Source organism: Ambystoma mexicanum, chromosome 4q (genome assembly GCF_040938575.1).
Source record: "Ambystoma mexicanum isolate Mex_15411 chromosome 4q, UKY_AmexF1_1, whole genome shotgun sequence".
Classification (NCBI taxonomy): domain Eukaryota; kingdom Metazoa; phylum Chordata; class Amphibia; order Caudata; family Ambystomatidae; genus Ambystoma; species Ambystoma mexicanum.
This window is the reverse complement of record NC_090928.1, coordinates 387468111-387540199: the sequence shown is the minus strand read 5'-3', so window position 1 is coordinate 387540199 and position 72089 is coordinate 387468111.

Genomic DNA, 72089 nt, shown 5'->3' with positions numbered 1-72089 from the left:
AGAATCCAGAAAGACCAAGATCTGGAAGAAACCACGTTTATAACCAACACTGCCATCACCAATGCCAAAAATCAACTTTCAGACCTTAATAAACTGTTTGATGACTTCAAAACTTCAATACTAACCAGAAAGACAAAGAAGCTACAGAAGGATATTAAAGAATTCCAACTTGAAGTAGTGTATGCATAGTAGTGATAACTGGTAGTGATAACTACATCTCTGACCTTAATTAGGGAATGGCATCTGGCAACCCGAACGCAAGACCACAGAGAAACCATCGCAGGGGCGTCACCTTCTCAGGCTCAAGCAGCGGGTCCTCCTCTGACGACCAATCTAGGCCACAACAGGGTCGGCAACAGGCACATTTTGCATATCCCCCTCAAACTCCCCCCTCTTTCTTTCCTTTTTTAGGTGGACGTTTTGGCAACCCCCAATGGGCGCCACCACAATGGGGTTTCCCCGCCCGCAGATGCAGGGCAAACCAACGCCGGCGCGGGCAGAGGTACTGAATCCTCGAGCTAACGCACAAACAACTCCTGTCTTTGATTTAGCCAGAATTGACCTTTCAGAATCTGAATTATCTGTACTATCTAAAGGCCTTTCCTTCGTACCAAAAACCCCAACGGATTGGTACGGTTTGGAAATGGAGATACACACTTTTCTCCGTAAAGTGAGTCTGCGAACTTTCTTTCATGAACATGATTTGGATGGAGAAGCCGATGAAGATGACACTGGTCTTCACCTGCCCTCCACCTTCACTCCAACTGATAGTCAAGTCCCCCATGACCTTCTCACATTTGAGAGATGCATTTTGGAGGATTTAAACCGATTAAAAACTAGAACTGTGAGAACTAAACACAATCTCAGTATAGCGGAGAGAAGAGCTTTGACATCACTACAGAATAATAAAAAGATTATCATTAAGCCGTCCGACAAAGGAGGAGGATTGGTGATAATGAGTAACCAACAATATAAGGATATGGTACTTCTGCTACTTAATGACAGAGACAGTTACAGCATCCTTCGCAAAGACCCCACGAAGGATCTCTGTCTGGAAATAAGTAATGCTGTTACCTATGCACAAGAAAGGGATTGGATCTCAGAAAAAGAGGCAGCGTTTCTGAGCAGACCATCGGGGAGAACACCATGTTTTTATGCCCTGCCGAAAATACATAAAGACCCCCTGAACCCGCCTGGCCACCCGATTGTATCAGGCTGCGGCTCCATCTTGGAGCCTCTTTGTAAGTTTGTAGACCACTTCCTCCAACCAATTTGTCTACAAACACGCACATACTTAAAGGACACAACACACACAATCTCAGTCTTTGAGGGCCTCCCTTTTGACCCCGCAATTCAGCTTCTGGTGACAATGGACATCAAGTCCTTATACACAAACATCCCTCAAGCTGATGCCATTGAATGTGCCCGGGAGTGGATGTCCGCCGACTCCACCCCCCACAAGACCCCGATCAATTTTGTATTAGAACTAATGGAGATTGCATTATGTAAAAACTTTTTCACTTTTGATAATGTAATATACTTGCAGACCAAAGGAACTGCTATGGGTGCGGCATTCGCCCCTAGCCTGGCAATACTGTATATGGCTAAGTTTGAGAATGACTATATATTCTCTGATCACAATCAATGGCAGGTGCAGATTAGTAATTGGTACCGCTATATTGACGACGTAATCTTTACCTGGACGGGCACGGCCATTGAGCTAAATGCCTTTTGGACATGGCTGAACACCTGTAACAGGGATATACAATTCACCATTGACCATAGCAGCGCCGAGATTAATTTCTTGGACCTAATTATCAGACATAAAGAGGGCATCCTACAATGTGATCTTTACCGTAAACCTACAGACAGGAATACCCTCTTGCACTATACCAGCAATCACCCAGCCCACAACAAAGACAATCTACCTTACGGACAATTCCTCTGTATTCGGAGGAATTGTACCTCGATTGTGGACTACAAATGCCACTCAGAAGCTGTTAGGCAGAAACCTGTGCAGTTCCCTTAGGGACCACTGCAAAAGATTTAAGACTACAGGTGTTTGGCAGTAACCCCACTTGGTAGCAGTCTGTACCACACAGATTTACTTGGTAGCTGTGGCTGAGCAGTCAGACTTCCCTCAAGAAGAGTTAGGCAGTATATAGAGTATACACAATAGGTACAGAGATACAGTAGCACAAGCAAACACTGACCAGAGCTTTGGTGTAAAATTATATAATTATTTATGTAAAGACACACTTGTAAATTACACTAGCACAAAAAGGTAAGTAAATTCAGCACACAGTCACTATTATATATATATATACAACCCTAATTACTTATTAGACAAGTCTTAATGAGAAACATCACTTATTTTCAGACAGAGGTGAGCGCTTAACATAAGATGGCACTCTAATGAGTTATTAAAAAGGGAGGGAAAAAGGCAGAGTTATGGAAGCACACAAATTTCAATACTTTTCAAAGAACCACAGTAAGACAGGATAGGCAGAGTTCTACTGGAGAGCAAGGAAGTCAATTGCAAGGCCCACTCTTGAGGAGAACAAGCAGAAGGGGTCCAGGTTCACACAGTGGGGGTATGCCCAAAGTGTCTTGTAGATAATTTGCACACAAAGAATGAAATTAAAGTCAGGAAAAGTTAGCTAGGTTCTCCCAGGCCATCCCAGGTTAGAAAGTCGAGGCTTTACTGTCACCCTGAACGATCTGTCGCAAGGGAAGCCAGGCAGGACACAGTACCTTAAGTGGGAAGGACGCTCCAGCGGGGGCAGTTGTTCCTGGCAGCGGGTGCAAGTCAGTGTTTCGTACAGAGGAAGAGGAGGTCTTGACGTGGAGGAAAGATGAAGGTCGTTGCACTGCCAGGGAAGAAACCAGCCGTGGAGTTCTTCGGTTAAAAGGTACTACCCTTCTATTCGCGGTAGTGGTAAACCGTGGTATTCCGGTTGCCGGGGTGCTTGGCACGGGCAAGGCTGCCACGAGATGCTCCAGGAAGGCGAAAAGAAGGCAAAACTGGTTATCCCCACCAGTCAAAGGAAGAAGACTCTCCGGACTGGAGATCTACTCTGTCGTCGGGAAAAGTGGTGAGACGGTTCAGCAGGGCTCCACCGGTGGTGTCGTCGTTGCAGGTCGGCTCAGCTTCTCCCTCCTCGGATTCTTAGGTCCTGTGGCGACTTCTGAAGTTCCAGTCCCCAAAGCCCTGCTTTTATGCAGCAAACCCCCATTCATTCAGCCTAGCTGTCAATCAAACATGCTAAGTGGTGAGCCAGCCGGCTCACCACTTGGGCCAATCACACAAGAGTGTGACTTGAGTTGCTAAGGCAACTCAGTCCAGGGTGCCTAAACCCCCTCCTATACCCCCTGTGGTACCCAGAGAGAGTGGCACCACTTTTGGAGGCTTCTGTGGAGAAGGGCTCGACTTGGGTTGGAGTCACAGAAGAGAACACAAACACCATTTTAGAATCAAGTTCTGGCAAAAAATACCAACCGATGAATTAATATTAAATAAATAAACCGGCGGTATGTTCGAGGCTATAGGAATTAAATAATTAAAGTTGGTAGCCTCGAAAAATGTGAAAATCCCATAGAGATATATTCGCGGTCGAATATAAAAAGTAGTATCGACTGCCACCAGCCAAAACTCGATCAGGGGGGACGTAGACATTGCCCCTCGAACAACAGACCCCGGGGCAATCGAATTGCCCCGAGCAGTACGTCCACAATATGATGGTTTGTACTACTTTCTGTTCATAATTTGGGACTAGTAAAGCCAATGGTGACTTTACATGCCCTGGGAGACAGTAGTCAGTCCCAGGGTATGGAGTCTATGTTTGGGGGTCGCTACGACACCCCTGGGTTACGGCACGGAGGGTGCTGTGTAACCCACATCAAAAACACATGAAACCCTATGGAGTAAAAGACCCCATAGCCCATAAAACACATGGAAAGACAAAGGAACACCTCAAATCATGTCTAAGAGTGGGAGTAAAAGAGTCTCACTCTTAGCAGGAAAAAGAAATAAACCCCAAAAATCCAGCAAAGCTGCTGGGGGACTCACTAGGTTTGGGAAATTAGCCTTTACAGAGAATTCTCCCTAACAGAAGCCCTCTCTTCTCGCTTACAAGCTAGAGGCTACCCTAAAAGGCAACTTACACAAGCCAGGAAAGGAGCCCGTAACTCCAATCGAGACAACCTTATCCATCCAGAATGGGAGCATCCCTTGCCCCCTGAGACCCGAATTACATGTGTGGTCACTTTCAGCACCCACACGTCACAATTAAAGAAAATTGTGAACAAACATTGGCATATTGCACACTTGAACCTACCAGGTGAACAGCCTCCGATGTTCGCCTACAACATAAAAAAACACTTGGTGCACTCTCTTTATCAACAAGACACAATGTGCGGTAGCTCCCGCACACTCCGTCCCTTACAAGGTCACCATCCATGCGACAATTGTGTCGCCTGCAAATTCACCAAGAAGATGAAAACTTTCTCCATCGGTGAACGACAATGGATTCTCAGAGATCTCTCTAATTGCAAAAGCCAAAATGTGATTTATTGTATCAAGTCCCCGTGTGGCCTTAGATACATAGGTCAGACCACCCGGGCAGTCAGTATTCGCATCTCGGAACACCGTTGAAAAATAAGATTTAAAAACTTGACAGCCCCCTTAGTGGAGCATTACCTTACCATGAACCACACCCCCAACGACATCTTGTAGTGGGTGGTGGAAAAAATTAAGGGTGGACCTGATACCCAACACAGCCTCCTGAAAAAAGAATCTAGGTGGATTCATCGCCTAGACACATACCGCCATGGCCTGAATGAGATTTTCCAGCCACTCATTTAAGCTACCCATAATGAGGAGTTTGCTGGCCTGACCCCCACAATGCAAACGACCCCTCCACCCCCGCCTACACTATTCTTGTGAACTTGGACACATTGCATCATCACATGAGCCAATTATCCCCAAATGTCTTTTCAGTCTTTGGGGTCTTTGTGTGATATAAATTTCATATACAGGTGCCGCGGCACTCCATACGCGAGTACCAATATGTTCCCTTTTTCTGACATTATCATACAGTAGCACCTGGTTATGTGCACACTTGCACAACTATGTGCTGTTCTGTATTAACACACACTAACCTGCTATAAGGGTCACGCCCTGGGCTACACATGAGCAGCTATTTAGATGCTGTAGACCCGTGTTTTCCACGCATCGTCATGGCTACAAGCACATCAACAAGTTTTAAGAGTGCGCGCCTGTACTCGCAGACAAACACGCTTCCTGATCCCACGGGATTGGCCCACGTCATGGAGCTTTGAGCTCCAAGCACGCGCGGTTGCCAGGGACGCCTTTACAATAACAACGGCACCCAGCGCCCGCGCCACTACTGACAACGCTTAGATGCGTTCAACGCCAGTCGGCCAGCACGCTTGCTCTGCACAAGACAGACTATTTGAGTCCCCCGATCAGGTACGGAGACCCCTTGTTCTATGTACACTTGGTCGTGCACTAAATACACATCGGGTGACGTATTTCAAACAAGTGGTCATGCAGGTTACTTGGATTGCAGCCCTTACAACTCCCCTTTAGAATCACTGCACACGGCATCAGACCAAATGCCTGCACACGCATCATGAGCATGCGAGGATACACTACAATTCCTTGCCACTTACACTATAACACTAACGATACCAGTGCAGTTCACCGACTCGGACTAGATTATAACAACATCCCCGGCGAGTTCCCCCCTCTTTTTTCTCGCATTCATTTTCACCTGGCATATTTTGGAAAACGAACGTAACAAAGTCTTTTAGTTATAATCTCTATGGCTGCCCTTGGTCGTCCACTTTACTCTGGGTTTTTCCCTTTTAGTGATCCTGACCTATCCAGGAGTCGTTTCAGCAAATAGTCAGCTGACTAGAAGAGATATCACTGAACCACCCACCACTCAGTGGACCACAATCACCCGACCAGCAGGTACCTCTTTCAATAATCCCTCTCTCTATGACGGTAGTCTTACTATGTTTTTGCACTGCCCCCACTGGATGCCTTTGTAAGCAGTGCGGGCCTTTCAGAAGCTCCTCTTATACTACCTCTTTTGTCTTTCTGTTCTCCACACAGAAGGATCGTGTAAACCACTATTACTGTCCGGGTCCGCATATATCGCTGCAGGACCAAGTCTGGGGACCTCGAATGCTCAGCCACCTGCCTCTTGGTGAATGAAAACCGAGAACTTGGGATACACAGCACCTGTTACGCTCACCTGGCTCCCACAGGGGCGTCGATCGGACCCGGACAGCTGCGGCCTCCTCCAACGTGAAGCGTAGTGCAGAGATGACAGACTGCACTGGACCACCTAATCTCGTCTGCTTGACCCGTAGAAGTATTCTCCTTATGTTTTTAAATGATGAGCTCTCCTTCCTGCGTGGAATGCAGGGACGCGTAGATACCAGTACTTCACTGGTTCGAAGGCGTTGGAAGAGTTCCGGATGAATATTGACTCCGAGGTTCCAGGCGAGAACCCGTGAGTATAAAGTTCAAAGAGTTCAATATGTCCGATGTTCACTCTTGTACATTCCCTTCTTGTGTTGCAGCTGGGTCCAAGAGAAGATTGTCTTGTGCAGCTGATGGCGTTCAGGCAAGAGTCTGTATCACCCAACACTGTCCGGTAAAAGATGCGTGTATTTAACTTGTTGTTTTCTCTCTCCTTACAGGTGCGGCGTAAGAAGTTGCCGTTTGTTAAAGAATCATGCCTCCGGTGGTAAATCAGGTAAGTCTATGGTGGTAAAAAGAGATTGTATTTGTTGGCTCTCTCGGCTCACCTTATGTTTCTTTTGTCCTCTAGAGGCTGGAGTTCGGCGAAGAAAATGATGGAGGCAGCGCCGGATCGAAAAATGCTGTGAGGACTGCTGAGTATGGCGCGGTGCTGCAGCTGGCGATGCGACTTGTGTACAAATAATGTCCTTTTCAAGTTCGAAGATGTGATGGATCCGGAATCAGGTAAGGATTGAATAATGTCTGTGTTCTAACCTTTCCTTCTTCTTTCCTCTTTTGCTAGGAGCTCTGGATTCGAGACGGTAGTGGCTGAAGACTGGATGCTGACTGCAGGCACGGTGAGCGTTACGCTGCTGGATGCAGAATAACGTGAAGCATGTGCTGCTGTTCGGGCGTGGTTTAAATAGCCTTCAAAGTAGTCCCAGGTAAGAAGTTCCCTCAGAACCACGCCCGAGTAAAAAATAGTCCCTGAAGCAAAGTAGTCCTATTCAGGGCTCACGTTGGCTTGACATCATTGCAGCATGGTCTGCATGAGGTAAGGAATGTACATGAGCCTGGCGCCTATGGCCCAGGAATGATTTCCTCTATGAGCCTGTCACCAAAGGCGCCAGGACTGTACCCAGACAGCCCCTAGCCGGCGCTGCTGGACTTTTAGTAAGCACTTGGATGCCTGCTCCCGGGGCTGATGGGCTTGGTCCGGATGCCCGGGGGTAGGCATCATGACAGCACTGGCAGGTAAGCTGCCAGCACGGTGCTCTGAGACCTTGTGTATTATTATTCATGCCTGATTATTGGCATTCCACAAATATACTCACTGGAGTTCCCTATATACATTGCATGGTCACCCCCACGGAGCCCTGATGAAGGCGGACGTAATTTACCGAAAATCTGCCGAAACGTGATACGAACTGGGAACACCTGTTTTTAACGGTTCCCTGTTGCAACAGACTGTACATTCAGTCTCTGCCACGTTGGCTAAAAAAAGATATCTTGTTTTCCTTATGACCTTGGAACATTTATTGTTACAATTAGAAGGAATACCTAAACATAAATGGGAAATCATCCACTAATTAGGACACTTTTGAAATTTGGGCAACTTTATAGCCCCTCCTGTTTCTATTTTTTCTTTGGATTTATTACCAAATACCTATGTATTCACATTAGCATGTGTATTGTTATATAATAATGTAACAACCATTGAGATTTATCTGCATACTAATCACACAGCATTTAATGTTTACTTTGTTGTATATATTACACCCCCTTTTTTTGTCAATTGATGTCATTGTTAATTGTTATTATTTTTGCATATGTATGTTGCATTTCCCAGCATTTCCCTAAATTTTATGCACTATATGTTTGTTTGGACTATTAGCAAATAAATCATTGCTTCCATATCTTTGTATTCTCTAACACAGTGAGTGGTTTGTACTTCTTGACCCCATGTTTGGATCTGCTACTTAGCAGACCAACCTCCATATCAAACTTGTGGACAGGCCTAAATTCTTGCATCTGTCCAACCAAAACAATTGCCTTGAACACTGTACACTGGTAAGGGTACATTCATTCGTTTACACGGGGAGTGCTACGAGAAGACAGATACTGAGAGAAATGATAACCACAGAGGAGGAAGCTGAAGCATCTCATAACTCTTTTGCTTTTCCTGAAACTTCATCAAGCTAAACAGCACCCAAGTAATTGACACCGAAAATAACCACCAGAAAAGGAACCATTATGCTTTCTAAGACAGTGAATATGAAGCCCAATCAATTGGGAAAAACTATCAGCAGTGAAGTTGAGCAGAACAGTCTTTTATCTGCAATTTTGCAATCTGAATCTGATCTGCCACAGCACACAATGGCAGGGTCAAAAGGCCTTAAAAGACATTGTAACATCAACATTGACTAAGAATCCTTTGTTACAGTCTCTGGCTGAAAGTGGCCCACCTCTGTCCCATTTGCGCCACTTGCCCCATCTGTGTCAAATTAGCCCGAGAGGGGACAACCTAGGGGAGCCAAAAGACCAATCAGACTGCCTAACGATAAAAAAGCACATCAAAGCTAATCTCAACCAATTGGATAACCTAAAAGATTTTAGGCAATGGCTTGTGACTCTTTGACAGGGGTGGACTAGGTACCCCTGACAACAACTCAAAAATACTGTCAGATCACCTTAACAGCAGTGAGAAGTAGAAGAGAGGCAGAAGGTGAAAGTGGAAGGGACGGATAAGGCAAAGGTGCTCTCCCAGTTGAGACTCTAACCCAGGCTTCCGCTTTAGTTATCCAGCCAAGCTTGGTAGGCTCTCCAGACTGCTCTGTACATCCCCATCCAAACCCAGTTAAAACTGTTAGTTTGAAACAGAAAACATATACGTCAACTTACACACTAAGAGATCTTCATCTAAGATAAAGGTCAATGCCATTGTTTGCATGCAAAAAAATAAACTATCTAATCCAGGACAAGAGAAACATTGTCATAACTAAAGTAGAGAAGCACGAGAGGAGTGTGCCAAGAGATGCTTGGGAAACAAAGTTTTAGCCTGGCTACACCATAAAGTCGGATCTACGTGTGTAAGATCATATGATCTAAAAGTTGTCCTCAGGATCCAGATTGATGAATGGAGTCCCTCTAGAATCAGAGATTGCATTGTCGTGGGTTGTAGCAAAAGCAATCTCCCTCTCTTTGTGAGTATCTGTCAGAGTTTGACAAACATGTCATCAGATTACAATTTGACAATCATGGTGGACTAATTTCAGCTGGCCAAACTCAGCCAAGGATGGAATAGTTTCCGAAAACTTGGGTCACCACTTTCTAGGCAATCCAGTCCTTACAGTTTGAAAGTCCATCTATTTTTAAAAAAATCTTTTTTTCTCCCCATGCATTACATAAACCTTCCTATAGCGTTTTCACAGACCAGATGTGTTCCAGCTGTGATCCCTACTGTGGAAAGCACACAAATAATGCAAGAGAAAAAATGTCCATGGTTTTATAAAGACATGATGAATTTGTTTATGATTTTGTGTTTTAATGCTGAGCATGTTTTATGGTTTCTTTGGTTTCTGTTTGTAAAGCTGATACACCAAAAGCCTTACAGGCTGATTCATGGAATCAACGTGCGCCGAAAAAAAGGCGCACGCGTGCGAAAACGTGCGATTCGCAATGAAATAGCGAAAATCGCAGTGCAAGTGCGATTATCGCAGTGCAAGTGCGATTATCGCACAGAAAACATCGCACATCTATTCATGGAAGTCCGTGCACGCGTGAAATGTGGGATGTGCGCTGAAAAAGTGCGCGGTGCACGCTGGCGCACAGGTCATCGAACGCCGTGCGAAAAGGCCACAGCGAATTCGCACATAGCGCGGCGCACATAACAAAAGTAGGCGTAACACGGGGCGTCACACGCAGAATGGGGAACAACTCGTGAAAATGTGGGCGTCACGGGGGAAGTACAGGAGGCAAGTGCGCAGAACGCCCACACGCTCGCCTACAACACGTATTCATGGAATCGAATAGGGAAAAACAGCGCACGGCCAAAGACGCGCACAGGCCGATACATGTCCGCCACACGAAAGCAGGCTGTAGCGTCCCTGCGCAGGAAAAAAATGTGCGCCAAAGTCCTACACGCGCGAGAAGGCCCACACGCGATCTGGCCTGGGGGAGCGTGTGCGTGTATTTCAGGGGTGCGCGTGAAGTTCCACACGCGATTGGCCTGGGAGCGTGTATTTCAGGGGTGAGCGAGAAGCTTCTCACACGCGATTGGCCTGGGCGCATGTATTTCAGGGGCTTGCGGGTGTTTTCACACGCGATCGGGCCTGGGGGAGCGGGGTACGTGTATTCCAGGGGCTCGCGGGTGTTTTTACACGCGATCGGGCCTGGGGGAGCAGGGTACGTGTATTTGAGGGGCTCGCGGGTGTTTACACACGCGATCGGGCCTGGAGGAGCGTGTGCGTGTATTTCAGGGGTGCGCGTGAAGTTCCACACGCGATTGGGCTGCGTGCGGGTATTTCAGGGGCTCGCAGGTGTTTTCACACGCGATCGGGCCTGGGGGAGCGGGGTACGTGTATTCCAGGGGCTCGCGGGTGTTTTTACACGCGATCGGGCCTGGGGGAGCGGGGTACGTGTATTCCAGGGGCTCGCTGGTGTTTTCACACGCGATCGGGCCTGGGGGGGAGCGGGGTACCACTCACCGTCTGCCTTGCGTGTAGAAGAACGCATAGCCAACACCCGCTGTGAAGTAATAGCGTGTGAACCCCAACGGATGGAAAACACACGCACCGCACGAAAAGCACGTACAGAGCAGTGTAAAGGCACGCGGGAGCTCCAAGCCCTGCCAGGGCAACGCCCGTGCGCGAAACGCCACAGACGCGCTTACGCTGTAAGGGCCTTTGGTCCAATGAAATCGCGTACGCGTGCTGACGCGCTTACGCGCTAAGGCCCTTTCCTCGAATTTCACGCTGACGTGCAGGATTTTCACGTGCCAAATCACTCCGTATCAAGCTGGCCACACGAAAACACACGGAAGACCACGCTCCTGCCCAGAAGGCCGAATCACTGCCCCCCAGTGCCCCGAGCAGCCTCCCACGTGCCATCTGCTGCTGCCTGCCTGCCTGCCTGCTGCCACCGTGCCCTGCCATTTGGTGCCTGCACATCAGCCATCTGCAGGGGTCCAGTTGCTGTGTCCACCCCTGCTGGAACAGAAGACTCCCGACTCGGATAACATCGCTCCACAGCCAAGCCCCAGGACCCAGTTGCCCACCCACTCCTGCCCCTGGGGTTGCCATGTCGGGCACATCAACATCTGGCACCAGTGGCAATCCCCGGCCAGAGGGGCAGAGGGGCACCAGCTTCACTGCCACCGAAGTTGGTGTCCTGGTGGAGCAAGTCCTGGGGCAGTATGATGCCCTCTTCGGATCGTCCCGCGCCAACAAGGAAGGACGGGAGAGGATCTGGGCCGACTGTGTGGTTGCCATCAACGCGGAGGGGATGGCAACCCGCACCATCCAGAAGGTCAAGAAGCGCTGGGAGGACTTGAGGTCCAGGACCCTCATAAAGGCCCGGCGCCTCGTGGAGGGGGGCCGGGGCCGCATGACTTCCATCCAGATGTGGGTCCTGGAACGCGTACACCCAGCGCTCCACGCCCAGGTCCTTGAGAGGGAGACCCGTCTGGAGTTGAGCGGTAAGTGGCCAAGCATTGCTGTGTGAGACAAGGCATGTTGCAGTGTGCTGGTTGTCTGATACTTGCCTGCATGTGTGACGTAGGCCATGTACGCATGTATGTGTGCAGGGACAACATGGTAATGCATGTGCGACCAGTAATGTGTGAACCGCACGGTTGTTGCATGTGTTTAAATGCGACATGGGGAGCCCTATGCAGATTGCACACATGAGAGCATGGCAGTCTCTGTTCCTGGACATGGGTGGGGGTGAGGGATGGGTGCTGATGCCAGGTACATATATGGTATCCATGTCTGTGTGCCTGACCTGCGTGTCTGTGACTTGTGAATGCCATGGATGCATGACACATGTCTGTGACAATTTACAGATTCACTGATGCAGCCTAGTCATCCTTGTATGCACTGTGATTGGGGTGTACGGGCCAGATGGATGTGACTGAGGTGAAGTGTGTGCATGTGATAGGCATGACCCATGATGCATGTGAGTACCATTACATTGTATGTTTCGAGAGTCCATTGGACATGTATGGAAATGTCCATGGCATGCACCATGACTGTCACTGTGTGTGTTTTGCCTGGACTGACACATGTGTTGTGGAGTGACATGATGGAAGTGTACTTTGACAGTGGCACTCATCTGCTATTGCTTCCTGTCTAGGGGACCATTGTACAGTACCCTGATGCTTGTGTTCTATGTCTCCCTCTACGCAGCGGCTAGTGAAGAAGAGGGCGGAGATGGCGATGTGGAGCAAGGCGGCGGGGATGCCCCCATGGCTGCAGCGGAAGGGGTGGGTGAGCCCCCACAGGGGCCTGCTACGGCGGTAGACGGTGAGGAGCCATCCAGGTTGGTGGTTTCCACAGAGGAGGAGGAGGCCGCCACTGAGGCACACATGGGGCCTGGTGGGGGCATCCCTGCTGGTGCAAGTGGTGCAGTCCAGGGGCAGGGGCAGGAGGCAGCACAGGTCACCGTGGAGGGGCCTGTGCATGTCGCTGTCCCTGACCCTGTGGGTGCACCACCATGCACCAGCAGGGATGCCCCGTCCCAGGCCCGTCCGCAGGTAGAGGGGATGTCCATGTCATCTGACTCCCCTCCACCTGCGGACGAGGGGACCCCTGGCCGTATAGAGAAGGTCCTGATTGGGGTCGCGATGCGCACGGCTGTGATTCAAGATGCCGTGCCTGCTTCCCAGGAGGAGCACGCACGTCATCACGAAGAGCACCGTGCCGACGTGGCCCAATTGGGATCGTCCATGTTCGGGGGTTTCCTGCATGTGTCGGCCAATCTGGCGGCCCTCTCCTCCTCTGTGGAGACTATACGCCAGTCGTTCTCCTTGTTGTCTTACGGCCCAGATGCCACCAGGGCCCCCTGTGGACCTGCCCTGACCAATGCAGCCAGCTCGGTGGGGATCCCATCCCTGCCACAGTCGGGAGTCAGAGGTCCACAGGGGTGGACACCACAGCAACTGGACCCCAGCAGATGGAGGATGTGACGGCATCATCGGGCAGGGCACGTGCACGACGGCGTCGGTGGTTTCCATCAGCCTGGATGCCCTCGTGCTGGCACAGGCAGTTGCGTCGGAGGCAGCAGCAGGCTCAACGTGGGAGGCATCATGGCTCGGGGCCATCAACATCAGGGGTGCAGGCATCGGCCGGAGGGCAGGAGAACCCTGGAATGGGAGTGGCTTCCGTGTGGGAGCGGTTGTGCCAGCAGATAGGTGCGGAGCGGCAGCGGGCAGAGGAGGAACGGCTCACAATGGTCAGGGCGGAGGACTCCATGCGGAGGGCGCTGAGGCGGGCTGAGTGCCTTGAGGGTCTTCGCAGGGAGTTGGAGCTGGACACTGCATTATCCCTGCGGGACCTCGGGGCCAGGGAACATGCCCGCCTCCAAGCCATTGAACAGGAGTTCGATGATGCCCTGGCCCATGACAACAACCAGTGAGCCGTCGGACTAGCCCGCTGCCTTTGTATATAGTTATATAGTTAGTGTTAGGTTTCCTTTAATTTTTTTTTTATTTGCTTGCGATTGGACAATGCGCCACATTTTTGTATATAGTTCAGTTTTTAGTTAGTTGTCATAGTTAGGTTTCATTTGGTTGGGCTCATGGACCCCGGATTATCTTGTAAATAGTTCTTCAATGGATTTTTTTATTTTTTGGATTTTTTTCATGGACATTCATCTTCTTTTGGTTGTTTTGCTTTGTGGTTTTTCTCATTTCATTTCCATTCAAGTTGATTTTCAATACATTTTTATTTTCATCCTTCAATGTGTCGTATCATCTCATTGCTTTCATGCATGTCATGTTGGGTGTTTTTACATTCACTTGCAGCCATTGTGTGTGACAGACATGTGTTCATTTGCATTATTTACATTGGGTGTGTAACATGTAATTGCCTTTGATATGTGGGTGGATGTGATAGTTGGTTGGGCCTTTTGGCAGGGGAGGATGGCCATTACGGACATGATTGGGGATTGTTGGGACCCAGGTGCAGGGGGGCATGGATGGGACATGGGCGAGGGCCTGGTGGAGGGTGCCCCTGCACTGCTGGGGGGTAGGGGGGTGGGGAACATGAGTTGGACATGGGTGGGGGCCTGCTGGCAGGTGCCCCACAGTGCTGGGGGGTGGGGGTGGTGGGGAACATGAGTTGGACATGGGTGGGGGCCTGCTGGCAGGTGCCCCACAGTGCTGGGGGGTGGGGGTGGTGGGGAACATGAGTTGGACATGGGTGGGGGCCTGCTGGCAGGTGCCCCGCAATGCTGGGGGTGGGGGTGGTGGGAGACATGGGTGGGGGCCTGGTGGAGGGTGCCCCTGCACTGCTGGGGGGTGGGGGTGGTGGGGAACATGAGTTGGACATGGGTGGGGGCCTGCTGGCAGGTGCCCCGCAATGCTGGGTGTGGGGGTGGTGGGAGACATGGGTGGGGGCCTGGTGGAGGGTGCCCCTGCACTGCTGGGGGGTGGGGGTGGTGGGGAACATGAGTTGAACATGGGTGGGGGCCTGCTGGCAGGTGCCCCGCAATTCTGGGGGTGGGGGTGCAAGGGGACATGAGTTGGTGATCATTAGTGCAAGGAGACATGTGCCTTTGCTGGGGGGCATGCCCATGTTGGGTGGGCTGCCTGAGGGACATGTCCAGGGATGCAGGGTAGTCCCCTGTGGTGTGGGCTGCCTGCAGGGGCCGTGGAGGGTGTACAGGGAACACCTGGGAGTACCCACACTGGCAAATCACATGTAGGACTCCCCGGCACCCCTGAAATACACGTACCCTGCTGAAATCGCGTGTAAAACTTTCCGCGCACCCCTGGTATACACGCACACGCTCCCCCAGGCCAGTTCGCGTGTGGAACTTCTCGAGCACCTCTGAAATACACGCGCCCAGGCCAATCGCGTGTGAAACTTCCCGCGCACCCCTGAAATACCCGCACGCAGCCCAATCGCGTGTGAAACTTCCCGCGCAGCTCTGATATACACGCACACGCTCCCCCAGGCCAGATCGCGTGTGAAACTTCCCGCGCACCTCTGATATACACGCACACGCTCCCCCAGGCCAGATCGCATGTGAAACTTCCCGCGCACCTCTGATATACACGCACACGCTCCCCCAGGCCAGATCGCGTGTGGAACTTCCCGTGCACCCCTGAAATACCCGCACGCAGCCCAATCGCATGTGAAACTTCCCGCGCACCTCTGATATACACGCTCCCCCAGGCCAGATCGCATGTGAAACTTCCCGCGCACCTCTGATATACACGCACACGCTCCCCCAGGCCAGATCGCGTGTGAAACTTCCCACGCACCCCTGAAATACCCGCACGCAGCCCAATCGCGTGTGAAACTTCCCGCGCACCCCTGAAATACACGCGCCCAGGCCAATCGCGTGTGGAACTTCTCGCGCACCCCTGAAATACATGCACACGCTCCCCCAGGCCCGATCGCGTGTGAAACCACCCGCGAGCCCCTGTAATACACGCGCCCAGGACAATCACGTGTGGAACTTCTCGCGCACCCCTGAAATACACGCACGCAGCCCAATCGCGTGTGGAACTTCCCGCGCACCCCTGAAATACACGCGCCCAGGCCAAACGCATGTGGAACTTCCCGCGCACCCCTGAAATACACGCGCCCAGGCCAATCGCGTGTGGAACTTCCTGCGCACCCCTGAAATACACGCGCCCAGGGCAATCGCGTGTGGAACTTCCCGCGCACCCCTGAAATACACGTACCCAGGCCATTCGCGTGTAGAACTTCCCGCGCACCACTGAAATACACACACGCAGCCCAATCGCGTGTGATACTTCCCGCGCACCCCTGAAATACACGCACCCAGGCCAATCGCGTGTGGAACTTCCCGCGCACCCCTGAAATACACGCGCCCAGGCCAATCGCGTGTGGAACTTCCCGCGCACCCCTGAAATACACGCGCCCAGGGCAATCGCGTGTGGAACTTCCCGCGCACCCCTGAAATACACGCACCCAGGCCATTCGCGTGTAGAACTTCCCGCGCACCACTGAAATACACGCACGCAGCCCAATCGCATGTGGAACTTCCCGCGCACCCCTGAAATACACGCGCCCAGGGCAATCGCATGTGGAACTTCCCGCGCACCCCTGAAATACACGCGCCCAGGCCAATCGCGTGTGGAACTTCCCGCGCACCCCTGAAATACACGCACCCAGGCCATTCGCGTGTAGAACTTCTCGCGCACCCCTGGAATACACGCACCCAGGCCATTCGCGTGTAGAACTTCTCGCGCACCCCTGGAATACACGCACCCAGGCCATTCGCGTGTAGAACTTCTCGCGCACCCCTGAAATACACGCACACGCTCCCCCTGGCCCGATCGCGTGTGAATCTTCTCACGCACGCGTGTTCCCGACACCCGTAATACGTGTTCCCCGCTTTTGCCAGTCCGGTAAACTGGTACAGTGTTGGCGCAGCCCTTTGCGATGGTTTTGCGATCTCGACGGCTTTTCCTTGCGCGAGGGCGTTCTTGGGGGTGTAACTGGCGCTGCTGCAGGGTCGCTGCGCCACTCTGCGCCACGTCTGCTTTTGGAGGTGAGAATCCATGAATACGCTGTGCGCGGGAATTGGTTTTATCGCACGCGGCTGGCGCAGACATTCGCACGGGCGCGCTGTGCGCCAGCCGCGTGCGACACTTTTGGGAGGAATTACATGAATCGGCCTGTAAGTGTGTTCAAATAAAAATCTTTACTGGAGGTCTGCAGTGGATAAACGTTCACAGTATTTCCAACCAAAGTGGAGAACCGATCATTATTTGGTGGAAGATATATCCTAAAATATTTTGGTGAAGTCTTTTCACTATCATCTTGTTCTTTCACAGATATCATGCCTGAGACTTGAATGTTCTGAAAATTCATTTCCACTCAGTCAGGATGTTTTTCAAGTAAATGGCAGGCGTCATTATAACTGATATAGTAAGGAGTTCTTTTTAATTTGATCGGGTATCGAGTTTCAGTGCAAAGGACCTGTTTCACACAATCAATCAGGGGCAAATGTCTCTGAAGTAAATCGTTTCCCAGTAAAACAGTGTGCTCTAGGGTACAAGGCCTGACACTGGATGGATGAGTTGATGTCACCCTATTTTGATTTCTACATCAGTACCCCATCTACTGGGATCTGTTTCCGTCAATATTGTGCACTGCTCCAAGGAAAGGTTACTTTCCCCTCTTCCTTGGGTCAGAGTCTCAAGCCCTTCTTTAGATATCAAGGTCGCCTGAGACCCTGTATCAATGAGAGCTGATAAGAAACGTTGTCCCTGAACGTGGATAGGCACACAAAAACGTTCATCTGCCATCTCCAATTTACAGAAGAAGTGTGAGTCAGTGGATCATTCTGATTACATTTGATTGATGTTTGGGATTTCATAAACGTAATCTTCGGCACACCCCTCAGGGGAATTTCCTCAGGGTCAAGTTCGTGTGGATTGGCAAATGAGCCTGTAGGAATCGAAATAGATTTTGAAATTATAAATGCGATGGGGACCTTCTGCCCCCTTTCCACAGGTTCCGGGTCACCGCTACTGCTTGGATTGTGAGGCCTAGAACAACCTGAAGAGGAATGAATACCCTTTTGTTTTGGGGTTTCTGTCGAAATTGTTGGATATCGTTCATCTTGGATCTTGCCTCTAGGGGTTTCTTTGTTACTCTCTTTTCATTCAGGTTCTTTGTCACGCTACTTTTAAGTTGGACTCTTCGGTTTTTGGAGGAGGCATTTAATCGGCAAAAGAAGGCACACTGGGTTTCATCTTCACAGTGTTCTCTTCTTTTTCGTTTTACACATTTTTGTTAGAATCCGAAATGACAGAGGCAGAAAAAACAGAAAGTAATTTTTTCGAAAATAACCTTTGGTTTTGTCTCCAAGAGACATTTCAGACAACCCGCTCGGCCCCCCCTCCACTCCACTCCCTTACTTACCTTGTGGCGGCACAGAGCAAAGTGTGCCGCCGCCGCCGGCGTCGCCGCAATCTCTCTGCGATGCGGTTCCCTTCACACACATGGAAGGGAACCGGCGCCGCAGGGTCCTTTCCTTTTTTTAATTTGCTTGTCCCTGCTTTCCTTTTTATGGAAATGGGGGACACCCCCACAACCCCTGAATTCCTGTAATGTTGATCAAAGGGAGCGGTGGCCACCCCCATAACCCTGCTCCACCTGATTGAAATTTTTGGAATTCGCTTTTTTTTTCAAGGCCCTATTTGGCATTTTCTTACGTTCATTTTTTTTTCTCTATTTTTCTCCTTACTAAATTTCACTTTTTCATTTTTCTCTGGTTTTCTTTCAACAAATAAAGTGGGTTCACCATTACCTATGCCAGCTTTTGACCAAATGCAGCAGTATTTTTGCATGAGGTAAAAGAAGAACCCTATAACCCATTGGGGCATGGCACCATGCAGGGAGGGGCACGTGTCCCACAGCTTGAAAATCAATTACGGCAATGGAAAAGCAGTGCATGGTAGATATAGGAATTTCAATGTTCAAGGTCCACAGTGGAAATCAGCATGCTTCCCCATGGGCCGTTACATTCCTCATGCAGCAACGTGGACTGCCGGCGCCGCTTTATTTCGGATGCAGACAAGCTGAATCCAAAGTTTTAAACCATGGGGAAGCATGCTGATTTCGACAGTTGACCTTGAATATTAAAATTCCTGTATCCACCATGCGCTGCTTTTCCATTTACGTATCCCCAAAGACTGATTTCTTCTGGTTCTTTTGAGAAGACTAATTCATTAAGGTCTTTCTTCTGTATGGTCGACCCGCCATTGGAAATGCTCGCATGACGAGTCACCTTTTAAGGTTGAGAACATGGATTTCTTATTCATGTCTTTTGGATTGTATTTTCTAGAGGGATGTGCATTTTTGCAATAAATTGTGAGTGTATGGAATTAGCCATTGCGCAGGCTTTACAGCACACCGGAGTGCGTTTTTCTGATGAAGACGGGCATCAGCTGGTTCCCGGTTCGAGGCATTATTCCGTCGAAACTACTTATTCCACACTGAGTCCTATAGGTTGACACTTGTTATCTTTATTTGATGTCCGTAGGATATTGTAGTTGAACAATCGCACCCTATTTTATGAGATTGCTCAATTCCATATTTTGGTACTATGAAATAACTGTTTGAGTATTTCTCATATATATTTATGAAAGCTTCATTTGTTGCAGACCTGGGTTTGACAGCCTTCTCCCACATGATACCCTTCACTTGGTTGAAGTTCTGTCTTCCCAGTTCTGTTGTTGTGTGTATTTAGATATTGAACCTACACACGAGATGCACTAGCACTTTATTTATTGGTATTTTCTCTCAACTATAGAAACCCAATATGCATCATGGGTTAGTCTTACTGATTTAATATGTTTTTATGTATTTGTTACTAATAACATTTGTTAAATTTAAATCTGCTTTTTCTATTTCTGATTTGATTTAGCCTGCCCAAACAGCCATTCACTTGAAGTATTTTGAATATTATATAATTCAATGTGGAGTTACGCTTGACACAATCCTTCTTTGTAATTCATAGACAAGCATTATGCACACAAAGGTCCACAGAGATGATCCCTAGACAAAATTGTCCAAGCCTGGGGCCTTGTGCCCTATTGTTCAGGATACAGTTTCACAGAATTTAGGATGCAGGAATAAAGGCATGTAGGGTCTCCGGGGTCCAGTGAAGGGTTCTTAGAGTTAGAGTTCAATGTAGATTAATTCGCCTCTGTAGACTGACTGGGGTTAGATCCATACCCACCAGATCGTCTTCATATAGGATCCAGGGAACTGCTGTTCCATTAACCTCAGCTGGAAATGCCCTGACTGTTGCCTGTGATTCACCCAGATCTGAAACATACAGGCTAAACAGTAGGGGGGCCAAAGCACAGCCCTGCTTCAATCCGCAGTAGGTCTTAATATTTCTGGACAACGCCCCAGCTGATAATCTAATTTGAACAGACGTACCTGAGTAAAGAGCACGGATAGCCTCCAACAGGTCAGCAGGGCACTGCCAGTTCTTTAATTTGTTGCACAGCTTTCCCCTGTTAACACAATCGAAGGCCTATTCCAGATCCATAAAGGCGATATGGATTCAGGTCCCCGATTCAAGAGCTCCATGTTTTAGGATTCCAATTACAAAGAGATTAAGGGTAGATCCCCACACCCCTCACAAATCATGTCTGCCTGCCTTAATTGCCCAGGTGGTTAGATCAAGCAATAAAACGGAGGTGAAGAGTTTCCCTAACGAATCAAGAAGGGTGATCGGGCAATAGTTCCGAGGGTCAGTACAATCACCCTTCTTGTAAATCGTGACAATGATGGCTTCATGCCAAGGTCGTTGTTTCTTATATAAAATCTGGCCAAACACAGCCATAGCCAGCCGGCTTCACGCAGCAGGATTTTCCTTAAGCAGTTGATTGGATATGCCATCCAGGCCCACAGCTCTGGAGGAGCTAAGTCCCTTAATCATACCATCCAGATCTTCCCTCTCAATTTGAATCGCCCACTATAGGGAGACCTCTCCCACCTCAGTTCTCACCGGGTGTCCAGGATCAGCAAACAGCTAGGAGTAATGGGTAATCCAGCTGGACCCACTCACTTGACCCAATGTGACATGTTCTAAAAGTACCCCCATTATTCAGCAATTCCCAGAGGTCCCTTGTATTTCTATTGCTAACTGCCTTTAGCATTTTCTCTGCATCAGTTTGTAGTCATTGGCTTCTAGTTGAAATAAGACAATTCTTAAATCTCTGCTTACAAAGGCAGATCTTTTCCGGGGCCTCCGGGCCCTTGCCAGACTTAATTTTTCCCAGGGCCTTTACTACCTTAGGGTCGTAAGTGTGTTTTGATGAGGGCCTCAGCTTTTTAGATGGAACATTGAAAAGTTTTAGGGCCCAAATGTATTCAACACACACATTATCCCTTTCAACTCAAGCCTTGTATTGCCCATAAATGATGCTAATATCCTTCTTACCTACCCTTAACCGGTTCTTTGCCCAGGCTACTTTCACCAACCCCATTTTCTTTTTCTTAAAAATTCTCACATACCCTTACCGTCTACCCGCAACTAAGTCATGGACGCTGAGGGACTGCTTGACTATTTCAAATTTACTCACTCAATTGACAATGTTACTGGACACAAAACAGTAATCCAATCAAAATCAATTCTGGCCCCTGCCCCATGTACAAGCTCCAGGAATATCTCCCACTGTTTGGGCATTAAGCATATGTAGATCTTGGGTTCCAATCTCTTGGGACCACTGTAATGCTCTTCCATCACTCTCCTTTCGAGGCTGTCCCCTCTTGTCCAACAAGCGTACATTTAAATCCCCACAAAGGATCACATTCGGCTTCTCCTATTCACGCATAACCTGATCCACCACCTTTGTTATTGATTTAACAAACTGAATTCCTTTGCAGGCGTTCACCCTCCATTAAACGTTCATTAGGAGGGAGAACTCTTGCTTTCCTGGCAATTTCCTGAGGAGTTTTAGCACCTGAATATGTGGATTTAGGGTTTATTGGCTGACGAAAGTGAAACCAGCATCCACTTTTATCAGGGTCGAAAGACCTGAGAAGGGTCTCCCCATAACCCCATTTCCTGCTGGATTAAGAAAGGTTTCATATCCATCACAAGAAGGAATAGTTCTGAGAAATGTCTCCTGTAGACATAGAATGTCATATTTGTCCAGTTCCTTAAGGTTGTCCATGAATGGTGGTTTAAACCCTCTGGTATTCCATGATCCGATCCAAACTGCAGGGACTACATCATGAGAGACAGTCTATTTCTGGCTACTGCTGGCCAATGTTCCAGCCAACCAGTCCCAGTTTGACTGGTCTACTCCATTTTGAGTTTTGGTCTTGATCCTTGGACCAGATTTCCATACGGGGTTGCTGTTGGCGACTGCAAACTTTAGTTTAGTCAAATCTACTTTCCCAAAGGATAGCCTCTGCGAGTCTCGGGCAGCACAAAATGGCAGTGGCACTTCAGGAGCCAGGGACGGCTATATGGCACTTCGTCTCGGCCAATCATCCCTCGCTTCTGCTATGCCTCTTTGCTCCCACAGGGCAACTCAGTTTCATTTTGCAACGGAGACTCCACCAAAGAGGGACATCCTGCATCTCGGAAATCTCTTATATCGTATCGCAGGGGCCGCAACTTTTCACTTTGCAAGGATATTAAGTCTTTCACCTCCCTGGATACTAAGTGGAGGTCGAGCTAGTCCATCTTCTTTTCCAACACAAATTCCACCCCTTTGATGTCATCGATGGACACATGGCGGAGCCCTGAAACAAATTGGAAGCATTTCATCACGTTACTACGGTTCAGAATCGGGGCTTTTAGGCCATTCATAATTTGCTCCAGTTGGATTTTGCAGACTTCCTCCTTCGAGAATTTAGCCGTAGCTAGATTTTTTATAGATTTGGACCTGATGTTACTTGTCTGAGTGACACTTCTAGAATTTCCCAGTAGACCACTCTTCTGCTCCATGGTCAAGAAAACGTCTTCCGATGGTTTATGATGTGATTTCTTAACAAGAGTTCTTATAGCCGAATTCGGCCTCATTAAGGGTCCAGTTCCACCTGATTGACCAGTCTTTCAATTTCAGCCCACTCAGAGTCAGAAAGGTTGTTCCAACCAGCGTCATCTCGATCTTGATCTATGACTTCCAGCAGGTCACTGAGGCAAGTGTCATCAATTAATTCAATATTCTCCTCCAAATGGTCCTTACTCTGGGTCAATGGCTCTGTCAGTTGGTTCAATTTCTTCAGTGCCACAGCTGGCAGTGTCAGCTTTTTCCTCTATCGTTTTGGGGACTGCCTTATTGAAAGAGGCAGAGGGGTCCTTAAATTAAGCCCTCAAACCATTGGCTTTATTTTTCAGCATAGGCAAATGTTTTTTGGTTTTTAATTGGTGTGTTTCCTTTCCATCTTTCATAGCCACTTCGGCTTTCCCTGTAAAGATGGAGAACATGTTTGTTTCCTTAGCATTTGCGTGGTCCTTTGGTCCATGGGTAACCAGAGCCTCCAACACTCTAGGATCTTCCTGGGGACTTCCTGGGACTATTATTGGCCTAGGAGGTCTCTGATCCTGTTTCCACGTTGCTCTCATCCACTTACAGCCCTCAAGGATAGCTTCCATTAGCCTTGACTTATTCGTTGATTCCCTTCTTGCCATATCGCAGAGGCGATTTTGCCACTGGGCAGAGGTTTCTGAGACTTTATTGAGGCGTTCCTCCACTTAAACTGCCAATCCTTCCAGGGTGCCAACTTTTGACTGAAGCATCGCGATCAAAGTTGCCTGATCTTGCATTGAATTATGGATGGACTCGTAGCGTTTTGTAAACAGCACCAGTGAAACCGAGAGGGAGGCCAAGATCACCTTCTGGAGGTAATTCAGATCTATAATCATTGGTTGAGTTTTCACTCGAGCACTCGGATTTCCCCATGCAGAGTCTCCATGGCTCGACCTTGAGGGATCGATGGAATCACTGTCAGAAGAGTTTCTGTGACCAGCGATGGGTAGATGGAAGGAGGTCCTCTGCGCCAGGGGGAGAGTTGCCGAAACTGGATCATCCTTTCCGAATACCTTTTCTATTAGTTCCACATCCAAACTACTTAGAGGGGGATCTCCATGGGGTTGTTCTGTTTATGTGTTATATTCAAGTCTGCTCGGGACAAATTGGCTTCTAAGGCCGAGAGCCTGACCTGAATCGAAGCAAGGCTCATTCTTTTTTCGCTTTGAGATTCTTTCTGTTAGATCATTAAGGTCCCGAAAGAGTTGAGCAGTGTGGTCTTAATTTTTACAGGTGCTAGCCGGTGGAGGATGCCAAATGGCCTTGGCCTGACTTCCTGATGTTAATATGTCACCCTCTGGTTCCTTATTATCCAGCCTTCCATCTGTTGGTGTATAAATATCACCATTCACTGGCCCATTGTTAAAGGTCTTGGCCCCACCCAGGGTTTTGTTGTCTGATGTTGCATTAACAGCTTGGTTCATACACTCCCCCAGTTTTAATATCTCAGGTCTTCAGGCTCTTTTATTTTCATTTCCCCTTCAGATGTTTCTTTTGGTCCTTGTGGGGCTCCTCCGTGGCCTTTTCCATCCCCTTGGGCTCTCTGGTATCTCCCTGAATATACTTTTCAGGCAACAGGGTCTCTCCCAAAAAAGGTGGCGTCCTATCTTCCCCACACATCAGATAGTCATTATTAGGTTCCTCAGCTAATGTAGTGGGAGTCGAGGGACCATTACTCAAAGAACATGCTGGGGAAGTGGCCTCCCCACTGACCATGAGCCAGGGAGAGGCCAAAGTCATAATAAAGGGTTTTGCAAGCTGTCGAGCTCTTATTTTCAATTAATTTTTCTCCTGGTTCAACATTTAGGAGAGTATGAGCTGGGGTCTAATTAGTCGAAATTTACTCTATTTCAGAGGTAAATCACCTTCAGTAGGGCACCAGCCTATGGCCAAAAGAGCAGTCGTTAGCAAAGTTCCACAGGGGGAGGGGTAGTCTAAACTCCCACGCGTTTATTTAGTTGCACGCTCCAACCCTGCTAGTATCAGGATAACACTCACATTATTCCGTAGCAAGCATCGGTCGCGGACTGATGAGATGCGCATTTTATGACAGCAGCGTGAGGGTAAAATAGAGTACAGGATTCTCAGGGGTTTAAATAGATGAGGTTTAGAATGGGCCCTGGCCCGATTTCCGGGCAGGGCTGCCCCCTACTTCTTTATCACTGTTCAAGCAACCAGGGGTTACGATGCAAAAAGGTTATAGAGGAACTTGTTCTGCAGCGTTCAAATTCCCACCTTCATAATCACAGTCACAAGCAGGCAGTGTGGGGGCATGTACTCACAGCAAGTGAGGGTTTCCAGAGCTGTGAAGATAATTTTCAAACAATCCAACTGGGCGGATTAAAATTCAGCATCTTCAGTCACGCAGCCGACCACAGAACACTTTGCTCAAATACTTTGCGCAAGTGTTTCACGTTTGCCTTAGAGTTTTAAACAGTAGTCGCCGCCTCCGGCACACACGGTCTGTGTCCAGCAAAATCACCAACTTCCATGAAGAGTTCATCACAGCCCTGCTCCACTGAACACATTACTCAAACACTTCATTTTCAATTTCCACTAAGATATGGGGTTGGCCTCACTCCATTCTGCTCCACCATTGTTTAGATGAAGTCATGGGGACCATCGGCACCAAAGTCACTGAGGATTCACCTGGCATTCATGGAGGTGCGTCTAAGCATGGGGCCTTTCACTATGGTATTAATTGTCACCCATGTATGTGAATGTAGAGCACTGCCATTAGGCCATCACAGGTAGTACTAATTGTCCAATCACATTTTGATTCATGTGGCCATATATGTATTTTTGTTGTTGTAGAATGTCTTTTTAACCTCCTGGTGAAGACGTGTTGATGCAACACCTTCACGCCGAAATCGGTCGGTCCTGTCTGATTCTTGGAAATGTTATAATATTGGACAACAACTTAGATTTATTCCAAGACTGAACAAAAGCAAAACAAGAAAGCCATATTAATTGTGGATCATTGCTTTTATTAGATGAAATGTTTTGTAGAGATATTTTGGATTAGTATATTATGTTATTTTGATTGTTGAATTATATATGGAAGAGAATGAGTGGTCCTCTCTCCTTTCTTTTTCTTCTCCTTTGTGTTTGGTCGCAGTTGTTTTTTACATGTATCAATTTGTTATTTCCTAGCGTAATTGATGATTATTATTTAATCTTATGACTTTGTATCAATCTAAATAAATATTTTTGATACCTTTATAAAATGATCTCCTTTCTTGTATCCCCTTTCAGAAAATTACTGCTTGTTGATTCTCCACACACGAGAGTAGAGATTTCCTGCTTTTTCAGAAATAAAGTTACAGATCTCATACCCAGATCTTCCTCTCCATCAAGACCAAGCTCAGAGGAATCAGATGACTTCGAAACCCTCTCAGAAGAAGTTGAAAACCTCAGATAGTATCATGGAGAGAACCCTTACTCCCCCAGAAGACATGGCTAACATTGATGCTATCATGGCCCAACTGGCTACCCATCAGATTCAGGCTAAAGCCTGTCTTCAAGAAAACTTAACAAAATTAGTCGACTTACAAGCAAGACCCTTACTACCTTAAGGGATACTACAATCTTATCAAGAGGGTGCAGACCTAAGGAATTTCTTTTTGAATTTTGAGCGATTAGCTGAGCAATCGGATGGGAACAAAATCTAAAAAAAATGTATTTGCCACCCCTATTGAAAGGCATACTACAGACCAGCTAACAGCTACTCAGCCTTGCGCAGGGTGCTAACTTAATTTCAATAAAAGACGGACTTCTTAAAAGGGTAGACCAAACCTGTCACTTCCATCGACAGAAATTAAGGGCCATTAGTTTAAACCCTGGGGAAACCCCTCTCGAATTGGGGGAATGAATTAAGAACTCTGTATCCCTTTGGATTAACAATTGGTAGTGGTAGAAATTGGTAGAAATTATAAATCTGGAACAATTCAGCAGTTCTTTGCCTCCCTTTTTACAGAAGGGAGTATTGCACATAGACCGACCCACCCTAGTCATGGCTATTGAGACTGGCCAAAACTACTCAGACGCAGTGAAACACTTTCACTCTGTACAGAAGTGAATAGCGGATGAATCACAAACCCACTGACCCCTCCCAATCCCAGGTATTAGATAGAGGGCTCTCTAAACCCAAAGAATGGATCCTGAAGGAAAGAATAGAAGTCAGAAGACCGGATCCAAAGGGTAGAGAGGAAAGGAGGAGAAAAGGAATTAAACCGTCACCTCCTATTTTATTTCATGTAAAGAAATGGGCCCATTGCCCTAGGAATATTAAAAAAAGAACCTATGGAAATAGGGGACGAGTGGGAAGAAACAGAGGCAGATCTAGAAATCTTCAGCGTATGTCTATGCCAGTCTTCAACTTACTTTACATAAGAAAACGCCCTGGTGAATGGAAGACCCGTAAAGTGGCTAATTGATTCAGGCAGAAAGCAGACTGCTATAAGGGCCGCTTTGGTTACAACAACAGACCTAGAGAATGCAAATCTAGTTATAGTCAGATGTGCACACAGAGATACATCAGGGGAGAATCACGGCTGGTCTTATCCGCCATTATTCCTGGCCTGCCCAAAGACGTCCTTGTGGGCAGGGATTTCCTTGCATTCTCTACTCTCTTACAAGATCCTGCAAAACCCCATAGGGAATCTATGCCCCAAGATTATTGGCAATATGACTGTTACTCCCAAACGACTCCAGTGTGGGATTGGACGGAAACAGAATCTCATGAACCTACCATTCGCCAACAGCTTACAACCAAGTATAAGGAACGCCTAATAAAAAATTCACCACCTCGGTCCCAATTTATAGGATATATTGAAGAGACAAATATGAACACCCCGCCGCTACCAAAAAGGAGGAAAAGAAATGGTGGACTTTGCAAAAATCCCTGTATATATCTTTCCCTTGTTCTTTGCAAAGTCCTTAAAATTAAAGGACCTCAGAAAAGACCAGGTATATCCACTGTGCATAGCGGAAGGATATGTGAGAAACCAGAAGGTGTCTCACCCACTAGTCCCCAGGGATCTGTCATCCAGATGGCCATGACACGGCCATCACTTTTGGATCCAGTTCCTGGGGGTGAAACAGTTCAGGAGGATCACCTGGGTGAGGGCTCTTCGGGGAGTGGGAGTGGGACAACTGATGGCAGGACACAGTATCCCCTGCCCTGTAACACCTTTACCTCCATCCTACCCAGTAGGATATTTAGGAACTCTACCCCTGCCCCTTCCCCACACAAAAACCCGCTCTGGGAGAAAACAGACTGACACCTGAGCATTGTACCTGACATGTCCCACTACTATGGTCAGGCAAGGTCAAACAATAAATCGTAACCACTCACACATGCCTTCCATTAATCTTCCCCACACAGATATAAGGCAAAGCACGAGAGCACACTCTGAGCAAGGCAAAGCAAACAAAGGAACAGTGTTTTCGAGACGGCAGCTGAACGAGGGGAGAAAGACAGCGAAGGCTGCACCAGGAGGGAGATACCCTGGACCTTTCCGGCGGAAAACAGTTCATTTCCAAAGCCCTTCGGAGTGAAAGGTGTAAGGCCAGGAAACAAGACTGAAGAATCCTGCATTGTGTGTCGGAGATACCCGGGGCCGTCCTGCATGGCTGATCGAGTCGGGGAGGAGCAGCAGCCACTGTGGTACCGTCCTTGGCTCCAAGATTAAAGCAGCACCAGTAAGATTAACACAGCCGGTGAGTTGGGGAAACCGATGCAAGACCAGTCTGTGTTGAAGTCAAGGCTGCAAGCTGCAACATTGTATAAAGAGGGCAGGAAGTAAAACGTGTAATGCGTGTGATGTCACACTTCGCCTCAAATCTCACCTGTTTATCCTTTGAACTCTTGTTCTTCGGAGGTTTCTCCTTCTTTCTGATGGTTCGGGACTTGTACAGACAAGGGCGAACGTCCTCTATCGCCAGTGTGCAGGTAGGGTGCCAGTCTCATAGAGATGCAGGCGTTCAGTTTCCCAGGGAGGATCAGGAAGGAATAGAACTGAGTTTGTGAAGGGTTTGGGAACAAGGAAGGAATCAGAAGGCTCGTACCGTACCGAAGGCAGAGTACGAGTGCAGTACGGATCCGGGCAAGGGCTGAGGAGAAGGCGGTAAGAACAGTTCCACAAGCGGTACGCGCGGGCAGAACCGAATATTACCAGGAAGGAATTGGAAACCGTTAAACAAGGGAGTAGCACGGGAGTAAGGGAACTTAGAAACACACTTGCCGAAACTTCGGAAAGGTAGCATTGAGACATGCAGAGCCGCGGGGGTGCATCTGTTTTCTAGGAAGTGGCAGGTCAGTTGAAACACTAGACAGGGAACATTGTAATGGTGTCTGCCATGTTGGGAGTATACTAGAAAGGGTGTTGCAGTGTTTGATGGACCATGTAGTCCAGAAGGGGCGGAAAAGGGGAATCATGACAGCATGCCCCTTCTTAAACTGTGATCCACCTGGTTTACCTGGATGGGTTAGATGGAACCTCTGTAGCAAACGGGGGGCATGCATGTTGGACACAGGTTCCCATGTACGTTCGCTGGGAGGATAACCTTTCCATTCCACTAAGTATTGCAGTCGACCTCTTCTGTATCTGGAATCACATATCCTGGAAACTTCAAATTCGATTTGATCATTGATGAGTACAGGGGTAGGTCGTAGAGCTCTCCTGGTGTTTTGAGAATAGGGTTTAAGCAAAGACGTGTGAAAAACGGGATGGATCTTCTTCCCGGATTCTGGTAATTGAAGTCGAAATGCCACAGGGTTAATGATCTCCTTTATCACAAAGGGCCCATAGAATCGTGGGGCCAGCTTGTTGGGTCGTAGATGTCAAGGCAAAAGTCTAGAGGAAAGCCAGACCTTGTCGCCGATGGCATACATATGGCCAGGTCTCCTCCTGGCATCAGCATATCGTTTAACATCCATCCTAGCCTTTTCTAGATGTCCTTTCACCTCCTTGTGTACAGTGACCAAATGCTCTATCCAGGAATCAACTGAAGGAACCAGGGTGGAGTAAGGCAGGAGTTTCAGCAGAACAGATGGATGGAATCCTTGACTGCAAAAGAAAGGACTTGTCTTAATGGCAGAGTGGTCAGAATTGTTATATGCAAATTCAGCTACTGGAATCAAAACTGACCAATCATCCTGAACCTGGGAGGCAAAACATCATAGGTACTGTTCTAGGGTCTGATTTACTCGTTCGGTTATCCCGTTGGTCTGAGGATGGTATCCTGAAGACAAGGCTCGTTGAATACCCAACATTTGGCACAAGTACTTCCAAAACTGGGAAATGTATTGAGGTCCACGATCTGAGATGATTTTGGAAGGGAGGCCATGTAATCTAAAGAGGTTGTTCAAGAAAATTCCTGCCATTTCTTGTGCCAATGGTAGTATCCAAGGGAATGAAATGGGCCAGATGGGTAAACAGGTCAATGGAAACCATGCTGGTTGTGAAGCCTTTGGAAGGAGGTAATTCTACAATGAAATTGGTGGCAATTATCTCCCAAGGTCGGTCTGGCAATGCAGGTTGATGAAGAAGACCAGCTGGTTTTTTATTGTCGCACTTGTTCTGACTGCAGACAGCACAGGCTTGGATGTATGCCTTCACATCATCAGCCCTTCTAGGCCACCAAAAGTTTCTCTGGATGAATCGAAGAGTAGCCATAATGCCCCGATGCCTGGAATGGAAGGTATCATGACAGAGGTTTGTTATCTTGGTTCTTAGAGTTTGTATAGGTATAGCCAGAGACTTGTCCTTGAAGAGATAACCGTCCTTGGCCATGAGAAACCATTTGTTAGTCTTGGTGTATTCCTTCCAGAGTTCAGAGAGTGGGGTTTCAGTGCGGATGTTATCAAATAGAGAGTTGGCCTGGGCAATGAACAAAGATTCAGGAAACATCTTTGGAAAGGCACAGGCTTCCTCTGGTTCGTAATCAGGATGTCTGGATAGTGCGTCAGCTATTATGTTGGTTGTACCGGGTACATTGTGGATGAGAAACTGGTATTGGGTGAAAAGGAAGGCCCAACAAGCCTAACAACTGTTTCTACACTCCAGGGACTGAAGGACCTGTAAATTCCGATGATCAGTTTGAACTTGTACCGGAAACTTGGCACCCAAGAGTAGATGACGCCACTCTGTAAAAGCCTGCTGGATGGTGAGCAATTCCTTCTCCAATACTGAGTAATGTGTTCCACTAGGATTCAAGGTTCGAGACAAATATGCAATGGGGTGTTCTTCCTTGTCCTCGGATTCTTGTTTTAGGACTGCCCCTATGACGTAGTCCAATGCGTCGGATTCCACCAGGAAGGGTTTATTGATGTCAGGTTGAGCCAGGATGGGTCGGTCAGTAAATCTTTGTTTTAATTCTTGAAAGACGGTCTCTTGATCCTTCGACCAGTTGAAGGGTATGTCTTTTTTAAATAATGCAACTATAGGTTGTACTATGGCAGAAAATGTAGGGATGAACTTCCTATAAAAATGTGCAAGTCCCAGGAAGGATTGTATCTGTTTTACTGATGTATGGGCAGGCCACGAAAGGATAGAGTCAATCTCGGCAGGATCCATTTCTATTCCTTGAGGACTTAAAAAGAACCCCAGATAATGAACAGTAGTGACATGGCAAACCCACTTCTCTGTCTTGGGCAGCAGTTTATTCTCTCGCAAGTGTTGTAAGACCAGAGTCACATGTTCTTGATGTAGTATGGGATCACTGGAATAAATCAAAATGTCATCTAGATAAACAACAACAAAAAGGAATAGCATGTCTGAAAAAACTCTGTCCATAAAGCGCTGGAAAACTGCTGGAGCATTCGCTAGACCAAATGGCATCACTAAATATTCAAAATGTCCAAAGGGTGTCCTGAAGGCAGTCTTCCACTCATCGCCTTCCTTTATACGGATCAAAAGGTACGCGCCCCGCAAGTCAAGTTTGATAAAGATGATGGCGCCACGCACAGCTTCCAAGATATCTGAGATGAGTGGTAACGGATAACGATCCCTAAGGGTGCATTGATTAAGACCCCGGTAGTCCAGGCAGGGTCGGAGTTCTTTGGTATCCTTTTTGGGCACAAAAAACAATGAGGCCCCCGCAGGAGACTTAGAAGGACGAATGGTTCCATTGGCGAGGTTGGTGTCCAGGTATTCACATAAAGTTATTTTCCCGGGTTCAGAAAGTATAAACATCCTTCCAAATGGTATAACTGCAGAATTCTCAGTGTCGATAGCATAGTCTTCAGGACGATGAGGAGGTAATGATTGAACAATAGCTGATGAGAATACGTCTGAAAATGTTTGGTATTTCTCAGGTATCTGGGTAATGTTGGACACACAAATAGATGAATGTTCGGAAGCCTGGGTTTCTGCGGATAAGGGTAGCATCATATTCTGGGACAGACAATGAGATAGACAAAATTCAGAGCCTAGAAACAAGGAACCGGCTGCCCAGTTGATATATGGGTTGTGCTTGTAATTCCGTTGTTTGTTGGGTCATGGGGCCAGAAGATAACGGTTTCCCATCTATTCCTTCGACAGCCTGGATGATCTCTCTGAATTCTCGGGATATATGGTGTTTCAAAGCCCACTCATGGTCCAGAAAAATACCCATAGCACCACAATCCACCAGGGCCAGGATGGAATGCTTCTCCCTATTGGCGGTTGACAAGAATACATGAAGTATCACCAAGCTATTCAAATGTTGACAGTTCATGTAGGGAGAAGAATCGGAGCATGTACTTTTCTCCCGAAGCTGGGCTCCGTTCAAGATTGGGAGCTGGTGTTTCCCGAATGCCGAGGTGGGGCTACTGGACAATTTCTTACGAGGTGTTTGTCAGAAGCACAATACATACATAGTCCAGTGTTGATCCAACGTATCCTTTCCTGTGGAGAGATAGGTCCCCACAAGGAACCAAGTTGCTTAGGTTCAGGATCTGGAGAATGAGGGGAGGCTGTTTCTTTATGACTAGGATAATCCAAGGGAACCTTCGGTGGTAATGACTGTGTCTTTCTTTTTTCTGCCTTTCTCTCTTGGATGCGGAAGTCTATTTGTAAGGACAAGTCTAACAAAGCCAAGAAGGAACCTGGACAGGCCACTCTGGCCTGTTCATCCTTGATTTGGTCATTTAATCCACGACGCAACAATGTAAAACAAGCTTCTGGAGTCCAATTTGCCTCCTTGGCCAATTGCTTAAAGCGGGTTACGTAAGACAATATATCTTGATTGCCTTGTTGGAACTCCTATAGTTTCTCTTGAGCACTGTATACTTGTTCAGGGGCGGTCAAACATAGTTTTTAAGGCTTCCACAAATCCTGCATAATTGTCCAGGAGTGGATCTCCCGAATTCACTAAGGGAGTTGCCCCAGCTAAAGCATTTCCAGAGAGGTGAGAGATTATGAATCCCACTTTAGCCCTGGGTGTAGAGAAATAGTATGGTTTGAAGGTGAAATGCACTAGACATGAATCAAGGAAGGAACGTAGTGCCTTGGTGGTTCCATCGTACTTGTCCACTATGCCCCCAACCATGGCACATTCTTGAAATGACGAGTCCCTGGATAGCACAAGTTATTTTATTGCTGCATGTTCGGCTTTAAGATTCTGTACTTCATTTGTTAACTCTTGCATTCCTCTCATGAGGTCCTGAACAGCAGCCTCCATATTTGTTTCAATATCAAATCCTTGGTGTCTCATACTGTCACACTTTGCCTCGAATCTCACCTGTTTATCCTTTGAACTCTTGTTCTTCAGAAGTTTCTGCTTCTTCTGATGATTCGGAACTTGTACAGACACGGGCGAGCGTCCTCTGTCGCCAGTGTGCAGATAGGGTGCCAGTCTCGTAGAGATGCAGGCGTTCAGTTTCCCAGGGAGGATCAGGAAGGTATAGAACTGAGTCCGGGAAGGGTTTGGGAACCAGGAAGGAATCACAAGGATCGTACCGTACCGAAGGCAGAGTACAAGTGCAGTACGGATCCGGGTAAGGGCCGAGGAGAAGGCGGTATGAACAATTCCACAAGCGGTAACCACAGGCAGAACCAGCTATTACCAGAAAGGAATTGGAAACCGCTAAACATGTGAGTAGCACGGGAGTAAGGGAAGTTAGACCCACACTTGCTGGAACTTCGGAAAGGTAGCGTTGAAACGAACAGAGCCGCGGTGCGCGTCTGTTTTCTAGGAAGTGGCAGGTCAATTGAAACACTAGACAGGGAACGTCGTAATGGCGTCGGCCATGTTGGGAGTATACTAGAAAGGGTGTTGCAGTGTTTGATGGACCATGTAATCCTTAAGGGGCGGAAACGGTGAATCATGACATGTGATGTAAGATGCGAGGAAAGCTGAATTGCTGATGGATGTTTGTCATAAGAGAAGAAAGATACAACACCTGTCACAGAGTGGCCCAGCACCGCGAGTGTGCTCAATCGAAGGTCTCTGTAAGGTGTCCAGCTAAAAGTGATAAAAAGTAAAAGATGAGAATGAGAAATTAAGGTAATCTAAGTGGTCCTGCAACGGTTTAAGCAAAATACATTGCACAATCGAAAGTCTTCAGTTTTTTAACCTGTCCGAGCCCGAATGAGGGATACTGTCAGTACCCCGTCTCGCCCCTGGTCCCTCTATGACAGGTGGTGTATGGGTTGTGGTAATCTCCGCTCATTCCGCCAACCACAGTATGGCTTTTTCAGAATGCTGCCAACCAGGACATCATCCTGCCTGACTTCCTCAAGGAGGAGTAGCCTCTGCCTGTCTGGGAAGAAAGACTGCTTGCGGAACACAACACATTGCAACTTCCTTGTTGCCGGTAACGCTATTCCTTGTTCCCCATCTTGCCCATTTGCCTTCTCATGCTCTATCCTTCCTCTCGCCACTGTTATTCTTCCTTACCTTTGGTCTACCCATGCTCTGCCTCCATTTGCCTTACTTGGGTCCTGGATATTAACCTGCTGGGGCCACTCCTCCGACACTCATGCTATGTCCTCAAGATTCCCTGAACTGAACCTCTAACACCAAAGGACTTTCCAGACAAGTCTTATACACAATTTCAGACCACACATTTTGGACATTCAAAACGCATTACAATTACAAACGTTGCTATCTTGTTTGTTATATAAGCACAAAACAAAAAGTGCAATTGTTCTCATTTGGGATCTATATCTCTCATAGATCCGGACTCTCAAATGCAGTGAATGAACAGAAACCCAGATGATATGCAAGGTTGATTTAACTACTTATTTTTTCTTGAACCTGCTCTTTGTTTGCAGTGTCGTGTTGTTTCAAAGAAAAAGTCGACACTGTGCGTTTCGGCCGTATTGTGAACGATTAGTGTGGTTCAAACCTATCACGGCCTTCATCAGCACGTGATACATTTCTTTCAGTTCCAACAATGTTTGTTCTGTGTCTCTTATGGAAGCCAGACCAGTGAGCGGGGGTACCAATTTGCTGACTCAAATATGTAGTGAATGCGGTCGTCAGTCAGTCCAGCCTGTGAATGCTGGCCTGTTCCTTAGGTTGCTGACCTTAATGAGAAGGGGGATGCTGCAGATTTACTGGCAGAAACTGTCCATCAAGTGATACCTTAATGGAAACCGGTAAGGATCCGGCTCTGTCCATTCACCTACAGTGTGACCTGCACTGTAGGCGGACAGACTTCCCGTTGACAGAAAGGCCTTGTTCATGCTTTTTTTATTGACTGTTAATAACCTGGAAGATCAAGGCCTACCAGTTACCCTTAGTTTCAAAATAGGAGAGTATGCCAGACACTTGAAAGGAATTGTGTTAAACAAGAAAGCAGGAGCAACATAACCTGGCAGAAAGATATGCCAGATGACCTGAAAGAAACCAAGATTACAAAGCCAGACAGTTTTTATTCAAGTGTTTTTGAAGTCCAGCAAAAGTAGAGAGTATTGAGACGAGGACGATCTCTAGGACGAGGTGCAGAAAAGTACAGAATAATGACCAGAACCACTTTGTGCAATCTAGTGGCTCTCAACAGCCGACTGGAAGAAGCCATGTAAAAAGTAAAGAATGACTTGACGAAATGTCAATCCCGCCCTGGAGGAGTCGCAAGAGCAAGCACGAACCGGGAGAGAAGACGGAAGCTGGGCGGAATGCCGAGAACGGAGAGAGAGAGTCTGAGGCCGGTCCAGGACAAGAGGACCAAATGGCCAGAAAGGAGCCTGAACCTCTGGGCATCCCTAAGACCGGGGGAGTGCACAGGGAAAAAACTGCACTGTAGGTAATGCCAAAAAGACTATGGAGATGCAGCAGAGAGAGATGCTCCAGAACGCCACCAGAGCCCCGTGACCGAGCCCAGCTGCCTCGGAGGAGCCAATACCAGCGCAAACCACGCAGTACAGTATGCGGGTGGCCGGAGAGGCACTGGAGGTCTAAGGAGATGGTGGCACGAGCTGAGAGGCTGGAAAAGGAGGGTTTGGGACTGGGACCCTGAAACCATGGGAGAAATGGTTCACTGGACATGGGCTCATACTAAGGCTTGGCAGGAAAGTGCACCAAGCCATAAAAGTGGGAAACTAATGTCAGAAGTGGCGAGTCTAGGACCCACACCCATATAAAGAGAACTGTGAATGTAATAGACAATGCATGCAATACTTGGCAGGTGAGTAAACATAGTCTGTATGTGACCCCACAGATTGGGGGAGCATCCAGGCTGTTCTTCTTCATTGCAGTACCTGGTTGAAGGAAACCAGGTTTGCCAACTAGGTTCAGGGACCCACCTCACGTTGGTAGTGCATACAGGCAGTTCTTCTCTGTTGCAGTACCTGGTGGGAGGAAACCAGGTCTGCCAACCATGGTCTGGGACCCACCTCAGCTTTGGAGTACATCCAGGCTGTTGTTCTTCATTGCAGTACCTGGTGGGAGGAAACCAGGTCAGCCAAAAAAGGGCCAGGGATCCACCTCGCTTTGGGAGTGCATCCAGGTTGTTCTTCTTCATCGCAGTGCCTGTTGCGAGGAAACCAGGTCTGCCAACCAGGGTCAAAGACCCACTCCAGTTTGGAAACACATCCAAACTCTTTTTGTGTGCAGCTGTGCCTGAAAGGAACCAGGTTTGCCAATCAGGGACCCAAAGACAGAAAAGAAGCCTGAGAAGTGCCAACCAGGGGACAGAATTTCCCCCAACAGTTGTTGAACTTTACGGGAAGCCTGAACAAGGCCGGGGAAAGGAAATATTCCCCAATTCTTCAAGGTCTGAAGATTTCAGAACTGTTTTTGTCCAGGGGAAGGGTTCCACTCCCTTTTGGCTGGAAAGACAGAAATTTCATTTTAGTTTAAACTTAGATGTGAGAGACAGAGATAAGATTCTGACATTGTACATTGGGACCTTTTGCTTCTGACACTAGGTATTTCAGTTGAGGCAGGGAAACCCCTCTTGGAGTTAGGACACGCTATCTTTTCCTCAGTCAGGTACAAAGACGAGGAGGAGACAACACAGAGTTATACAGACTTCCTTTATTAATTCAGACCTCCCCAAACAACACTCTGGTACTGAGACGAAGAAGGTGGCTATAGAGGTATACAGGGGGAACAACCAGGCACATCCATCTAAAGGGTTTTGCCATAGTCAGGCAGTTGGACTTAATGACCCACACCTGAGGTCACTTAACCCTCTTACGGATGTACAAATCCCTGCCGTACAGAGCAAGGAGGAACGGGCTGGAGAGAAGGGAGCTGGAGACACAGGAGCCAGGACCCAAGTCAAGCAGGAGAGAGAGAGAGACGCTGAGGCAGAGGTTGGCCGTCAGAGGGTCTGGAAGTCCTGCTACCCTCCTTATTGGTTATACACAGCAGGGGCTGTGATACGCCCGAGAACCTCAGCTGCCACAGGAAAACAGGAGCGTGAGTGGTGCTCTCTGTGGCTGCCGCGAAGGAAAGCCAGAAAGCTGGAAGAGGAGCATTAAGAGTCCTGTCGCTAAGGACAACCAACAGAAAGGAGTTGCAATGTGAAACCAGTGAGTGGAAACAAGGGAAGCACTCATACTGGGGAGATGCGGGAACTTGAAACAAGTACTTTTGAATAATGAACAAACTGAAAGTTATTGTAAGTACCTTTGAATGCTGAAACAAGTACTTTTGAATACCAAATGAACTGAAAGACATTATAAGCATCTTGGAATGCCACACACAGCACTTATGAATGGAGTGAAAGAAAGGTGGTGCATGTAGCAGATACCATGGAATATATTGTCAGAGACACAAGCATTGGCCAAGCCAAGAGAATACAAAGAAGGGTATGACATGAGAAACAAGTATTGGTCAAAGTTAAAAGAGTTCAAGGAACTACAGGTTAAGAGGAAACCTGTGTTGGCAGGAGCTAGAAGAATGCAGAAAAGTGTAACAAAGTGCATAGTAGAAAACCAAGCCACGGTACAGTGTTAGAAGAGTATGACACTGATGAAAGAACCAAGCTTCACTGTCAAAAGAAAGCAGTGGCCAATTGTTGATGGAAAGCAGTCAAGAAGGGGTATCAGTTGCGTGACTTTAATGGGTGGACCGTGTGGTCCGACAACTGCACCTTGACCGAGTGCCCCCCTGTACTGTATTGAAAAGCCAATGAAAGTATCCATAAAGAAGCTTGTGGTTTGCAACAACCTTGTATGCGATTTTGAAGTCAAGAAACAGAACTAGCTATGTGAGCCAGGGAAAAATATTGATGTCAAAAGAGCTGGGAAGTGTCCCAAGGAATTGTGTTGTTTTGAACTGATGTCAATGGAGCTGGGAAGGGTCCCAAGGAATTGTGTTGTTTTGAAAAGCTGGAAGATTTGAACTCTTGTGGAAGGGAACCCCAACACCTTGTAAACTGTTTTGTTGATCTTGGGGAACGGGAAGCTGAGTACAAACCAATAGCTGGAAAAAGCTCTGAACTTTATTTTGGACACCATTCATTTTGATGCTGACATCCCTACACATTTTATATAGTTAGTTCTGAGGGTAACTATAGGTTTTGGACACAGACAGACATTTGATTTGCACTTCCTGACACTGACACAGACTATCCTTGGTTTTCTTTAGGTAAGGAAATCCCACTTTAGCATAGGGCAAGTTAGGCCTTACTCCATCCTACCTTTTAAGTTAATAAAACCTTTGAGAACCAATTTGGAATCTGTTGTCTGTGTCTACTTTATGATGCCTTCACAAACCCTATCCCTCCCTATCACTTACATTAGTAACTAAACTAAAGAGATACTGGAACCTCTTGGTCCAGAAGAATGGCTCCCTTCTTCTGGACGATGGTTTTTAGTTCCAATTGGCAATGGAGGCTGCACCTGAGAGAATGCCTCCCTTCTCCAGGATACAACATACAGTTCCAGCTTGAGGTGCTGTAAAGTTCTCAGTTCAACCTCAAATGTTCCAACTCAAACATCATTCCTTATTGCACATAGATTTCCTCACTATTGGGTTCCTGGAGAATGCTTCACTTCTTCCAGGTATCTTGTTCTCAACACTTTTACAGTGCCAGGGAAATTACTCTCTTCCCTGGGCCTTCCTCGGCTTTGTTTCACGGTACACAACACCATAGGTATGGTCTCCCCCCCTGATCTTTCATGGTCAGTAGTTTTTGCAGTAGTAGGGGAAATGTCTCACTTCCCAATGGTCTTTTTTAGGTGCATTACCACAGTTCACAAAGGCTTTGGGAATAACTCCCTTCCCCAGGCCCTTCACATGCTCTTTATCACAGTTTGGCCCTTCTTAGGCTCTTTATCACAGTTCACGAAGGCCAAGGAATTACTTCCTTCCCCAGGCCCTTCTTAGGCTCTTTATCAAAGTTCACAATGCCAGGGAGACTGACTCCCTTCCCCTGGCTTCTTTTCATCTTGTTTTACTGGTTTGTCCGTGTGGATCCCAGACCTAGAGGATTCTGCTGATTTCCTTTGGCAGTTTCCTGCCAGGAACTGTGCCCAAGAAGAGGATTTATGATGCTCTTCTCAATTGGCTGCAGGTCCCAGACCTGTACCTCTCATTCTGACTGCTCTAGCAGTCCTGGCTCACATCTCTGCCAGTTACGGTGCCGAAGAAGAGGATTCGTGATGCTCTTCTCAATTGGGTGTGGGTCCTAGATTAGTGCTTCTCTTTCTGGCTGTTCTAGTCAGACTGGCTCACCCCTCGTTCAGGTACTGTACCGCAGAAGAGGATTTGTGATGCCCTTCTCAATTTGGTGCAGGTCGCAGACCTCACTTTCGTATCTCTTGCACCCTTTCTAAGCCCCACCAAAAGTGTCCTGGCAACCCTGGTACTTGTGAAGGTCTTGCCTGTACTGTCTGGGTGGTGTATGGCTTTGTCGTGTCTCCTATAGGGTTTCTGTAGGCTTCATTTGCCTTTCCGTATGTTGCGGCAGTTGCGCAGCTCTCTACTCCTAGCAGGCAGCGTGTCTGCTTCAGGCCGGGACGTTCTGTGAACTTCATCATCTCGAGGCTGGTTCCTGTAGCCTTCCGGGCTGTCTGACCTCTACGAACGGTAAGTGAGCTTCTCAGCAGGTTGGTAAGTGTTCCATATGCCATCTTCAAATCCCTGTGCTATGCTGCTCTCATGATCCCGGCTCCTCCAAGGATGACTTGTCTATGGGTTCCTCAAGGGAGGGTCAAACACACTTTCAAATCCCTCCTCACTTTTTATGCTCTTACAGTGTCCACATTGACTGCAATGCTTACTTTGGTTCCAGAGTGCGTTCCTCTTTGCTCCCACTTCTTTGTCCCAGTACTAACATGGTCAATCTCTACTGGGTTAGTTGGACTCGTCCAGTGTACTTCAGGTGGTAGTCCCTGCTCTTCCTCGTCTGAGTACTTATCTACCTATCTATCCTACACTTGTCGTTTTCCTGCGCCTGCTGGAAAACGAAAACGAAGCAGATTCCATCTAAAATCGAATCGAATTCAAAGATGGCCGCCGCCGCTTCTCCCCATTGTTTTCACTGATCCACAAGACCAGAAGCCTGCCTGCCTGTCTGTGATTGGTGGCCTGCAGCTTCTTAGCCTATCTGGGTGCACCGGCAGGCGAGAGCCGGCCCCCGATGAAGGCTACCGAAAAAGGCGGAATCCTGACTGAGCCTGACCGAGCTTGGCCGTGCTCGTGTGCCCATTTGCCCAGATACTACATTGCGAAAGGTGAGAGCCCTATCTGTTCGTTATCTACCCAGCTTCTCTCTCACCTTTCCTCACTCAAATCCCTCACGCCCATCACAGCTCGCCTATCACCACCCACGTGAGCTCTACTACTAACGTTTGACCCTGCCTTCCCCGAACTATGGTTACTCCTGCCGCCCACTCTGCCCATTGAGTGCACGAATTGCGTTAGCTCACAGCGCCAACATCCTGTTGCTCATGGCTCCTCCTCTACAACTAGGATCACTATACTACCTCATAAGGGCACCTGTGCTTACCCCCAAAGCTCAACCCCCCATGAACTCAGCAAACATGTGTTTTACCTCCTCCCCCTGCACGGCAACTAATGGCCCCCTCCAGCAATGCCACATGTGGTAGCCGATCAATGACTATTGTATAAGCGTCATCTGTGTATGCATAAATTGCTGACTTTCTGCTAGCACCGTACGTTCTATCGTAGCTAGTGCCTTTCTGTGCCCCATTTCATTGCCTGTGAACTACCGGAAGCCATATTGCCAATTGCCCTGCTCATTTTACTGCAGCATTGTACCTTCGACTTACAGCCAGTGCCTTCCTGTGCCGCTTTTGCCCAATTGCCACATTGATCCTTTGTTAATACTGTATTTTAACTTACAACTAGCGCCCTCTGTGCCCTACCGCACTTCCCTAGATTTATTGGAGTCTAGACTCCACTGCATAGACCCTGTATACATTAGACTACTAGCATAAGGCTAGCCTATACACGTATCGGCTCCCTTTATCCTAGAACTACTACTGCTTTTAGCCTAATGTTATCTTATGTGCGATATTGGTATTTAGCTTAGTTTGTGTCCTACCTAGGATTACTGCATTTAGCCTAATGATGTCTCATGTGCATTAATGGTATTTAGCTTAGTTTGTGTCCCACCTAGGATTACTGCTCTTAGCCTAATGTTGTCTCATGTGCATTAATGGTATTTAGCCTCGATTGTGTCCCACCTAGGATTATTGCTTTTAGCCTAATGTTGTCTCATGTATGATAATGGTATTTAGCCTAAACTGCGCCCCTCCTAGGACAATTGACTCTAGCCCACTGGTACTTTACTATTGACTACTGTATCTAGCCTAATTTGTGTAGACAAAGTGAGCCTAGCCTCGCCTCACCCCACTCCCATATCCTTAGCTTTGATAAGTTGGATATTGTTCATCATGTTCCCCTTCTGCCTTGTCCAAGCGGACAACCCATGCACTGGCAACCACTTCCTCACCCTCAGTAATGGGCTCACCAAACTAACCTGCCCAAGACACCATCCTATCCCTTGTCCTACCCCCTTACTCCCTACCACACCTCCCTTCCCATCCTCCTCCATTCTCACTCTCAGTCCCAAGGACCCCTGCGCAACCAATAGGGAACACCACTCGCCCCCAACCATCCTTAATGAGCTACGCGCACTCCCCAATCTCTCAGGCAACGGTAAAACACACCCCATCTTAGGATATGAGAGAACATCCCAATTAAGAGCACGCCACAACCCCACTACCAGGACCCAGCCACCTAGATCACCCGAACCTACGGGCCCGAGAACAATTAAAAAACCAACCCAGCCTATAGCAACTAAAACTACAACTACAAGAAAACACACAGAGCCCAGTATTCCACCAACTAAAAATGCACCCACTAAGGATCTCAACCCTCCCACTAGTCTCAAAAATGCACTCATCAACGCCCGTTCCCTAGGAGCCCATGCCATTGAAATTCATGACCTCATCATCGAACTTGACCTAGATCTGTTAGTAATCACAGAAACCTAGCTACATCAAGCTTCAGGTCCTCTGCTAGCATTGGCCATCCCACCAGACTACACCATTCTCAGATTGGATAGAACCACCACTCCAGGAGGCGGTGTTGCCATCATAACAAGAAACACCATCAAATTAAGATCAAGCTCCATTGAAATAATCGCAGGATACAAATTACTGCTCGCTAAACTCACTTTGAATGAAAACACCACAGTTAACATAGTGGTCATCTATAGATCCCCTAGCACAAACAGCCACCCAGAAACAGACATCCCACTAATACTGGCACCCTTCCTTAAACCCAAAACGAAATGTTTCATCATTGGCGATTTGAATCTCGGTTTTAATGATAACCAAGACACCAAAGCAACCTCCCTTCTCTTGGCACTGAATGACATGAACTTCTGCCAACACGTCAATGTCCCCATCCATACCAAGGGCAGAAGCCTTGACTGGATCCTCACCCTCAATACCATCATCACTATAGGTCCGATTGCCCCACTTAGCTGGACAGTCCACTATTGCATAGAATTCACTATCACTAGTGACGACCCCTGCACACCCAAGAACGAAACCATGGACACCATTGAAAGTAGAAATCCTAAAAAGCTCACAGCGGAGAACCTTGACCCCACCCTGAACAAAATGCTAGATACCCACTCAATCCTCAGCAGCGATCCTACTACCATCGCTGAGTACTACCACAAATGCCTCTCCACGGGGATTGACACCATAGCACCAGTCACCACCAAACTAAGACGTATCAATAAAAAATCTAACTTTCGGTTCAACGAGGAACTAATCGCCCTTAGAAGGAAAAAACGCTCTCTTGAGCATGCCCATAATGAACATCCCTCCCCTGACTCAGCCAAAGCATTCAAAGACGCCAATACCCTCTACAAAACAGCTATCATCACCCATAAAGCAAACGCCTACAATGCTCGCATTAGCAATGCAGCATCAGACTCCAAAGAGCTCTTCTCCATCCTTAGAGAACTTGAAAATCCACTTCCGACTGACACACCCACCAACGCAAGCAAAGAATGGTGTACCACCATACAAAATGCTCTTGCCTCCAAAATTGCTGTGCTGCAAAATAAAATCAACTCTAAAAGACTACTCCTAGCAATCAAAACACCCCCACCCCTAATCCCTGTACCCTTTGCAGTGACAACTCTAACCCCCCCTTCCAATTCACACCCGTCACCCAAGATCTCGTATTTGACACAATTTCCACACTAAAAGCATCCAACTGCAAAGGAGACACTGTCCCAGCCAAACTATTCAAAGCCTGTGCCTCTACCCTGACCCCCATCATCACTAAATTTGTCAATGCCTCATTTAACTCCAACACAGTTCTGACCTGCATTAAAGAAGCCTGGGTTACCCCGCTTCTAAAAAAAACAAATCTAGACCCCACCATTCCGACTAATTATCGCCCCATAACCACGGTTTCATTCTTACTCAAAATCATCGACAGACTAGCCTACAACCAAATTCAAACCCACCTGGAATCTAACCAGCTCCTCGGTACCAGACAATCAGGTTTCAGGCCTAACCACAGCACTGAAACAGCTCTCTTGGACCTCAAAATCCAGATGGATGCCATCAGAGATTCTGGGAAACTCTGCATTCTCCTGCTGTTGGATCTCTCAGCTGCGTTCCACCTGGTGGACCATGACAAACTCTGCAACTCACTTGCCCGCGGGTTTAACTTCTCTAGTGAAGCCACTGCTTGAGTGAAATCCTTCTTAACCGACCCCACCTCCAGAGTGTCCATAGGCAAAGAAGCAGCCAACCCCATCCGAGTTCCCATAGGAGTGCCCCAAGGCTCTTGCCTCTCTCCCACGCTGTATAACGCATATACCAAACTGTTGTTCTCAGCCCTTGACGATATGGGTGTCATATACACAAATTTTAAGGATGCCACCCAGATCCTTATACCTCTTACAGGCAACTATGACCAGGACACTGTAACAATCAATAAAATGTACGTCATCATACATAACTGGATGGCGCTAAACAGCCTATGTCTTAACAATGAGAAGACAGAAGTCCTCATCGTAGGATCGCCAGCCAAAATAGCAACCCTTCACCCAGAATACTCAACCATCAACATCGATGGCACCAATATTCCAGTGTTGGAATAGCAAGTCAAAACACTGGGCATGTACATTGACGCCAGCCTGACTATGACAAACAGATCAACGCGCTCGCCTCTTCCACAGCTTACACTTCTAAATTAATTGCGCTCAGCCGACAATTTCTGACCCCAGCACACTGCCTCACCCTAGCGAGAGCACTGGTCCTATCGAAATTGGACTACTGTAATGTATTACTACTAGGCACATCCAACACTAATCTAGCCAAAATGCAACTCTTGGAAAATAAAGTTCTGAGGGCAGCTCTAGGCATAAAAAAATCAGACCATATCTCCAAGACTAGGAAAGACACCCACTGGCTCCCCATCAAAGCCAGAATTATCTTCAAAACATTATGCATCACAAACAAATGCCTTACCAAAAAAGGACCTATCTATCTCAACAATACTCTACACCCCAAAGTTGACAAGAGATCACTTAGATCTAATGACAAACTCCTCTTGGACCCCCCTCGATTCAAAACCACCAGAGCAGGGGGTAGCAGCTTCACCACTCCAGCCTCCAAACACTGGAACACCCTACCCGTTAATATCAAAAAAGAATCCTCCTTCACAGTCTATAAGAAACTGTTATAAACCTGGTTATTTAACCAATATTAGCACCTAAAGATAGGATCCCGGTCCATTGTATATTGTTGTGAATATTTGTAAATTGTATCATGTAATGTAACTAATGTAATGTTGATTTTTACTAATTGCTAAGCTGTCTTATAACCACGCCGTGACACCCGAGGGTCTGGGCGTGTAACAAATAAAATAAATAAAATAAGTACATGGAAGTGTGGGGAACTAGTGTACTCTGTTTAGGGTAGGAGGATGAGGGAGGTTGTGGTGAAGTGTGGACATACTGTGCTCTCCCTGGATAGTCGTCCCTAGTCCCATAGGGTGGATGTCTACCCATGAGATCCACCCGCTGAGTTCCCCCCCCCCAGGGGAACTATCGGGTATCGGCCTCCTCTCCCTTGTCTCATTGGAAGGGGCTCCCCTAGGGGAGGAGTGACAATATTCAGGGAATCATCATACCTTGTACTAAATTTGTAAAGTAGTTTCCTTAGGGTTTGTCCTGAGCTCATGCTGTACATGCTTGGAACATTAAGCAGGCCCCAGACAGACAATACCTTTTTTATACATAATGTACATTGTGTCATATTTTAGTCATGGGGCCTCATTAAGGGTCCGGCTGTAACCCTGTCGGTGCTACAGGCGGGTTGCCGCCAGACCCGTAAAAGTTTACTGGTGCCTGACTTCCCTGTGCCACTGGGAAATTACGAATTTGGTGGCTGGGATGTCAGGCGGCGGTACTTTTGTTAATCCCCATTCCCATAGAGTCCAATAGGACTCCATGGGAGTGGGGACACGGAAGCACGGGCGTTGTTGCTAACGGTCCCGGTGCATCCGTGACAGGTTTGCCTACCATGACTGCTGCGCCGGGCAGGGTCAGACCTGTCGGGCACAGCGGCTCCGGCAGGCAAACATGTAGTTTGCCGGTCCGGAAACAAGGGTGCCAGTGAGCTTACCGGCACACTTGTTTCCTGACCGGCAAAATTGTCATGAGACCCATGGTATTTGTTTCCTCCAGTTTTCCTGTATGTGCCTCTGATTTGTATGCATTAATGGTCTCAACGTATAATTTTGTGTACTAACACATATGTGTATTAATTCTTGTATTGTTTGCAGTTAATAGAAAGTTGGACATTTGTGAAGATTCTGATAGGCTTATAGTTATGAATCTACTAGTGAAACATACCGGGTTAAACATACTCTTCTTCTATGGTCGAATGTACATGAAGTAACTGATGAAAGGTCCCCTGATTACTCTTTATATGTTTCTAGCAACCCTGAGAATAGAACCCTGTTTAGGGGCTTTCCATCAGGATTGATGTAATATGTGATGTCATATGTTGCGCCTTGAAACACTTGTGTATAGGCGCGTTATAAATGCCATATCATATCATTGATGATGCCATTTGTGATGTCATCTTTGATGTCCTGGTTGTTAGTCCTAGCAGTGCATGCAGTGGCACTAGTTATGCATAGCAAACCATAACTGATGTATTTCTTTTTTTTCTTTTTTTTAACTTTGTAACCATGATATTTGAAAGGTTGTACCATTGCAACCTAATCATAACGTCCCTTTAAGAAAGTGTTTTCACTGAACTTCATAGGTTTTTTTACCAGTGCACCTCAAGTTCCTAATATCTATCTTCAATGTTTGCACCTAAAAATCACTCTACGCTCCAATGTGACAGATCTATGTCCACGGTCAGCATGGACGCCCGCGGACCTACCTGGGACCAGGTAACATCAGCATAACCCAAAAAGACAGGGGACAACACAATATTTTGTATGCTTCTAATAACAGAAAGCTATACATAAACCAAAGTTACTAATATTTTGTACACCCCAAATATACATCTATATACAATTAAACCTTTACAAATGTAAAAATGTATTTGTGATTCAGCACACAATATTATGGAGTATACCATAAACAAAGCCTTTTTACACACAGTGAGACACAGAAACCACACAGTGCAAACCAATCTCTCACAAAATAGTAAGTAAACTTTTGTTTTTGTATTGTAACTATAAATTATGTAAACATTATTCATAAACAAATATGACCATTCTATATTTTGACAGACATGGCAAGCACACTTGAGTCGCTGCAGGAGTACTTCCCAAAAGATAATATGAGTGATGAACAAGTCACTAACGGTAAACAATATATGTTATAAAGCAAGTCAATAATATAATTTATACATAATTAATGAAAATGTTAATTTCTCATTTTTTAAACCGTATAATGTAGAAGAAGATAGCATAACCAAATGTAATCATGAAGCAGCTGAAGTACTACAAAGAGAACCCCAATGACCAAATCTACAAAATCAAATCACCAACTGTTTTTACAAATAGGAGAACTTAGTAATCTATGTTAAGAACTTGTGACATATGTTAAAAATCTTGTAATCAGAAATTTTGATTTTCATTGCCCTGCTAGTAGCTGTCACCTTTTCCCCCAGAAATCACCTGAATCAATTAATGAAAATATAAATTACAGACATTTCGATTACATATCTCTCTCTGCTTCACCTGATCATGACAACCTACAATTCCCAAATACCTCTATTTATGTTTCCCACTGTGATTTCCCATCCATTCTTAAAATAACCCGAGTGTCTGCCATTCGCGAACGTCCCGCATAGTTTGTATATCTCCCTTCCCGCATGACGCACTTATAAATAGTTCACAAACGCTGCGCTCCATCGTGGATGCCGCTGTGCATGTGCACAATAGTATTGTGTGCGTCATAGTTTGCGGATATCATACCGTCAACACGGACGCTTGCGTACGCCATCATGTGACAGCACCTGTGCGGCATAATGACGTGTCTGCAACCTGTGTCTGTGTTCTGTGGACATTTTGAAACTGCATTTCTGGCAACTGCAAAGTTATTCTAGTTACATATCCTAAACTGCTGTCTCCACAATCTAATACAATCATGTCTGGATGTTTCAAATGCGCCATATCTTCACACATAGGTAACAGTTGACTCAATTTCATTCCACACACTCCATGCTATGACACTTCCACTTCTTCTAATCCAAGATTGTCAGAGATGCCAAGGTGCTCTGCAAATACCTTCACCCAATGAATCCAGGAATCTCCTAACATCCAAACTAGAGGTGTACCGAACTTCGGCTCCGAGTAAGTATTCGGCCGAATTCCGGCTGAAAGAAAGCTATGCGGCTCCGACCGAATAGTTTCTTGCTATTCGGCTCTTGCCGAATATTTTGTCATTCTCATTTGAATACAATGCAACAAGAACACAGAAAGGCAAATATAGACTTCCGTTTGCAAAACTGAATAGAATTAGACCAGACATTTAACCACAAGACCAACCAAATTGTTATCACACAGCTGTAAAATATCTTATATTGTAATCTGCTCTTTAGGTCATGTTTTGTTACAGATTCTTAGACATAAAATGTGCTCACCTTTTATACTTAGCCAGCAACAATAATGGAAATCTTTTCTTTTGGTGAATGTTTATATGCAATGCGTACTTTCTTCAGTTGGAAAAGACAAACTGAAAGATATGTGCATATTTCACTTTAAGATACATTCAGTTCCTGTCATGTCACTCCCCATTGTGTACACCATAGTCCCCCTGCGTTTAACATTAAAATTATCTGATATGTTTAACATTATCTGATATTTTTTCAGGAATGATAAGGTGCATATGTTTGTGTATTGGTGAGAAAGAGTGACGAGGATAAGTGAAAAGTGAGCAGCATTTGTTCCTATGCGACATGTCCATGGAGAAATATTAAGAATTCACAATGGGTAGTGGGGACTAGCAGGCCTCGGTTACATCAGGCAGAGTAATATGCCCCCAGGCCTTTCAGAGGAATTTATGTTGGGTAATCTCTCCAGTTCCTAAGTGGGCCAGTGTGTGACAGCGGGTAAAGATAGGTGTGAGGACAGTCAAAGAACTATGCTCTGTTGGTGGAATTTGTATGATGTAGAGTTGGGAGAGCCAGAGAATTCCTGGGATGGGCCAAATCAGGGCCGAGACTTAGAGTCCGGCTTAGCTCCAAGTGGAAAATGTGGGCTGAACCGGCAAAATTAGCATGTAAGTCTTTATTGCCCAAAGAATTCAAAACAAAACAAAAACAGCACTACACAGGCAAAAAGATGAAATTGCAAAAAGCAACAGCAAATTTGGTGGAAGACTGCAGCAAACACTTTCATTAGAATAGGACTATATTTCGATTAAGTATGAAGTAAATGTTAAAGTATATTTTAGTGCTGCTATAATTTATTTAATTGTGTTGGTGGCCATCAGAGTTACATAAACAAACTTCCCCTATGTATGATCCAGAATTGTTATGTTTTTTGTATTTTTCTTTTAATGCAATGAATAGTTTGACCTGATGTGAAAATCAATTGTAATAAAAGAACAGGTGCTTACTCATTCACCAAACACCAACAGCCTCTCGGGGAGAGTCCTCTCCTTTGTTTGGCCTGTGAGGGATTCGGGGGGGGGGAATAGTTGTGCGATGGAGTTTACACATTTCATATTTCCTCTTGACTTCTGTCCTGCATGAGCCAACATGAACCATTTTATACATTTCTATGTGAGCTGCAAAGACTTTTCGAAACTCGACCCCATCGACTTTGCAACTGATAGAGAATGAAATGCATCTCATTCACAAAGGCAGTTGCGAATTGCAATATCCATTTTGTTCACTGCAACCTAGACCTTTTGCATTTGTGAAGCCTTCTACTTTGACTGGCACTGGTTTTGAATTTGCAACAACCTTCTGTACATTTGGGCTGTTAATTTTGGTTAAATCTGCTTTTTTTCTGGCTTTTATGCTTTAAATAAAGTTGCTGCATTGATTACAATGAAGAGAAATAAAGTATAGAATGCATTTAAACTGGTGCTTTATTTTTATTTTTAATAAGTGTGTATTTTCAAGTTTGGAACATGATTTATTAAATAAAGCAACTATTTGGCTTCTTATTCGGTTTCAGCCGAATAGTTGACAAACTGTTCGGTATTCGGACGAATACTAAATATGCTATTCGGCACAGCCCTAATCCAAACAGTCGTCTTGTTTATAACCATGATTCCACCACTTTAAACAAGAAATTAAATACTTCCTACCCTGTGCTCCTGTACACTTCAACTCCTCCTTCACATCCAGGAAACCAGATTGGCTATTCCCTCCGACGTCTGTGGATCCACTAATATCCGCGATCTCCGCAGTGCTCTTTACATACAGGGCATCATTAGAGGACATGGATGGCATGTGCGTGTTTTGAGACTACCGTGGATGTCATCACACAGGGCATCCCTTATACCCTTATTACTTTTATCTATTTATCACTCCCTTATTGGCTACTTTTGAACAGTCACACATCCATCCACCAATCACATCCAAAAACTCTAAATGTTTCCTTGTTAGTTGAACAGTTCAGATGTACCTTTAAATTCTGAGAGTACATTTGTACTGTGATTCACAGCCTCCTCTCTCACAAACTACTGTTCAAACTGTCCCAGATTTCTATTTGCAGATTCACCAATATCTACATCCAAGAAGACATAGTACAGTGTAACGCTTACCTGGACTCCTCAGGAGCGTAATGCCTTCTCAGCCTGTGGACCTGGTACCATGGCACTAGGATTCTCTTTCTGTTAAACAACAATGACAACAATCAAAATGCTATAACATCTCATAATGGAGATTGTACTGCATCAGATATATGCGCCTTAAATCCCTCCATTTTCACCTGTGTTTTTTTATTGTGGAGCTCTCCATAAAGCTTTTTTACAGGGGGCGTTGGGATGAAGAAACAATGGTAACGTGATTAGCTGATGTAATCTATTGCTTCTTGCCTTGAAATGTCTATATTTTTTAAGAATGAGTCTTTGGGTAAGTAAGCTGATAAAAATATTGTAATCCTTAAGGGCTTGAATACATTCCTACTTTGGAGAGATCTCTCTTTTTGATAATTTGCTCTTTTATTCTCTTTTTGCAGGTTCTTGGAATTTGGGATAAGAATTATGACTGCGGGTGGCTGCGGAGTTACTCAGGATGAGAAAAAGTTTTAAAACGTAAGTTTGCCTATACGGAGTAACTGCAGCCTTCAAGAAAGAGCGCGGAAATAACTGTTAGGTGAAAACTTGAAGAACCTTCAGGTACGTAAAAGCTTATTTAACGTCTTCTTTTATCAACTATTAAGTTCGTCTGTTGATTAAATACCTTTTGTGTTGTTTGCAGGTTTTCAGAAATCTGAGGAAAAATACCTTTGGAAGATGCAGTGGCTACAGAAGAAACTTCTGACTGAAGATGTTGCGACTTCGAGCGAAAACTGCTGACTGAAGATGCTGCGGCTGTGAATGAACTTTCTGACTGAAGATCTGCGGCTGTGAGTGAAACTTTTGCTGAAGATGCTGTGGCTATGAGCGACAACTGCTGACAGAAGATGTTGCAGATGTGAGTGAAATTTCTGACTGAAGATAATTGCTTCGGAGAATACTTCGGTCAGGTAAGTCTTTTCTATAAACTATTGTAATCTGTAGTTTTCTGTAAAGCTAATGTCACTATTTTCTCCTTTTACAGGTTCTGTGAGGAGAAACGCTGATATCGTTACCCGCTGTCAGTGGAGCAGACACGAAGCGCGTGTTCCAGCAGAGGTGGGGCTTAAATAGCTCCCTCTACGATATGAATAGAACGTGCTGCAATTTGTGAATGGATCTTGCGGTGGCCATATTTAGTGTATAAAAGTTACTGTTAAACATTACTAGAGTCTATGTAAGCATATGCTATGAATGGTGTAAATGCCATATGTGCCAGGCTAACACCGACCTTTGACCTGCTGACTGATATAATGTTGCCTGTCTAGCCTGAATGAGGACTATGCTCACTGACTGGGATCATGACATACATGTATACTTGCATTTTGAAAAGTAATGTATATTACATTTGTATATATGTATGAGCACCTCCATAAGGTATGGTGCCTTTTAAACACTGTTATCAGAACCCACATAGTGCCAACGTATCACAGTAGGCACAGCTACCACATTATATTTAGAGCCTCATAATGAGTTGGGCCGTAGCCCTTAAATGCAGCGGTACCACTATTACCCCCATATTTAAGGGTTTGCCCAATCATGACTTGGGTGATAAGTGGGAGTTTTATCTCTAGCTTTGTGCTGGAGGTAAAAATGTCCCATTACCGCCCCCTTTTCGGCTGTTTTCAGCACTATTGCTGCCGACGCAATTACCGCCAGTGGTAATAGTATCCCCAACCCTATTGAGTTCAATTGGGAATGGGAACTTACTACTGTACCGCTACTCATGATCAAGCGCTAATGGCACCAGAGCGAGTAGCCGTAACGCTATTTGCGCTGGCGGTGTCCTACTGGTATTACTCACGGGATACCGCCAGACTCATGATGAGGCCCATGTGTCAACATATTACACCTCCCACATCAAGTGTCAGTTAACATAGGTGTATAAATATATTGCAACTACATTTTCCTTAATTGTAAAAAAGTTAAAATGGTGTGGCTGCTTTTACACCCATGCATTTTCTGCCTTTCAGTAAACTCCTACTAAAAAGAGCAATTCTAAAAGCAAAACCTTTCCTTACATATGAAAGTCTCCTGTTTTTCAACCAGGGCAATCAGCTGCCATTTAGTGCCAACATCTACCACCTACTCAAATCAAGTTTGAGTCAATACTACCACAGCCGTTTTTTTAAAGTGCATTCTACTTACCTTAACCAAAATGTAAAAATGTGACTACTGCTCAAACACCTATGCCTTGTGTGTCCTGTACTAAAATGCTGTTAGAAACATGCCCTCCTAAAATGCATCCACTTTACCTACATATAAAGATCCACTATTTTACAGGCAGTACTACCACATTCCATGTAGTACTCACATATACCACCATCGGCCAAAAAATGCTGTTACAATTGCAGAAATATTTGCTAAACCATTTTCATTTTAACCACTGCTACCAGATCCCATTTAGTGCCAACATTCGCACTGCTACCACATTACATGTAGTGGCAACATATTGCACCAGCCCCCATCAAGTGGCAGTTAACACTATTGTAAACATATATTGCAACTGCATTTTCCTTACTTGTGAACAACTTAAAATCGTAGAGCTTCCATTGCGCCTATGCATTTTTTGCTTTTCAATAAACTCCTGTTAAAAAGATCAATCCTAGAGGCCAAAACGTTCCTTATGTATAAACGTGTCCTGTTTTCCAACCATTGCAATCAAATACCATATAGTGCCAACATTTCCCACCTACTCAAATGAACTGCAAGTGAATACTACCACAGCAGTGTTTATCAAGTTCATTTTCTTTACCTTAACATTTCACACTAGGCACTGCTACCTGTGAGGGGTCAGAAATGTGAGGGAGACAGCTTTGTGAAGGTTTTACAAAAGATGCAATTTTATTGAACTCAAAAAGGGTTTGATAAACGCCTCACTATCCCCACCTCCACGAGGATTAACCTGCCTAAAATAAAACAAAAGGAAACACTGTAACAAAAGGATTCTGTCCCTCACACTTGTACATACAATAGACTCAATAAGGTAACATATGGCAATTAAGACACAACAAAAGTCAACAGTTATATTAAAGATCAGGTAAACATTTCTCCTTGTAACCTGGGAAAGTCTCCCTTCCCCAGATTCAATCAGGATTTCCACCTACAGTTAAAAAGTATAAGGAAATCCCGTCTCGCAACAACATTCCAATATTTATCAACTGGACTTGACCAACAGTTCAAAATGTTCAACAGGTCTTCTATCTCATTAGTATCAACAAAAATACTTCTGTCAGGATAACTCAACAATTCACCAAAATACTTTCAGTCAGTCAGCAAGTTTATTCGGATTAAATATAAATCCATTAAACACATAGCAATACAACATACAAAAGCAAATACAATTAATAATCCTTGTCAAAAAGTAGTGCATCAAAGAGTCATTTAAGGGAGAGGGGAGGTGTGAACCCAAGGATCCCGTCACCCTCAATATAACACCCCTTGTCTGGGCCCAGCCCCAAAAGTGTCTGACCGATTGCGACCCAGGGGAGTGAGGTTGGCCCCGGACAGAGGGTAAAGCCCCTGGGTCCGCCTCAGGGGGTGCTCAGGGCGTAAATGTAATAGTAGGCTGATAAAAATTACACTCCTCGGGGTCCCTCCCGCCCCTCCCCTTAGGCCCAAGACCCCATTCGCCACTCTCCAGTCCCAAAAGGTCAATTCCACAATGTCCCCTGAATTCTGGACCGAACTGGCCAATCTGCGACATCCCGCCAAGGATTCCCTGGTCACAAAAGAACAACCTCTCACAGACCTTAGCCAGTGTATGCTTTTGTTGGCAAGAGCTTCCCTGGACTCCTGCCAGTTCCTTTCCATTTTTGGTACCCCATGGAGATACACACATGCTTGTCCATTCCGACTTTGGTAAGGGGGTTGAGGTGGGCCGCCTCTAAGCCATGAGCCACCGTGGCTCTTTCCCACGATTTTAGGGTGATAGGAACCAGCTCGGCTGTGCCCATGATCCACCCCCCCAATGTGCTGGCTGTTCTTATTGCCCTCCACACTGGGACCTTTTCCAGGGGCCACTTGTACATTCCCCGACATCAGGCTGGGACTAGACGAAATTGGGGCTATAGGCTCCGGACTCAATGGGGCTTGGTTCTTGGGGAGTGCCAAAGGTATGTCGATTAGAGCCTTACACGCAGCCTGGGTATAGATGGACTCCTCCTCCCTCTGTTCCCTCTGTTCCTTTGCCTGAGTAGCTATAAGGGCTGCGAGCATGTTTCTGATGACAACCAGCTCAGCCAGAACTTGCTTGCACTTACACCCCCCAAGTGACAAATCAGCCTCTAAAGGGGGGTTAAAAGCCAACCCTGCATCCAAATGGGTTATTTGGTGCTTGGACACCCTTGATGTGGACGAGGAAAGGGGAGGGCTGGCCAATGGACTCGCTGTAGGGATCTGCATATTTCCGGGGCTTCTATTGCACAAGGAAAGATTGCGTTCGGGGACATCAACGGATGGACTGCCCTCGGTACTTGAGCAGACCATAGCCGAGCTAGATGGAGACTTTCCCGGCCCAACACCATTTGTAGGGGTGGATGGCGAGGTGAGAACTGTGATGTGATTTTCCGGGGTAGAGCTCGCTGGGGGCGGGCTGCTAACAAATTCACCCAGACTTACAGAGCCCCCCTCATGATGCACCTGCATCTCCGTCCCAGGGCAGAGGATTCTTTGGATGGGGAGCCCCTTAGGGGGGCTAAGGCTCGGGGTCAGGGCGAGAGGACAGGGTTCTTCAGCTGAGGGTGGGCAGAGCCTTCCTCCGTTAGGCGCTATGAAGGCCTGGGCCACCTGAGACTTTGCGGTTCGGTCCTCCCCATTGCGTTGATCCTCATGCAAATTACCCCGATTGAAGGGTAGTGATCCTTCCCTGGTCCCATGTTCGATGACCATGTTGCTCCCCCGTAACAGTAGAGCCCCACAACCCCCTTCTGTCCACACTTGGGGGTGCGGGGGGGAACAACTAGAGCACTCACCCCCAGATACTAAAACAGTGTTCTGGGCGGTCGTGACGAGGTTTTCGGCCGACACACCCTTTTTAACAACGGGACGTGTCCTCTTTATAACCCGTACCTTGTGCTTAGGGTTATGCCCACTCTCTTGGAGGGCATGCTCGACACACACCTTGGGACAGGGAGGAGGCGGATGGAAGGGTGAGAGAACTGGAAGTGTCAGGGGGGTTTTCCTTGGTGGGCCTTGGGTTTTCATAGTTCTCAGGCTCTTCAGTAAGGACATTTTAGGATCAGCAAGCTTAGCAGACTCAGCAGAGCCTGCGCGAGCAAACAGGCCTGGGCAAACAGTCCCTTCGACGTACCCTCCGACGTACACTCGCCTGCACTTACTTCCCTTTTCCTGCTTCTCCTCCTCTCTCGCTGGCGAACCCTAGACAGGTCTTCCGCTGCCGCGCCGAACACCTGCGGCGCCAAACACCGCGCCCTTGCCCCGCCGCGGGCTTCACCGCTGCGGGGCTTGTGGCAGCGCTTGTAGTCCAGGGGGCGTGGCCTCCAGGCCGGAAATGAAGGGGTCCCTCCAGGCACCTGCGGCGCCAAACACCGCGCCCTTGCCCCGCCGCGGGCTTCACCGCTGCGGGGCTTGTGGCAGCGCTTGTAGTCCAGGGGGCGTGGCCTCCAGGCCGGAAATGAAGGGGTCCCTCCAGGCACCTGCGGCGCCAAACACCGTGCTCTTGCCCCGCCGCGGGCTTCACCGCTGCGGGGCTTGTGGCAGCGCTTGTAGTCCAGGGGGCGTGGCCTCCAGGCCGGAAATGAAGGGGTCCCTCCAGGCACCTGCGGCGCCAAACACCGCGCCCTTGCCCCGCCGCTGCAATGTTACTTTGGCAGGATGATTCTGCAATATTTCACCATGTACTTCTGTGGCCTTGCCACTTCTTCTTTAAAACGTATAACCATGCCATAGTATTTCAAAGAATTATGCCCGGTCCACTCACCTGCCAAGCCTACACTGCAGAATCTTGTTGTCTGGGTGTACTCCCCTGCCAGGACTAATAAAGCTTTCAATACTACTACAAGTACTTCTGTGACACAGTTCTACTTCACACAACTTGTAAAGTCTTTTGACTCTTCACAATATTAGTTTGACTACTTCTGTGGGTAATCCATGAGACACATTAGTGCTGTTTGTTCCACACTTTTGATTGTCACATCCAATGCAGGATATGCTCCTCTCCTCCTCTACACATTTTGACAGAAGGGCATCCTTCCTGTCACTCTTGTTTTCCCCTTCTTGTAATAACCAAGGGCTGACAATAGTATTCTCTCACTTCTGCTCGTCATTGGCTTAGGCAATGCTTGTTTAGGTCAGTTCCACCTATTGTTTCTTTCTTCCTCTGGAAATAGGGTCTATAAAGTGCTTGCTTCTTAATTGACACCACTTGGCTTTCACAATTTTGGTTCTTTCTAACAGGATATATCTTTGCACGCTTTGGCAATGGTTGTTTATATTTGTTTCAAGCAATCTTGCCCCCTTTTATTGTTGGCAATTATTCTGACCTTTAAAAACCAGAATGGCAGTCTACTGGTATGCTTGTCATGTTCTTATCTTTCCACTCTCCACTTCGTGTCTGCTTGGCGTGCAAAATAATGATCTTTCTGTTTTACATCAGATCGACATACATAATGCTTATGTTTCTGTGTGTTTGCTATTTTTTCATTAGCTCCATATTGAAAATGCCTTAGTTGGGCCAGCGGGCAGTGACAGAGTGCTCCAGAGTCACAATAGATAAGTGAACTCAGCGGGTTCGACGTGCGCGTCTGCTCGCCTCGCTGCCTTCGGGTTGTCTGCTTCTTTTTCTGCGGGTGGCGTGAAAAACTGCTTTGCTTGGTTTCACTTGGCACACGCTGATCAATATAGGAGCGTTCTGTGCTCCAAAGGCTCTCCGGTGCTCGCCTTCCACCAGAGCCTGTCTGCTTGGTGGGAAAGCTACTCAACTTCACGCTTACCGCTGTGCTACCTCTGCAACCACGATATTCAGGGGGGAAGCTTTTACAAATAACGCTTTCCAATCCACAACCTCTGCAGCCACGATCTTCAGGGGGAAAGCTTTTACCAATAACGCTTCTCACTGCACAGTCTCCGCAAATCAGGTCTCTGAAGGAAAAGACCCTCTCAGAACCAGCATCCGTACTGCAAACAGCAGTTCCGGCGTCTTGACTCTCCTTGAGCTGCAACTGCAATGGCGAGTCACTGCAACCACTTCACCTCCCACTGCTACTCTTCTCTATGGCCTGCACCTGAGGGGGCCTTTTTAGCCTCCCAGTCTCTCTCAGGTATGGGTCATTAACCCTATTTACTGCAACTTGCAATCTAGGGCCTCTGCATCCCTCTTCTTTGTCTCCATACTTCGGGCATTGTGGGACTTGAAGTCCCCAATGTTCAATTTACTCTTATTACTGGGAATAGGTTTACAAAATGTCTCTTTAATCTTAATTAGCTTTTCTAAAGGATGGTTATAAGGATCTATTGGAGGCTGTTGCTTTAAGGGATTCTTAGAGTTTTCAAAATCTAAGCTGTCAATATTTAAAGCCTCACTTTTAACCTTCTTCTGTTGGTCAAAGGAGATTTCACCTTTATACATGGGCATGATTTTGGAGGGGGATTTTTAGTCCCAACATATCACTGGTTGTAATAGTTTTCACCACCAACAAGACAATTAGCTTTGGGAAAGAAAGGCTTCTTCTGGCAGTAGGACATTACAGATTCCAGTATCACTAACACTTACTCCTCTGAGGAAGACAAATACTCCGTCCCTCCCAACAGAGTCCTCCTGTTCCATTGGGGACCTTCTCCGCCCAGGGGATCCTCCCGACGAATACCACCCCCAGGGTCGGGATCAGGTAGCAGCTGCCTTCCCCAAGGGTTTTGTGAGGACTCTCTAGGATGCATCACATACCCTTCGCCTAAAGACCTGACCTCCTAGTCCAGGTTCTTTTCCCCTTCTTGCACCACCAGCCTTCCCTGCATTCATGGAAGGTTCATCTGTTTTCGAGTCCCATACTGGACCCTTTGAGAATTTTTCTTCTTGTACCCATGAATCTTGAGGAGAATAAAAAGAAGGCATTTTCTCCATTGGTTTATCAAGATGTTTGACAGGTTTAAATGTTAACTGTGCAACTCGAAAAAGCCATTCATCAAAATGGGGAACCTTGCTACACAGAATCATTGGGGTTGGAAGGTTAGGCATTACTGCCACTGATACCAAGATTGCTTTTCCAAACATTGAAATATTAAGGTTAGTTAAGGGATGTTCCTTTGCCTGTCCGTGAACACATCCTATAAGCTTTTGACCTATGGTTTCCCAATTTGTCAGAAGAATAGCAGCTTGCACTGCAGAACCCCTGCTCTCTGTATCTAACTGAGCCCAGATTGTTCTCCATTGTAGCACTACAGGATGGGATAACTATTGTATTCTCCATTACAAAGCTTCTCTGGGTCGAATCATGAGAGACTTTCCTTAGAAAAATCACATCTTTCTTCCTCCCACCTTTCTCCCATGAGGGATGGGAGTTGTGAAGCACATCAATACACAGGATGTTCAAAACTCCCACATCTCAAACATTCTAATTCATTAGAAGCATTATTCTCAGAAAAACCTAGTTCTCTAAAGTTTGAGAGGTTAATATTTTTAGGATTTTCTGTCATCCATTGTTGAGATGTGTTTAAATCTGGAGGTAACTCTTTATAACATTCAATCTGAGGAAAATAAATTCTATTACAAGGTAAAGAATCTTTTCTGTCATTCTCTTTAAAATAACAAGTCTGGTTAGTAATTGTTGGGGGTCACTCCCTCATTCAACCATCCGCAGTCATACCAAGAACTCGCGGAGCCAATGTTGGTATCAACCTCCTTTATTCATATGTAACTTTCAACTGTCCTAACGTTTCCCATGTCCCTCCCCTTCTGCCCTCTTCCCGCCCTGGTGTGTGTGTGTTCTTAAAGGGGCTGCGGCACCCTTTCATTCAGATACAACACCTCCCCTGTGCTTAACATGAAAGCCGGGGTCACATCTGTTTAATGAGTCTCACCGGTCTCCTCACCATTCTTTGGGGTCTGCCTGGAGACTCTCGACTTTCGCCTGTTGCCTCAACCGGGGGGCTCACGTCATCCTCATCTTCTGGGTCTTCAGCGATCGCTTCTGGCGCCTCTTGATCGTCGAGATACAGTCTTTTGAAGAATGACACGTTCCGAGTTATCTCCCCTGGTTCTCCTGTTGCAGTTATCATGGGTCCCTTCATGGCCGTGATGATTCGAGGTTCCGGGTCATATCGGGTGTCGGTTTTCCTTCTCTGGTTCTGTCATACTAGGACGGTCTGTCCCACTTCTAACTGGGGGTCTTTTGCATTCCTTTTTTTGTCGGCCCATTCCTTGACCTTGCTCTTCTTCTCAGTGTCTCATTCCCTTATAGCCGCGTCTTCTTCCAGCGTATAATCTTCCCATTGGGGGATGCGTGTTCGGGGTCGATATTTCACCATTAGTTCTGCTGGCGTTTTCCCCGTTGCGTCGTGTTGCGTGTTCCTGTAGCTTCTGAGCATGCCGCAGATGGCCTGTACTTGAGATACTTGCTCAGCTAGGGCTTTCTGTCAGGTTAGTTTTATAGTGGTCATGAACCGTTCCATCATTCCATTGGCTTGGGGCCAGAGTGGTGTAACCTTTTGATGATGGAAGCCAAGATGGTCTGCAAGTTTGGCAAATTTGCATCCTTGGAACGAGGATCCATTGTCCGTCTTGACGATGTTGGGGATGCCCCATTCACTGAATAGTTCATCTGTGAAGGGCGCTGTCTCAGAGAATGATGTAGAGGGTGTTTGATGAAAGGAAACCTTGAATATTCATCAATGATCACGAGCAGGTATCCGCCTTCCTCTAAGGGTCAGTAGAAGTCCATTGCAACTTTTTGCCAGGGTCTCTCTGGAAGTGTCGTCGGCTGTAGGGGGCTTGGGTTTGACTTCCTCACTGCCAGTTGGCAGGGTTTGCAGTGTGCCAACATGTCTTCCACTACAGTATCCATGTAAGGGAACCAAACGTGGTTTCTTAGGATCTTTTTTGTATTGTCAATCCCTCTGTGGCCCTCATGGGCTAGTGCTACTAGTGTCTTCCGTAGATCTTTTGGGGCTACTAGCCTGTTACCCCGTAGTAGTAGTATGTCTTAATCAGTGGCTACCAGCTCCATGTGTATTTTGGCTAGGCACTCCAAGTCTTTCTTGTCAGCCCCCTCCCCTCCGTTTCTTCTTTCTTGGCATTCTCTCCACTTGTTGGAGCGGGTGAGGTGGACGGCAGCCTTAATTGTCGAGTCGGCCTTACGTCTTTCTGTGAAGATTGTCGTTGAGATTGTTGGTGGCAAGGCGTTGGAGGACAGGTATGAAATGTATTCTTTGGCCTCATGGGCTAGGGTGTCATCATTTCCCATCAGTGGGTGTCTTGACAGGTAGTCTGCCGGGTTTGCTTCTCCTCCAGGTTTGTGGATGATCATATAGTCATATTCTTGTAACCTGATCCCCCAGCGCTCTATTCGGGGAGGCATTTTCATCTTGGTGTTCCCGAATATGGAGAGGAGCGCTTGATGGTCCGTTACGAGGTTGAACTTTCGGCCAATTGCAAAGTGATGGAACTTTTCGCAGGCCCATACAGCTGCAAGACTTTCTCGTTCCGCTTGGGAGTAAGCCTTTTTGGTGGGAGATAGGGCTTGGCTGGCATAGGCTATGACTGCATGTCGTGCGTTGTTTTCAGTGTCTGTTTGGGCCAGGATGGCCCCTAGGCCAACTCGACTGGCATCTAAACATCTAAACAGCCCTTTGTGTGTCTCAAAGGTGGTGATTGCTCTTGAAGCAGGTTCTATGACGAGCTGGTGATAGCCCTGATTGAGGTCTAGTTTTGAGAAATGCATCGCTTGGTTCAGCCTGATAAGCATGTCTTCCAAGCTTGGGCCTGGGTGCCTCTCCCTTTGAATCGTGGTGTTGCGGATGCGCATATCGACGCAGATGCGTAGGCGTCCTTTGTGCTTGGGCACTATTACTATGGGGGATACCCATGGTGTTTGTCCTTCTGCTTTTTCAGTGATGTTGTTGAGGAGGAGTAGTTGGATCTCCTTTGATACTTGGGCTTGGAGGTGGAAGCCCACCTTGCGGCGGTGTTGTGGTACTTGGTGATTTTGGGGTCAATGTGCAGCTTGACAACAGAGTCTTTGAGCATACCTACTCCTTCAAACAATTTGGGGAACTGAGCTTTAAGATCCTCTTTTGTGAGGGGTCGGCATGTTATCGACATAATGGTATCATGTTCTGATTATTATTTCAGTCTGGTCGTATTGCAGGTCAATGAGTGCAAGGGCTCTGGCTGTTCAGTAGCTGAGAAGGCAGCGACCTACAGAGGGGCTCCTTATGACGTCAATTGCGGTGGTTACTTTGAGATCGCGGTGCGTCAGGTCACATTGAAATTGTCCTTTGGATGTCATGGGCTGGGCTGCTCCCCACTGGAAGATGTGTGTTCTGCCTTCTGCAGAGGGTAGAGGGCTGCAATGTCCTGGTATAGTTCTTCGTTCATGACATTTACTGTTGCTCCGGTGTCAACGACGAATTGGTTCCTGGTGTCTCCCATTTGTATCATGACCCTGGGGGCTGGCGTGTCCTCGACGTCGATGCTGAGGAGTCGGACATACTCCCTGTCATATCCGTCTTGTAAGTATTGGAATTGTTTCACTTCTTCCTGATAATATCTTGGTGGGGAGTTAGCGTATGGGTTGATGTCCAGGGGAAAGGGTAGGGTGTGACTGTCCTGTTCGTGAGGTGGAGGAAGTTCTCTTGTGTATGTTCTCTCTAGCGCTGCCACTTGCACTGGGTCACGGTGACGGAGGTCATAGAGCTCATGATCTTTCCTGTTGGGTTCAATTTGTAGTCCTTCTACCTCTCTCACTGTGTTTGGGCGTTGATAGGCATTTGTGGGGTAGGTCACTACCCTTTCACCAGGGCGTTGGTCATGTTGTTCTCTGTGTGTCTCTGGTGTGGGACCAGCATTCTGTTGGCGGATTGGGTTCACTTCAGGGAGTTGTTCCTTGCACATAGCTTGATAGTGGTTTTCTTGTCCACATCGCATGCATCGCTGGCCAATTGCAGGGCATGGTCCCCTGTGTGGGTATTCAAACCAGCAGCGGTAGCATTGTCAATCACTTAATGTACGTTGAGAGGGATACCTGGGAGTTGGTCTGTTCTGAGAATTTGGGTATCGGGTATAGGGTGTTACAGCTGCGATGACGTCACCCTTTTTGGGGTTCTCCATGGCTGCGGCCTGGATGTCAATTCTTTCGTATACACTGGCTAAGTCCAGTAATTCTTTGAGGGAGAGTTTTTTTTTCAGAAGATGTTTCCTGAACATTGAAGATATGCATCCTTCTATTATGCGCAGTCTGATTGCTTCATCGTCGAGGCGGATGACAAATTCCCCTATCGATTTGTGAGGGAGTTGAACACATTGATTGAAGGTATAGCGCTCGTAGTCACGATTGGGTGTTATGACAAGTTTTTCGTTAATGGCTTCTAGAAGTTTCAGATAGGTGGCACGGTTTTGTGGGGGAATTGTGCGTATTATGATTTTAATTTCTGAAGATACTGATTTTGTTGGGGGGTTCTTGCGTGCTAATGGCACCTACAAAGTCTTCAAATTCCTCAACCCATTCTTCCCACCGCTGGCCCTGGTCATGGTGTGGGTTAAGTGTAAATGGGCTTGGTCTCCTCATAAGGCTGGCATGCTAGGTAAGGCTGGCATTTGCGATGGGGGCTGTCCCGGCATCTGCAGCTGCCTGTGCGGGATCTGTCATGGTTGCACTGATGGGGTGGCACAGGTGCCACTGGTTTGATTGATGACTCGCTCACGTGGTGGGCTTGGGTTGCTGAGGGTAGTGTTTCCCTCTTGGGTATGGTCCTCTTTGTGGGTTTCCCACCCTGAGTTTGAGGGTGCCACTTCAGGTGTGCTGGTGAAGGTGGTGTGCCATTGGCCTATGGGCCGCTTGACCAGTTCATGGGCTTCCTGCCCAAATTTGACTGTATCCCACCTTTGGTTGCACTTGTTCCTTGGGCTTCTGTCCTTCTCTGCACTCACCTGGTGCTGCATCTGGGGGTTTCACTGGCTTGTTTGATAATTTGGCATTTACTTTGTTTCCTCCTGTTTTCTTTTCCCTGGTCCATGTGCCTGGACTGGATTTTGCTGATGGGCCAGGTTGCAGGTTGTTTATGGCGTCTCTTTTATTATTATTATTATTTTTTTGTGTGCTTCCTGTATTTGCAGATGCTGCTCGCGTGTGGCCCGTGTGGCTGGTGGTGTGATGGCCTTGTGAGGGGTATTGCGCTGTACTGATGGTCTGCGCAGTGGATGGGGCTACCGTGGTAGTGGTTGTGGCTAGGTGCCCTTCTTGTATTATATTTTCCCTTTCTTTTTTTTTTGGCCTTGCTTTAATCCCTTCTTTTTTGCATTGTTTCCCACCATGTGCAGTTGTTATGTGGGGTTTCGTAGCGCCCATGTGGGTGTGTTGGCTACGGCGCATATTGTGGATCAGTCGTCCTCCTCGCTGCTCTTCCTAGCTGCGTAGTCTGGTTGCTGTCCCTTGACCTGCAGTAGTAGGGGAAGGGTGTGGGGCCTCTTACCGGCGTACTCCTGCAGTCCTCCTGTACGGCAGCGGCGGTGCTCTTCTCATTGGCCGGGTCTATCCTTTCTCTGCTAGCTCTCGTGCCGGTGCAGGTTGCTGGGCACTTGCGGGCTGCCGGCTCACCTCTGCTTCATCCGCTCACGTCGCAGCACAGGTCTTCCCCTCCTTGCACTCTCCTTCACCGGCGTGGGCTGCCGGGTCATCTTCTTCGGTCTGCCTGCAGTGGTCCTCACCTAACGGCACTCCTCGACAGCTTCTTTCAGTTGTTGGGCCGCGTTCCGATGGGGCTCTCCCTCCGCTGCTGGCTCCGGTTCAACAGCGCTCCTCCTTTGCTGTTGGGCTCTGGTCCGGCGGCACTGTCCTACTGCGGCTGGGCTCACATCCTTTCCAGCAACGTTCTGCTGCTGCCGTGGCTTCTGCTCCTGCAGCGTCTTCTTCCACTGCTGGGCCACACGCTGTGGGCGGCGGTCCTCCCCGGCTGCTGTCGGATGACCCCGACGTTTTCTTGCTGCCTCGTCGTTCTGTCGGCTGACGAGCCACTCCTGCTGCACGCCTGGGACGGCGGCTTCATCGCCAGTTGTTGGGGGTCACTCCCTCATTCAACCATCCGCAGTCACACCAAGAATTCGCGGAGCCAATGTTGGTATCAACCTCCTTTATTCATACGTGCCTTTCAACTGTCCTAACGTTTCCCATGTCCCTCCCCTTCCGCCCTCTTCCCTCCCTGGTGTGTGTGTGTTCTTAAAGGGGCTGCGTCCCTTTCATTCAGATACAACAGTAATGATGTCTGGTCTGAGAACTTTGCCCTTCTCTGAGTTCCAATGAGCCTTCTGATTGATCCTTATTTAAGCACTGCAAGTTGGGACAACATTTTTTCTCAGACACTGTGGTATAATTTTCCTAACAGGGCATCATATTCTGTACTTCTTCTGTCTCCTTTTTAACATACCTGCAATTGGCTTCATTTATCAAACACTCAGGAACGGTTTCCCATGACACACGATGAAGGTTAGGGCTTTTAGATGTATCCCTGTTCCAGGATTTCCAAGCAACACCAAATATCAACTTTCCTGCTCTATCTTCTCTATGGATCTCACAGGGATTTATTGATAGATTTAGGAGCATGGATTTCCTTTCTTTACCACTATAGATCAAGGTATACTGCCTCATCACGAGTTTGGCGGTCACCCTTAAATGCAGCGGTAATGCTATTACCGCCACATTTAAGGGTCTGCCACATCACGGGTTTGGCTGGATATACCCCCAGCTTTGAGCTGGGGGTAAATCTGCCACAAATTTGCGGATTGTCGGTGCTATTACTTCGCGGTAATACCGCCGACGGTAGTAGTGCTGAAAATTTCCCATTGGGTCCAATGGGGAATGGGGAATTCCCGAATGGGCCCAATGGGGAATTACCATTCCGCTTACAGCACTGGGGGGTTTGGCGGTAGCGCTAATAGCCCCAGCGGTAATACCGCAGCGATACCACCCAACTCGTGATGGGGCCCATATACTTTCAATCTAGGCACGTGATCAGGCATATGTAGGCAGATATATATACAGGAAACTCCACTTCTAGTAACAAGGAAACCAAAAGTGTATCATTTCCAGGAAATATATAGTGCTGTGGAAAGAACAGATGGTACAGATTTACTTCTACCGGTTGTCTTACTGGAGTAATGGATTGCCCTGAAAGTAAAAAAGAAATTAGTCCTACATTCCTCTGGAGAGACTACTGATTATTAATGTTCACCCTTATCCTGCCAGTTTCTCTGATGGGAATGGGTTTAGAATTCACCTCCTCCCCAGTGGGAGAGGGGGTAGAGATAGGGTCTGAGGAAGGAGTATAGTATCAAAGAAGAGGGGGAGCATGTCCATACCAATCTTCTTCTGACCCAATATCTGTAGGATCAGTATCTACCTCATTCAAGTTGGATCCCCAGTTTCTATCAACTGATTCCAATCCCACTTCTATCACCATATGTGAGGTGTCAGAAATGTGAGGGGGATAACTTTGTGACAGTTTTTCAAAAGATGCTATTTTATTGAACTCAAAAGGGGTTTGATATTTGCCTCACTATTGCATTCTCTCACTTCTGCTGTTCTTTGGTTTAGGCATTGCTTTTTAGATCAGATCTATCTATTGCTTCTTTCTTCCACTGACAATAGAGTCTATAAACAACTTGCTTCTTAATTAGCCCATCTTGGCTTTCATAATGTTGGTTCTTTTTAACAGGTTATATGTCTTAGCACTCTTTTGGATTTGTCAATCTTTGTTTATATTTGTTTCTAGCAATCTTGCCCCCACGTATTGTTGCCAATTATTCTGACCTTTAAAGCCGCAATGACATTCTACTGGTCTGCTTGCCAAGTTCTTATCTTGACACTCTCTCCACTTTGTGTCCGTTTGGCATGCAAAATAATGATCTTTCTGTTTCACCTCAGTTCAACATACATGAACCGACAAATAAAGAAACAAATAATGCTTATGTGTCTGTCCCTTTGATCTTTTTTCAATAGCTTGATATCCAAATTACCCAGGTAAGGCCAGCGGCTGGTTATGGAGCGCTGCGGAGTCACAATAGACAAGTGAACTCACCGGGTTTGAAGTACGCGGTGTGGAAAACTGCTTTGCTTGATTCCCTTGGCCCGCGCTGATCAACATAGGAGCGTTCTGTGCTCCAAAGGCTCTCTGGTGCTCGCCTACTACCAAACCCTGTCTGCTTGGGGGGAAAGCTTCTCAACTTCACACCTCCCACCACACTACCTCTGCAACCACGATATTTAGGGGGGGAGCTTTTAGAAATTACACTTCGTGCTGTGTGACCTCTGCAACCACGATCTTCAGGGGGAAAGCTTTTACCAGTAACGTTTCCCGCTGCACGATCTCTGCAAATTAGGTCTCTGAAGGAAAAGACCCTCTCAGAACCGGCATCCGGACTGTAAACAACACCAGGTCTCGGCGTCTTCACTTTCCTTCAGCTGCAACTACAATGTGGAGTCACTGCACCCACTTCACCTTCCACTGCTACTCTTCTCTATGGCCTGCACCTGAGGGGGCCTTTTAAGCCTCCCAGTCTCTCTCAGGTGAAGTGGGAAAATGGGAAAATACCCTCCCCCTATTCTCATCCAATCCATGGCCCAGGACATCAAGACCCAAGCAACCCCCGCGAGAGGAGTTCGACCCATTCACTTCCTCACCAGACGGAAAGGTCCCCTGTGACCACAGCCCACATGCCCGGGGTGCTTGCCCACTACCACATCCGGGAACCGCCGAAGGCAGCCTCATCGACCAACACGATTAGACAACAGCCACAAACACCATCATCGTTAGAGATGCCATGACGACATAGCCAACAGACAAGAACAACGTGCCACCATGCACACTGGTCACTCACACACCAACCCACACGAAGAACATACTCAGTGCTATGACGCAGAGGACCGATACACCCACAGACATGCACCCACAGACATGCCTCCTACAGCACCGCAGAAATGCAAGATGCCTGAAGAGCTTGTGTACATATGCTTGCAGATGCTTTTTCTCTACCTATCCCTATGAAGACGCCACCCTATATATCTACTGCTGCTTGTGACACTCTGTCGCCCCTCATGACCCCCATACTGTGGATCATGTACTGCCACCCAGAAACTAGGCCAAGGTAGGCCGCAAAGCAAGAGTCCCCAGGCAGGAACCTCTCAGACGAAAATCCTCCCAGACGAAAATGCAAAGTGCTGATCACACAGAACGAGCCCCAACGAGAGCTCACAGCCAAGGCCGCAATGTTGCCATTTACATGCCGCACTCCCCGCACCAAGGTTACACATGCCAATGCCGAACACTCCTCAGAGCCGAAATACAAATCAAATGCTCATAATTCTGCTCCAGCCACGGTCTCTCCACACGTGACCAAGCCAAGCTGACAAGATGCCAAGCTTACGAGACAGAAAGTTGCCGGGGTCCCACGTCTTGGGACACGATCTGCAACAACGAAGTGACAAGTTGGACACCTACAGCGATGGGATAGACATGCACACCAGTCACTAATCTGATTTGTCCATTGTCTGCCATTAATACATAGTTGCACATTGTTGCCAGCACCAGGTACACCCCGAGCTGGGAACAGCGATGGTCCCAGGCTTGGGGGCTCGCAGGGGAACCAATCAGAATACGAGGGGCTCATCACTGACGCCATTCTAGCTAGCCAATCACCAAGTGTCCCCTTGTAACTAATTTGGTGTAGCAACTGTTAGGGACAGCCCAAGTGTACCACCTGACCTGTTCTTATCCAATAACCCTTTCTTCTATAGGTAACCATACTGACCCTACCACTCGGGGAGCCAACCAAAAGTGGCGCTAGGTTTTGGGACAGTTTTCCCAGGTGACGCAAGTAGCGCCTCATACTACAGTAAAAAGGGCCTGCGAGCCCCACTAACGCTGAGAGTCTCACCGGATGCATACGGGCTAAGAGTTATCCCTGCCGTTACTATAATAAACAGCAGTAACTACTGTGCTCTTGTGTGTGCCTCATACTCCTTTTGGGGCGCGGGAGGAGTTGGGGCCTCCCCAGGCCGGAGGTCCGCGGACGGCTCTGCCGGCCCCCGGGAAATCAACCTGACAAGTTGGAGGCACTGCTGAGATTTGTTTAAGGTCTACCTAACCTAAGGGCAACCACTACAAGGCCTCTTGCGATGAGGTAACCCAGCAGCACGGCCCCCTCTGTGGTTGCGCCCTTTTGAGGACTACAGGACCATTGCAGAACTGCGAGACGACCGGACAGCACAATCCGGACATTGGCTGTCGGGAGCCGACTTGAGAAGTATCCCGCCCGCGGTTGGTGAGCGTCCAGGCGTGGTCCAGACGAGGGGTGGTGGCGAGCCGCTTTGGAGGGGTGCCCGCGGTCGAGTGGCCCCGGCTCACGAGGACTTGATGTGAGTATGGCACACCCAACCAGCAATGTAATGTGCGGGAGGGGGGAGGAATCGTAACGAGGGTGGCGGGTGGTTGTTACAGTGTGTGGAAACTGATTTCGACTAATAAGCGGCAATAGATGTGTGAGGTGTAGCAGGACAGGCACGAGGGCCATCCGGTACAGCGTCACGAAGTGGATTGGGTGGGGCTTCAAGCACCCACGTATGATTGGCGGGTCGTGCGGATTGGTCTAGTTCTTGGACACCTGAATGAGGGAGGTGTGGCTTTCCTATGAATTGACGTTATAGATCAATGAGTAGATGAGGATCCCTACTAGTTGAGCGTTTTAGCTCGGTGGGTAGATGATGTTTTCCCGCAGGAGGTAGCTAGATTGTTTCCCGAGTGCGGAAGATAATTGGCTAGTTAAGCTCCCCTGGAGAGGGGGTGTACCACACGCGAGGCGACGCAGTGTGCGCAGTCCGATTATAATAGGTAATTGATTGTTGATTACTCCATTCCAGACGTAGTGGGAAGACAGCTGTGGGGTTAATGAGGAATAAAAGTGTCATGGATAGCGCACATTCATTGGTTCTGAAATTGTACGTACTGGTAATATCTTGTAGAGGTTGGTGACATCACCCATAGGGCTTGCATAGTACACAACGACCAGCTCGTGTTCATCCAGGGGTGGTCGAAGACAGGAAGTACGAAAGGGTAGGGGCGAAGGGGGAGAGGCGGCCGTGCACGGAGAATGCCGTCCACGCTTGAAGGGGAAGCGGGGAGGGGGAGAGGCGGCCACGCACGGAGAACGCTGGCCACGCTCGACAAGGGGGTTGCACCAGAAGAGGGAGGGGACTGAGCAGGCAGTGAGGACGGGGAGGAGGAGGAGCTAAGTTGAAGGTGTGCCAAGTACAGGTGGCACAGGAAGGTGGGGCAGCTCAAAGGCACGCCACACAGGGCACGTAGCCGCAGGGGGCTTCGTGTGCCATGGCCGAAGGCGGCCATAGTTGCAACATCGGGAAGAAAGAACAGCAAAAGCAAAGCATTGTAAAATTGAAATTGCCTTCCATTCCATCAGACAGTCGGAAGTCCCCAGCTTACGGGGCCAGGTAAAAGGTTGACGTTGAGAAAAGTGAAATTGTAACATGGCCACGTACTACGGGTCGGGGGTAGGAACAGGGTTAGGGCTCAGAGCAAGCGCTTTAACTACACCACTCCGGCACATCTGCGCGACATTGTCACCGCACAAAGAGAAAATTATAAAATACAGCATTGAATGGACACAAGGAACAGACAACAAAATAAGGGTACCGTGGCCGCCCAACGGCAGCTTCGACACGTTTACCCGACACTACCTACTGACATATCTACATAATACCTACAAAGGGAAAAAGTTAGCAAACCATTTAGAGGTTTTTGATCTCTGGAAGATGATCCAGGGAGGTACGCCAGGATCCCCGGGAATGTTCGCAGTACAGGGGATAAAGGAGGAGAAGGGGATAAGGGAGGAGAAGGATGTCATGAACTTCAGAACATGCCCCTTTTGGACCTCCTGGTCCTTGTCTCAACGGGGCTTGCATTCTCTAATACTCCCAACATGGTCGCCCAGCACTAAGACCCTTTCTCGCTCCATGCGCTGGACGTAACGTACTCTATTTATAGACCACGCCTTCCGCGGCTCTGCACGTCTCAATGCTATTGCAAGTAGCCATCAGACGTGTGATCCGTAGCTCGCGGTATTCTTTCTCTGTCCTTGTGCACCTACCCGCTCCTTACCCCTTCCTTTCTTCCTGTTTCCTGGACTCGTGTGCTAGTTGCACTCATCCTAGATCCTTGGATTCCTGGATTCCGCGTCCCCGGAACTGAACGCGCCCTGGAGTCGGAAGAGACTCGAGCAGCCTTAGTTAAAACCAGGACCGTAAGAAGGCAGCGACCAAGGACTCCATTAAAGAACGGACCCAGGTTAGAAGGGGGGAACTACTTGACAAAGGAGGTAAAAGAGGAGGTGGAAGGAGGGGGCGGGGCTACAACACACAAAATCTCACCCAGCACTGAAGAAAGTGAGGAGGAGGCAGAAGGATCATTTGCGGTAGCAGAGGCAAGGGTGAAAAAGGAAGGGGCAGGGGACGTGCCAATGGCTAAGGTAGTAAAAAGGAGGAGGGGGGATTGTATCCAATAACAGAGCTAAGAGAAGCTGCCCAACAGCAACTAACGCCCGCTGAGGGGTATTCAAACCCCGCATACAGCCCTCCACCATACACCCAACAGATAGGGTGGTAGCGACG